Source organism: Patella vulgata, chromosome 7, assembly GCF_932274485.2.
Source record: "Patella vulgata chromosome 7, xgPatVulg1.2, whole genome shotgun sequence".
NCBI lineage: Eukaryota > Metazoa > Mollusca > Gastropoda > Patellidae > Patella > Patella vulgata.
In genome coordinates, this window is record NC_065885.2 from 66,865,429 (window position 1) to 66,937,517 (window position 72,089).

At 37.4% G+C, this 72,089-nt stretch overlaps 3 protein-coding genes and 2 long non-coding RNA genes across 6 annotated transcripts; 2 read left to right on the plus strand and 3 right to left on the minus strand.

The window, feature by feature from the left end:
* Nucleotides 1-2,609: 2,609 nt before the first annotated feature.
* On the minus strand, nt 2,610-23,259 carry LOC126828552 (dynamin-like 120 kDa protein, mitochondrial). Its single transcript, XM_050558377.2, has 24 exons — nt 23,176-23,259; nt 21,883-22,291; nt 20,738-20,869; nt 19,055-19,238; nt 17,481-17,519; nt 16,399-16,472; nt 15,864-15,917; nt 14,784-14,888; nt 14,046-14,132; nt 12,700-12,776; nt 12,009-12,126; nt 10,523-10,597; nt 9,940-10,011; nt 9,163-9,262; nt 8,536-8,666; nt 8,247-8,319; nt 7,728-7,800; nt 7,141-7,256; nt 6,319-6,383; nt 5,210-5,286; nt 4,368-4,460; nt 4,016-4,088; nt 3,007-3,162; nt 2,610-2,636 (listed from the first exon to the last, which is right to left on the minus strand). The coding sequence occupies exons 1-24, from the start codon at nt 23,205-23,207 to the stop codon at nt 2,610-2,612; spliced, it is 2,442 nt and encodes an 813-aa protein (XP_050414334.2). The 5' UTR covers nt 23,208-23,259.
* A 166-nt stretch (nt 23,260-23,425) lies between these two features.
* Nucleotides 23,426-45,352, plus strand: LOC126828554 (general transcription factor IIH subunit 2). Of its 2 annotated transcripts, XM_050558380.1 has the most exons (15): nt 23,426-23,458; nt 33,318-33,465; nt 34,260-34,374; nt 35,996-36,082; nt 36,806-36,911; nt 37,634-37,739; nt 38,637-38,727; nt 39,090-39,177; nt 39,978-40,054; nt 40,442-40,472; nt 40,982-41,042; nt 41,915-42,018; nt 42,521-42,629; nt 43,484-43,523; nt 45,158-45,352. In XM_050558380.1, the coding sequence occupies exons 2-15, from the start codon at nt 33,416-33,418 to the stop codon at nt 45,287-45,289; spliced, it is 1,197 nt and encodes a 398-aa protein (XP_050414337.1). In that variant the 5' UTR covers nt 23,426-23,458; nt 33,318-33,415; the 3' UTR covers nt 45,290-45,352. The 2 variants fall into 2 exon arrangements, with proteins under 2 accessions (XP_050414337.1, XP_050414336.1); XM_050558379.1 differs by lacking the exon at nt 23,426-23,458 and having other exon boundaries at nt 33,309-33,465.
* On the minus strand, nt 27,310-33,305 carry LOC126828558 (uncharacterized). The gene is made up of 5 exons (XR_007683149.2): nt 33,100-33,305; nt 31,765-31,952; nt 29,823-31,048; nt 28,899-29,028; nt 27,310-27,992 (listed from the first exon to the last, which is right to left on the minus strand). It is a non-coding gene; the product is annotated as an uncharacterized LOC126828558 (long non-coding RNA).
* Nucleotides 45,353-48,568: 3,216 nt separating the features above from the next.
* On the minus strand, nt 48,569-50,569 carry LOC126828557 (uncharacterized). The gene is made up of 3 exons (XR_007683148.2): nt 50,364-50,569; nt 49,358-49,492; nt 48,569-48,847 (listed from the first exon to the last, which is right to left on the minus strand). It is a non-coding gene; the product is annotated as an uncharacterized LOC126828557 (long non-coding RNA).
* A 3,951-nt stretch (nt 50,570-54,520) lies between these two features.
* LOC126828553 (dual specificity tyrosine-phosphorylation-regulated kinase 2) lies at nt 54,521-57,637 on the plus strand. The gene has a single exon (XM_050558378.2). It carries the CDS (start codon nt 54,757-54,759, stop codon nt 56,461-56,463), a length of 1,707 nt encoding a protein of 568 aa, XP_050414335.1. The 5' UTR covers nt 54,521-54,756; the 3' UTR covers nt 56,464-57,637.
* Nucleotides 57,638-72,089: the final 14,452 nt, after the last annotated feature.

The window sequence follows — 72,089 nt, forward strand, 5'->3', positions numbered from 1 at the left end:
GAGAGAGAAATGGGGTTTAACATCCACTCGACACAAACTAGATCATTTCGGGACTAACATATGGTTCAATTTTATTTCAATAATTCGCTTGCGCGTAGGGGTCTTTAGCAGTGGGAGGAAACCGGAGGACCCGGAGAAAACCCACGAGGTTGGACAGGCGACCCTACTCCTTGCCACGTACAAGTGGGGATTCCACCAAGATCGAACCCTGGGTCACCTGGTTAGTGAGTTAATGAGCCAGCGCCTTACTCATTGAGCCACTGCAGCTCCAACTGAAGAGAATGGAAAGAATAAAAACAAAAGATCAAACTTACAAAGTCGTTATCAACGTCTATATTTTGTGTTTGTAGATTTTTACGAACAGTTGTTAATTCATCCACAGAAAGATGTGACTGATGAACCTGCAATTATAAATAGATATTCAATAGATGAAGAATTTGAGGAGTATCTCTTAGGTTGATGACGTATAGATAATGTGTATTAAGTGATGATGTGTATTAAGGGATGGGTTGATGATGTGTATTAAGGGTTGGGTTGATGACGTGTTTTAAGGGATGGGTTGATAATGTGTATTATGGGATGGGTTGATGACATGTATTAAGAGATGGGTTGATGACGTGTATTAAGGGATGGGTTGATGTGTATTAAGGGATGGGTTGATGATGTGTATTAAGGGATGGGTTGATGACGTGTTTTAAGGGATGGGTTGATAATGTATATTATGGGATGGGTTGATGACGTGTATTATGGGATGGGTTGATGACGTGTATTAAGAGATGGGTTGATGACGTGTATTAAGGGATGGGTTGATGTGTATTAAGGGATGGGTTGATGATGTGTATTACTGGGATGGGCTGATGACGTGTTTTAAGGGATGGGTTGATGACGTGTATTAAGAGATGGGTTGATGACGTGTATTAAGGGATGGGTTGATGTGTATTAAAGGATGGGTTGATAACTTGTATTATGGGATGGGTTGATGACGTGTATTAAGGGATGGGTTGATGACGTGTTTTAAGGGATGGGTTGATAACGTGTATTATGGGATGGGTTGATGACATGTATTAAGGGATGGGTTGATGATGTGTATTAAGGGATGAGTTGGTGATGTGTATTAGGGATGGAGGCCGGAGGGTGAGACGGGCAACAGCCCTGCGCATCCGTTTTAATGGTTTCCCCAATGAACGAGTGGAATTAACTTTTGTGCAATTTGAAATTATCCTTGTTATCTTTGTTGTACAAACTGTCCAACTGATTTTGAATGAAAAGGTTTTTTCATCCGTTTTGGCACATTTCAAACGTCTTTCTCACATTTTTGAGTATGCGGCACTAGACTATTTGGTGTAAACAATCAAGAGGAGTTAGCCCACGACATCGACAAATCTCAGCATCCTACTGGAAGTGTATGAAATGAAATGAAATTAAAATGGGGTTTAAGGTCCTACTGCTCTGCTCTGACTGGGCTAATGAAGATGGTCATACTCCATACTTTGTATGAAATGATAAGGTTTATTAGATGGATGAGGTATCTAAGGAGATACGTTGACTAGAGGGCTTCAGTCACCTTATATTAATAGGTTCTATACTTTTTGGGGCAAAGATGGTCCATAACCAATAGGTTCTACACTTTTTTGGGCAAAGATGGTCCATAAACATAAGTGACACATTTGATAAATAAGACATAATCCCAGGGGAGAGGGAGAGAGAGAGAGAGAGAGAGATAGGTTGGACAGGCCACACTTACCCTAGAAGAATGTAATAATCTTTCTAGTTCATTATTTGTTGCGATACGATTACAGTGATCTGGCGTCCGACTCTTCCAGTTGAACCATTGTTCTTTTAAACCTGGACCAGTTAATTCATTCAGTGCATCCTCCGCTGTAAAAAATATAACATATCATTCGTTTAATTTACGTATAAATCATGCAGAACCATCCTTTAGAAGAATTTGAATTCCTTTGTTTTCATACCAGCTTTTAAAGAAGCATTATGTAAGAGCTAAATCTATTGAAGAGTTTATATAAATTATTATTTAGACATTTATTTACATAACAAGACTATAATCAACTCTCTGGACAGTCGGATGGCAGAGATTTAAATGGATTTGAACACTCACGAGATTTAAAAGTTTAACAATCAAATGGATAATCGAGACTTAGACATATGATACAGTGCGCACACGCTAACCATTCGGCCATCCACCCCCCCCCCCCCAAGATGGTTTAATGTTTCCTACTTTTTTTCACCAACCAAGCTAGTAGAGCACGTGAAGATGAGCATGTAGGAGCTGCAGTGGATCTGTGAGTAAGGCGCTGGCTCACTAACCAGGAGGTCCAATCTCGGAGTTGGTTGAGAAAGTTTCCCGGTATTTTTCAGCCTGATTCCACCTTTAAATATAAAGTTAATTATATTCACCTTGTTGTAATTTGCCTTTTAAAGTTTCTTCCATGAATTTAATGGCCGAATCCCACTGTTGTTTATCTGTTACTGATCTATCTTCTAATATATTATTCTGTATAACTCTCTAAAATATAATATACACAACTCTCTAAACTATAATATATTATTCTGTATAACTCTCTAAAATATAATATACACAACTCTCTAAACTATAATATATTATTCTGTATAACTCTCTAAAATATAATATACACAACTCTCTAAACTATAATATATTATTCTGTAGAACTCTCTAAAATATAATATACACAACTCTCTAAAACATAATATTCTGTATATCACTCTAAAAAATAACATACATAACTCTCTAAAATATAATATACATAACTCTCTAAAATATAATATAGTATTCTGTATAACTCTCTAAAAGATAAAATATTATTCTGCACAACTCCCTAAATTATAAAAGGGCTTGGGCCGGTCTAAGGAGTCCTAGTTTGGGAGGTTTAAACCAAGAACCATCTATAAGTAGTTGATATATGTTAGTGTTGCAATCTAAAACATATATATTGCATACTTCACTGGCTAAAGTTTCTATCGACTTACCAAACTATCTTCAGCCTTGCCTTCCCATCTATGATCGGTACTGGACTTCCCTAACACAGCCTGTTTTAACTTATCATAAATATCGTCATGTCCTTTCTTAGTTTGTTCTCTGTTAACCAGTTTCTCAAACTGATCATGTAACGTCTCCCATCCAACCTGTTAAAATAATAAATAATTACCCCGACTGGGCTAATGAAGACGGGGTTTGAGGGAAATTTCTAGGTGCTATGGCCTACTCTTATTTCGAATTCCAACTGTCAAGGCTTCTTTTACGTGCATGCCAATGTGTACACACCATGGGTACCATGTCAGTTGTATACATGTAGGCCTAGATCTGACCCATTGGTCATTTTTCATGCCGGAAAAAAACGCATATTTTAAAGCCCAATTTTCAAACTGGGCTACGGTTGACCTCCGCCATGTATCTATAAAATTCTACAACCTGTATAGAATAATGCACACATATTGAAACCACATAAAAAATGGTTGATGGGGTTCCCAAGTTTAGATTGTCATTGATTCCATAATGTAGTAAGGTCATTGAAACTATTGAAGAATCTTGAGGATGTTTCAAATTAGGATCTTACTAGTCAGAGAGAGAGAGAGAGAGAGAGAGAGAGAGATGGGGTTTAACGTCCACTCGACACAAACTAGGTCATTTCGGGACTAACATATGGTTTAATTTTATTTCAATAATTCGCTTGCGGGTAGGGGTCTTTAGAACACCATCTCCCTTCTCTTCAAAATTAAATTTTTTATTTCAATAATTCGCTTGCGCGTAGGGTCTTTAGCAGTGGGAGGAAACCGGAGGTTGGACAGGCGACCCTACCCCTTGTCACGTACAACTGGGTATTCGAAACCACGCCAGTTGACTTAATGACAGGCCTTATGATACAGCGCGCACATGCTAACCATTCAGCCATCCAACCCCCCCCCCCAACTTACTAGTCAGAGGTAGCACATGGGTCTTATTACAACTTAATTTCTTAATGTACAGAAAGAATTTTACCTCAACACATTTTTTAGGTAGTTGTTCATCAGCCCATTTCTTTAACTTGATATCAACAACCGTATTAAATGTTCTGTTAATAAAATGGAAAAAATATTTAAAGGGGTATGTTTCATAATGACATTTAAAGTGACATGTTTCAGAATGACGTTTAAAGTGACATGTTTCAGAATGACGCTTAAAGCGACATGTTTCAGAATGACGTTTAAAGGGGAATCTTTTAAAATGATGTTTAATTATGCTTAATTTCTATTTTGATGTGAATATAAAACTAGCTAACCCTGTGTTCAGGGTGTAAGATATAAAACTAGCTAACCCTGTGTTCAGGGTGTAAGATATAAAACTAGCTAACCCTGTGTTCATAGACTGAGCTGCTGGTAGATAAATATTCTCTATAACAAACGTGGCATTCTTCTCCCATAACTTACGATAAAATGCATCTTCCCTGAAAATACATTAATACCTCAATTACTGTAATAGATATAACAAACCCTCCCTCCCCACAATTACTGTAATCAATATTACAAACCCTTCCCCACCTTTTGTTTGAATCTTGCCATACATTAATTAGCTTGAAACTCCTTGAATAAGATGTGATATTAGGTGTTCTAGAAAGTCACCTTGTCTGTGTTTGAATGAAACCTGTCCCTACTTAAAACGAATATGGGAACAAGAAATTCAAGTGATCAATATCATCCACCCTATCAAATCACAAGAGAATTAATCATTCGGTGTTCTAGGAAGGATGTGGTATTAGGTGTTCTAGGAAGGATGTGGTATTTGGTGTTCTAGGAAGGATGTGATATTAGGTGTTCTGGGAGGGATGTGGTATTAGGTGTTCTAGGAAGGATGTGGTATTAGGTGTTCTAGGAAGGATGTGGTATCAGATGTTCTGGGAGGGATGTGGTATTAGGTGTTCTAGGAAGGATGTGGTATTAGGTGCTCTAGGAAGGATGTGGTATCGGGTGTTCTAGAAAGGATGTGGTATTAGGTGTTCTTGGAAGGATGTGGTATCAGGTGACCTGGGAAGGATGTGGTATTAGGTGTTCTAGGAAGGATGTGGTATTAGGTGTTCTAGGAAGGATGTGGTATCAGGTGTTCTAGGAAGGATATGGTATCAGGTGTTCTAGGAAGGATGTGGTATTAGGTGTTCTGGGAAGGGTGTGGTATTAGGTGTTCTGGGAAAGATCTTACCATTGTTTTGGTGTAACTTGGCTTAAATTTATAACTTCATCTAATATTTCACCTCGAGCTTTCTCAAATAATTCATCCTGTAAGATAAAACAATAGCCTAATATTAATAGGGTTCGTCCTCACTTATCCAATGTTTCCCACAGGTAGCATGTATCATCTTAATACTGTTTTCGGCAAAGGTGAGGTAACTCTTTTATAGGTAATGGGAGCATTTACAGAGAGAGAGAGAGAAATGAGGTTTAACGTCCACTCAACACAAACTAGGTCATTTCGGGACTAACATATAATTTGCTTGCCGGAGAAAACCCATGAGGTTAGACAGGTGACCCTACTCCTTGCCACGTAGAAACCAGGGAATCGAAACCACGCCATTTGACTCAATGGCAGACCTTATGATACAGCACGCATGTGCCACCCATTTGGCCATACAGCCCCCATCCCCCACAAGACACTTAAACTAAGTAACAAACCATAAATATCTGTAATATTCGATTGGCTATTAGTTCTTTCTAGCGCTAATATTTATTTTACAAAACATATAGTGTGCTATGAGGGAAATTTTGACCAGGTAGTGGCACTACAGCCTTGTCTTATTTCAATTTGTAACTGGTGATCTTTAGCTTGCCATTGGTATACAATACACCTCGAGCGACAATACACTTTTACTTTCCTTGTGACTCATTATTTCATAGTAACATCCAAGAGGGTAATGAAAATATGGAATGCACCACTCGAACGACTATATGGTTTGCCTTACCAGACCCTCTGTGGCTCATTATTTCATATAGTAACATAAAGAAGCCTGGATATAGGGCACCTGTTACAGACTATGTCAAGTATAAATGATTACACAACATATATATATATACAAGTCTAGTAATAAGGTGCCTGTCACAGCTTTTATCATACACAAATTATCATACAATATATTTATTATAATATATACGTTGTGTTATAGACATTATCTGTGACAGGTGTCCGATCTCCAGACTTGTATGTATGTGTTGTGTTGTGTGATAATTTGTAACAGGTGCCCTTATCTCCAAGCTTATTAATCCAAGAAGATAATGACAAAATGTTAAAATGATAAATAAGCATGATCTACTCACTCTATCTAACTCTCGTAAAGTAGGATATGTATTCTTCCATTCTGTTTCTAGATTAAATCTTGTTGCTATAAAATATAATAAGGTTTGGGAACTTAAAGATACACTATGTAAGATTTAGATAAAAAGCTGACAGTTCTCGCTATAATAGTTAAAAAATAGATACTTCATTCTACCATTGCTACAATTGTTAGATAATAAACAAAGTCTTGATTATCCATTTTTAGATTAAATTATTAACTGGCAATCGTGTTTAAAACCTCTTGAAAATCAAAACCATCCAATGATCTAGAGGGTTGATTATGGTATTGTCATGTTAATAAATGTCTAATTAATGATTTATATAACAATTTGAGGCCCAACGAAAGATCTGCATTAAAAAGAATTAGGTCCTACATAATGCCTCTTTAATGCAAAAAAAGCATTTTTATAACATCAATTCTCTAGCCGACTTTCTGTTCACACATAATTATGGAATCAGCGATGCTGATGAAACGGAATTTCTCCGGTCTACTATAACTTTATAAAGGGAACAGTGCGTAGAACGAAACTAGTAGCTTCATGAGAGACAACTAGAACGGCTATCCCCCCCCTCCCCACTTATAGATTCCTAGGCTATAAATCATAATTACATAGTCCACTATCATTTTTCAAAAAATATATAAAGCCAGTCCAAATTAATACCTGTGTTTATGGTTATTTGGCGCCTCCCCAAAAAATTTCGCAGCAGAAAAACAATGCTAAGACCAATTTATAGGGTTGGTTGGTCAGGTTTTTTTTTGTCTAACATGAAAGAAGTAAAATATAAAAAATGTAAAAATCAACCTTTAAATGCATCTGTTTGTTGTTCAACTGTTTCTTTCACCATTTTCCAGAAGACTTGAGACACGGCCATACTTAGATTCTGTGTGGTCATCTGTGATGGTTTCAATACACCTTCCCTAGATAGATATAAACAACCATGAGAGACGGTTCACTCCACACAAACTAAGAGAGTAATTTGGGAAAATGAAATGAAATGAAATGGGGTTTAACGTCCTACTGTTCTGCTCCGAACTGTGCTGATGAAGACGGGCATACGCCAAACAGCGTCTTACCCTCTTAGCGACCGTGATCCCCAATTTGGGAAAACATAAGGTTAAATTTTATTGCAAAGGCGACCCTAGCTACTCATTGTCAGGTACAAACTGGGAATTGAAACCACGCCATTAGACTCAATGACAGACCTTATGATCTAAAGCACATGCGTTAAACCTTGGGCCACTCCAACCCGCTCTTATTAATGGAATAAGAATAACTAATTATCAAGCAAGTACAGCAACAATTGTGTAGGGCAATTAATATAGACAAGATAACAAGATACAACAGTATGTACCAGTGTTTTAAATAGATAGCATATTTGTAAAACTTACTTAAAAAGTTTGGATTGCCGAAAAAACTTATCTTCATAATCTTTAATAGTGGTAATACTGTCATTCGAATTACCTACAAACACACAACAAACAGATCCTTAATAAAATCTTTACCAGTTCTGGATTTACCTATAGGTCTGGCAGGCTGAAGCCAGGGTGTATAATATGTATGACACTGTCAGTCAAGGTGTATAAATATTTATGACAGTGCCAGAAGCTTTTCTTACACACGCTGTAGTCTTAAACAACTGTCATCATCCTTGATTTTGTTCAATTGTGTTTAAAACACAGCTTCGTCTACCTCTAGTCGCGAGGGAGGCGGGGGATTGGGAGAAGCCTTTCAAAATACACCAATTATTGGACCAGGAACTTGGACTATCTGCTACTCAATTTATTCTTCTTCTTGTTACTGGGGATGAAGATCTTCCAAAAAGGCCTAAAGCTCAGCTAATTCAAGTATGATCAACATCAAACTTGGCACGCTTGTTTCAGTAAAAATCATATTAAAGTTTGTCTTACCTTTACCCGTAACAACAGCGAAATATCCGAGAGCTTTCATCGGAAACAGTCTTCCTTCTAATATAGATTTAATCTGAATAGAAACAAAAACGTTTTATAATTCCTGTATCCATAAGGTTGGACTGGCGAGCCCAAATCTAGTCATGTATATGCTTGGGGTTGAAACCACGACACTTGACGTAATTACAGACATTTTGATCGTTTAATCGAATATAATCATGTGATCAGAGTCGCAACTTGCATAGATGACAGATCTGTGATCCGTAGTGCAATGTCTAGAGAAACTTACCCTATCAGGATTATAAAGATTACTCTCGGCCAGATCCACTTTAGTTAAAACAAATATAGTCCGTTTGCCCTGTGGATCCATCATGGAAGCTAAATCTGTCACATTACTTCTTTCAGCATCCAACGATCCATCTATAAATAAAATATTAAAAATAAGTTGCCGGGCAACGAAACATACGCTCACAGCATCTAACGATCCACATATATATAAAATATGAAAAATGAAATGAAATGGGGTTAAACGCCCTACTGTTCTATTCCGACTGGGCTAATGAAGACGGGCATAGGCATACGCCTATAGATGTATGCCGAGATGATATAGAGGGTTAAACGTACATTTGACACAAACTAGGGTATTTCACGACTAACAAATTTCATGACTAAAAAATGGTTCAATTCTGTTTTAATAATGAGCTTGAGCATAGGGGTCTTGACAATGGGAGGAAACCGGAGAAAACCCACGAGGTTGGACAGGTGACCCTACTCCTTGTCACGTACAACCAGGGAATCGAAACCATGCCACATGACTCAATGACAAGACTTTATGATCCAAATGACACGTCTTAGACCACTATACAACCCAACCCCCGTTAATATTAAATGAGAGTGTATTAAAATAAATAATAACCTTGAATACACAGTATAATAGCATTAGGATTCTCCATATAACTTGATGCCATTCTTCGGATAGATTCCTTTGTATCTGGTGCCATGTTTATCGTCTGGGTCTACAAGATAATAACACAAATACTACATATCACAAAGACAGTTCCAATAGACTTTGCATTGGTGTGCAGAGGTTTGGTGAGCATAGGTTTGGTGTGCAGAGGTTTGGTGAGCAGAGGTTTGGTGTGCGGAGGTTTGGTGAGCAGAGGTTTGGTGTGCGGAGGTTTGGTGACGTTAGTATTCAGAAATGCGAGAAAAGAAAATGTTTTAAATGCGTAAAAAAAGAAAAAAATAAACTATTCATTCAAATAGTAGCTTGTACAAATTTCAATTTTCTAAAACTTAATTTTAATTTCGCTCTTTAATTGGATGCCACTTGACTGAACAATAGATCTTATGATCCGAAGCACATGTTAGAACACTCAAACACCCAACCCCTTCTATTACCAGATGATCTAGCTAGCTAACACTCAGATTCATATACAGGTAATAATAAAGTAGCTATAATTCCAGGTAAATCAAGTGTAAAGACCCCTAACCCTTTTATTACCAGATGATCTAGCTAGCTAACACTGATGATATTAGAATAGTAACCCTATCAATATAATTCAGATCCCCCTCCAACCCCCCCCCCCCCCACGCCTACAAACCCCATCCCTGAGATTAGTGGTAAATCAACTGTAAAGACCTCCCTCTCAATCCTACCCCTACCCTGGAATTAGAATAATATTAAACCTACCGATATAATTCCAGGTAAATCAACTAAAACCATTCTCTGTAATCCTGGTCCTTTTACAGACATGGATATACACTGTAAATATACATAATATACACTGTAAATATACATAGATATACACTGTAAATATACATAGATATACACTGTAAATATACATAGATATACACTGTAAATATACATAGATATACACTGTAAATATACATAATATATACATTACATATATGTATAACACACTACAATTATACATTACATATAACACACTCTACAATTATACATTACATATAATATATATAAATATACATAGATATAGACTAGAAATATACATAATATACATGACATATAACAAACTCTACAATTATACACTGTAAATATACATAATAAATCTATATGTTTCATTTAATCTTGTGTATCTAGCGCTAATTTATTTCACATTTGTTTAATATCAAATCTTTGTATAAAAATTCATAAAAATCATTTAAAATCACCAAAATCATCTAATTCGTACTTGTGTCAAGTTTAAACCTGACTGATTAATTTTGCTAATAAGTGTCTAATTTACAAGTATTTAAAAATATTATTCACTGACCTCTGTGCTGACTGTTTGACCTTTACGAACGCTTGATTTCATTCTGAGTTCAACTTCCCGTCTTAAAGCCGCTAACTACAAAATGGTGATAGATGTTGATTAATATCGTAATTCTCTATAGGTCATTCAAGATTTCATATTTACACCAAATTGAGAGAAAGAGAAACCGGAGGGGTTTAACTTCCACTCGGCAGAATCTAGGTTATTCCTGAGACTAACACATGGTTCATTTTAATTTCAATAATTCGCTTCCACGTTGTGGTCTTTAGCAGAGGAAGGAAACCGGAGGGGTTTAACGTCCACTCGACAGAAACTAGGTGAAATGAAATGAAATGGGGTTTAACATCCTACTGTTCTGCTCCTAAACTAGGCTAATGATGACAGAAATACGACATATAATGTGCTATGAGGGATATTTTACATGCGCTACGGCCTACTCTTATTTCAAATTCCGATGTCATGGGGTCAAAAGAAGCTTGTATGACCCCTGACACGACATTCCACCACCACATTTTAATTAGATTGATTACAAATTATCACATAATGTATATAAATAAACCTGGACAGAAGGAGGCACTTGTTACAGGCCTGGTCAGACACAAATTATCATACAACATATTTATTATAATATTAGGGTGACCCACCATAAATAAATATCTCCCCTTTTTTCTCGACAATTACGCCACAATATTTATATATATGCCAAGCCTCAAATCAGTTTCACACAATTATAGTCACTAAATAAACGATCATGTTGTACTTAATAAGCTATGACCATTAATCATGTATAAATAATAGACTGAAAACTGGTTCCAAGAGTCGTCCATAACATCCAGACACTTTTGAGTAAAAGATAGGTTACGTGCCCTTGTTTTGAAATTAGTCTCGCTTAACCAGTCTATCGACCATTCTACGTCTGATTGACAGGTCGGGATAATCAAGACTACTTTTTTACGAAACATAACAGAAAGCTAGAACAAGAAATTGAATTTAGAAATAAGCACGTTAGGTAGCTCAACAATCGTTTTAAGAAGCTTGTAAAAGTAAAATGAAACTACTGCTAGTATCATGTTCCTGTCTAACCCGAGTGATTCAGAGATATTATTTGTACTAAACCAAAAGATGCCGCTCTTAACGGTACAGTTAATGATAAAGCGATTTAAAAAATGAAACGAACGTAATTTCTAAATCTGCTGTAATAACCAAGAAGCTTAATTTTACTGCTATTTAAAATCGTCAACAATAATTTTTTTACGGCTGTAATAGTTGATAGATTTGTAGAGAATTGCATGTGCCATGGCTATTTATAGTATCATACTGTCAGAAAGTTGGTCTCGGCACGGCGAATGTGCACGCTTCAGTGGTAGTCTCGAACTATCAGCGGTGGACTGTATTTCTGTGAGTACATGGGTCACCCTAATAATATATGTTGTGTCTGTGATTGATGCGTTATGTCCAGGTTTGTTTGACATCAACTAATACTAACATCTGATTCCTTAGTCAGATCAAATTCACGGGAACTATCTTTAAACTGAGCCACATGATACGGTCCTTCGCTTAACGTAACTTTCACTGGTGACCTTGTCATCATTTCACCAGATCCCCTAAAATAAACAGGTCAAAGGTCAAATTACAATTAATAATATTTAAATCAATTTGGACATTAAATCAATACAATGTCATGCATAAAGCAAATGGAATGAAAAGAATTTAATGTTTGGTCAACACAATATGGTCATTTTCATTCCGATGCAAGAGGGAGAATTTGGCCTGGACAGCACTGTCTCTGTCAACTAATCTTCATATTAAAACCCAACAAACCAAAAAACCATTCTGTCATAGAGATATTAGTATTACTATGTTGTGTGTTTATGTGTTGTGGCATTTTATGTATGTTAGATGTTTGGTTGGAAATATGGGGTTAAACGTCCTACTGTTCTGCTCCGAACTGGGCTAATGAAGACGGGCATACGCTATACAGTGTGCTATGAGTGAAATTTCGCCCAGGCAGGGGCACTACGACCTACTCTTATATCAAATTCCAACTGCCAAGGGATCTTTAACGTGCACGCCAATGTATACACATGTCCTTGGTTTTTCGTCACTTAGTTTCTTAAAGAGTAAGCATACCATGCCCTGTACATGACACTCTTGGTAACAGATATATAACTATTTACCTAGGAAATATTCTGGCCTGGGCGATCATTTCTAAAACACTTGTTTTTCCAGCACTTTGATCTCCTACTACAACAACCTACAAAAATATCATATTATATATAAATAATACGACCGACAACAGCAGATCAAAATCTCCACACAAAAACTACAGTATCTAAAGTTAAAAATGTTTCTGGGTAGAAAAACCCTACCCCAAGTCTGCCTCCTTAACAATTCACCCTAATTTGAGCCCTGTAGGTAACGAACGCAACACACGTAACAATAACTTAAGCTGAAACTCATAAAGACAAAACACAGATATTGGAAGTCAGGAGACAACAGTCAAACCTAGTGAACAGATGCTGGTGGGGAGGGGGAAGGGGGAGAAGTGGAAGGATGGGGAGAGGGAAGAGAGGGGGTGGTTATGATATGTGACTTTACAGCCTTGTCTGCAATGTTACACAGATCTTGTAATATAGGAGGGAGGTAGAGAGAGAGTGGGGGTGGAGTGTGTGGGTGTGGGAGAGAGAGAGAGTGGGGGTGGAGTGTGTGGGTGTGGGAGAGAAATGGGGTTGAACATCCACTCGACACAAACTAGGTCATTTTGGGACCAACACATGATTCAATCTTATTTCAATAATACAGGCGTGTAGGCCGTAGGGGTCTTTAGCAGTGGGAGGAATCTGGGAGACCTGGAGAAATCCCACGAGGTTGGACAAGCGACCCTACTCCTTGTCACGTACGACCGGGGAATCGAAACCATGCCAGTTAACTTAATGACAGATAATTCGCCCATCCAAGCCCCCCTACGATGATGGGATTGAATTAATGTTTCAATAGAGGCGAGGCACATAAGATCACAGATTGAATTAATGTTTCAATAGATGCACGACACCTAAGATCATGGGATTGAATTAATGTTTCAATAGATGCTCGACACCTAAGATCATGGGATTGAACTAATGTTTCAATAGATGCGAGACACCTAAGATCATGGGATTGAATTAATGTTTCAATAGATGCGAGACACCTAAGATCATGGGATTGAATTAATGTTTCAATAGATGCGAGACACCTAAGATCATGGGATTGAACTAATGTTTCAATAGATGCGAGACACCTAAGATCATGGGATTGAACTAATGTTTCAATAGATGCGAGACACCTAAGATAAGATGGGATTGAATTAATGTTTCAATAGATGCGAGACACCTAAGATCATGGGATTGAATCAATGTTTCAATAGATGCGAGACACCTAAGATAAGATGGGATTGAATTAATGTTTCAATAGATGCGAGACACATAAGATCACGTGACTGAATCAATGTTTGAATAGATGCAAGACAGATAAGATCCAAACTTACCCTGGGTAGATTATCTTGTGTATTGTAACTAGAATCATATTCCGCTAGTTCGTCTAAAACTTCCGAATACATATCTATTGGCGACTTCTGAAAAAAACACGTAATTATGAAATTAATGCCGTATACGTTCTGTATTTCCATAGTTATGATACATGCATTCACTCCAATTTCTACACAGGACCTTGGATTTACGTCCTTGCAATTGGACATACTTCCTGTGACCGAATACATGAAAAGAGGGAGGGGTGGGGTAAATGTCTAGGACCACAGCATTCCCAGGTGATCTATGGCATAGGTCAAAAAAGAAAAAAAAATATTTACTCTAATAAACAAAATGCTGTGTTTTTCCCTTTGCGATGCAGAATAGAATTTTTGCGATGCAAAATGGAATTACTAAAACTGATAAACTAATCTAAATTTATTAGGGGACCGTAGGCATTTTTTCCAATGTAGACTCACAGCACAAATGAGAATCGAGTCTAAAAAATCTTGACATCCTAAATTTTAAAAAATACAGTATACTTGTTAATATGTTAATTTGCAATGTGGGCTCACAGCATAAATGAGAATTGAGTGTGATGCATCGTGACATCATAAAATAAAATTTAAAAAGTATTTTTGTTAGAGGGTCAGAGGCGTTTTTTGGCAATGTGGGCTCACAGCACCCATGAGAATTGAGTCTGAAATATCTTGATATGCTAAAAAACTTAGTTAATTTATGTTCACAGTCCAACAAACCTTCATGACTCGTCTTTTACCATCTTTTTTATCTTTTAACATGATAGATTTACGTAATTCACGATTATCTTTCTCTAATCTCTCGATTTCCTTCTGATAACGGATCTAAAATATATAAATTTATCATCAATAAAAAGATAGGATAATGGGTCTAATATATATAAATTAAATTAAAAGTAGGTTGCCAGGCAACGAAACATACACCCTGAGTAGTCCATCAATGTTGTCGCATTGTGAATCGTAAATACAAAGCAGAAATTTCATGCTGTATAATCTCCTTGATGCATTGACAAGATTCCATGATATAATCAAGGACAATAACTCTGTTAAGAGGGAAAGAGAGAGAGGTAGACAGCTGTCTTGTCTTGCACCACTGACAAGAGTAAATAATGATGAACAAAATAGCGAGCCAGTGTCTTACTCACTGAGCCACTGTGGCTCCGAACTATTGAGAAGGGGAAGCTAGGCTGGATAGGCTGGATTGCATAGTGAGCCAAGATGGCTGCCTGCTATTTTAGAACCAAGAGAGAAATGGGGTTTAACGTCCACTTGACACAAACTAGGTCATTTCGGGACTAAAACATGGTTTATTTTTTCATTTTTTTTATTTCAATAATTCGCTTGCGCGTAGGGGTCTTTAGCAGTGGGAGGAAACCGGAGGACACGGAGAAAACCCACGAGGTTGGACAGGCGACCCTAGTCCTTGTCACGTACAACCTGGGAATCGAAACCCCGCCAGTTGACTCAATGACAGACCGTATGATACAGCGCAGTGCGCACATGCTAACCATTCGGCCATCCAACCCCCCTGTTTTACAAACAAGATGGCTGCCTGTTGTTTTAGAACCAAGATGGCTGCTGGTTGTTTTAGAACCAAGGTAGCTGCCTGCTATTTTAGAACCAAGATGGCTGCTTGTTGTTTTACAACAAAGATGGCTGCTGGTTGTTTTAGAACAAAGATGGCTGCCTGCTGTTTTACAACCAAGATGGCTGCCTGTTGTTTTACAACCAAGATGGCTGCTGGTTGTTTTACAACCAAGATGGCTGAATGTTGTTTTAGAACCAAGGAAGATAACTCACCTGTATCTCGATCATTTCTTCTTGTATCTGTTCAATTCTTTCTTTCTGTTTTGCCTGGTTTTCAAAAAAAATTATTTCACCATTAAAAATATCCTGCCAGTACCAACCAGAGTAAAGACCAGGCTCCAGTTTCACAAAACATTCTCAGACTTAAGTTAAGAATTTACTTAAAATTGTTTGCCTTATTTTAACTAAAATATAGCCATTTATACAACTTTTGTTGTTTTAATGTATCAAATACATCAGCAAGAAACTATGTGCAAAGTTCTGAGTTTCTGGATCAAAGATATTTCTCATAAACAGTGATTGAAAGTTGAGTTAATTCTTAACTGAAGTCTGAGAATGCTTTGTGAACTCCGAGACAAGACCAGGTCATTGGGACGTTTCCGATTTTCAGATATATAGGATTATATATTGAGCTGCATTACAGAAGTTTACTGCTCTATTAGTTCTGTCGTTCGTGGATCATTATTTCTGCACCGACCTGTGGAGTATGTTTTGTTTTGTGGATAATATTGAGTTATTATATACATACTGTTTTATCCTCGGATGAAGACGAGGCTGTACCTTCTACTGCTGTTATACTTTGTACGGTACTAATACCAGCATCTAATAATAGAAAATATTAAACATTGGACAGGGTGATGAGAGAATATAACCACACTGAAATGTGAGGTCTTCAAATCAAACGAAACAGGTAACACAAGCCAATTACAGAAGGTTTAATGGGACCAATTTTGACTAAGTCATAATGATTTATCTGTTATTAAAATAAGTTGATATACAATAATTAAACATACATTATGCAAGGGCTAAATCTGCCTATTGCAGGTCTTTCTTTAGGCCTGAAATGTTATCTAAATTATCAATTAGACATTAATTAACTTATCCAGACCATAATCAACTTTCGATGTCATCGCTAGCCTGTGATATTTACTTGATTAGAATCCGATCTGCTGCTCAATGCTCATTGAAGATTAATTCAAAAATTGATAATTGAGACATTATCTAGTTTTTAACTATTATAGTGAGAACTGCCAGCTCTTTATCTAATCTCCCATAATGTATCTTTAACAGAATACAATATCAAGAAAACATTGTTTTATCTACTTGGATTTGTACACTGAAATGTGGGCGTATAAAAATACAAACATCGTCTAATTTTGTTCCTAGACATGTTAGTAACCTACACTATAATATTACTATAGTCAGGTACGTTGATGTCAGGTGTGAGGGGTCAAAGGTCAAAGGTCAAGGGTCATCAAAGGAATCATGGATGAAACCCAACACAAAATATAGGATGTGGAATAATTTGTTATATACAGCACGGAGAGAAATATCTAACATCAATTATAATTTCAACCAAATATTATTCATTTTTTTAAAAGAGATAATTTTTTCTCTATAAATAAACAGAAGATCCTGAAAATGGCAAAATGCCTATGTAAGACCCCAATTCATTGAATAGCAAAATAATTTTCAAGAAAATATCATTCATCTGCTGTATTGATTTGAACAATTACTCGTCATGAATATGAAATGATTTATAAGCAGCATTACCCTTAGTGTGACCTATAAGTTGGGTTTTTTCCATGTTTCTATAAATAGTAACTATACCTGCTGCCATTTGATGAAGATGGGAATTCCGCCTCACACCTGACAATATAATATAATAGAAAAAAACTTGGCTTAAGTGTTTCGCTTACTTTACAGGCACAAAAACTGCACAACAAAAACAAGACAGAGCAAACAATCAGCTGAGAGACAGTGATATAATATTTGAGGAAAAATTAGCTGAGAGATAGTGATATAATATTTGACGAAAAATTAGTATTCTGGTACCCTAAGATCCTAAATTTTTAAGTTTACTACACTACAACTCAGGCATCATGTAGTCAAGCCTGGAAATAAGGCACCTGTAACAGACAATATCAGGCACAGATTCAGGCTTTTTCAGGCACAAAACCTCTGGTGCCTGTCATTTTGTCTGACACTGATTTGTGTTTTTTATTGATATTATTAATACATGTCCGGCACTAAGATGAAAATGTCAAGTATTATTTCATTAGTGTCTGACATTTTGTCAGGTACATCTAAAACCGTTATTTCCAGGCCTGCATGTAGTTGTGTTGTTTAAGCAGGAGTTTCTGTATTTAATGTTTAATTTCAAACCATTGTTGGCAAATTATTAAAGTTCGTTGAGAATCATTGGTTTCCTTCCACGGAAAAGACCCCTGTACGTGTCCTGATTATACTAGAACAAAACCACTTGTCTGCGAACAACAAAATCATGCCAATGAAATAACGACAGGTCTGTTTCACGAAATTTTAACTAAGATAAAATCCAAATTTTAGTAATTTGATTGGATGATATTAGATTGATTTTAGTACTTAGCCAATCAAAATTGAAGTATCTACTAAAATTTGGATTTTATCTTTAGTTAAGATTTCGAGAAACAGGGCCCAGGTCTGTTTGTGGCAGATGTTTTCATGGTCAAAGGTTATCTGAGCTGATATATTTGGTATGAATCATTTATCGAGAGAGCAACTGGGTTTAACGTTAACAAACTACGTAATTACGGGACTAACATTTGTTTAAATTTTTACTTCTATAATTGGCTTGCGCATTGGGGTCTTTAGCAGTTGGAGGAAAATGGAGGTTGGACAATCAACCTTACTCCTTGACACGTACAAGAGGGAATCGTAACCACATCACTTGAAGCGCACACCCTAAACCATCCGACTGACTTAATAGACCATCCGACTGACTTAATAGACCATCCGACTGACTTAATAGACCATCCGACTGACCTGAGAAATAACCTGAGAAAAAGAAAAACCAAGGCTGACAGGCCGAGGTATTTCTGTCAAGGTTTTTTTCTGAAGTCTACCTTCCCCAGCATAACAGAAGTCGAAGACTTTATCTTGCTTATAAACTGTCTATGTTTACATGTACGCAAAATGAAAATATCCTAGAATTCCAGTAAGAAAACCTTAGATCATGTTTTCTTATGGAAAACAAAACCCCTACCCTGGAAGAATAACCCGTTACAGGTTTAAAGAAAAACTTTCAGAAGAATAACCCCAAATTCCCCTGTACATACATTCAAAGCACCCCTCGAATATATCCCAAAGATCAAAGAGATTTACCGATATAGGTTTATAAATAAGAATAAAACCCAAGTCAGTACCTTCCATCATCGTGGACCCCAAATCACCTTCTGGTAAACTATTCAAGTAATCAGATAACTCTTCCATACTGGGTAATCTGGCCTTTATATCCTCTAGACTAGGTATTCCAGACGTAACATCTTCTAGACTTGGTAAACCAGCCGCTTTATCCCGTAATCCATCCATTTTATTCTTCAACCATTCCTACGAATACAATAAATTGTAAATATTTCACAAATTTTATCTTTTAATCGTTCACCGTATTTTAAAGCTTGATGCGTCATTTAAATTTTCGCTAAATATCAAATATCTCACAGCTTAAAGATACATTATGTAAGATTTAGATAAAGAGCTGGACATTCTTGCTACAACAGCTCAAAAATAGATAATGTAAAATGGAAATATTGAAAATTTTATTAAAATTACTTCATTCTGAGCCAAGTTATCACAGTTTGTAGTTTTGATAAGATGTGTGCATTGATTGTAACCAGGGCACTGGTGATCTTGAGTACATGTATCTGATGCCATCATGAGTTGATTATGGTCTTGTTTTGTTAACCTGTTAGGCGTGACGTTTTTAAAATGTTAACTACCGCTATTGTGTAATTAATTTGACGAAGTGACGAAGAACATTGTACTATGTTCTAAGAATAGGCTGCGGAAAATACCTCCAAGGTGCTATATTACGCCCTACACACAGTGAGTGGCAGTTGTCCAGGACATAATATAATGTGGGGAAATTCAAGTGACGAACTATGTTCTAAGAATAGGTTGGGGAAAATACCTCCAAGGTGTTATATTACGCCCTACACACAGTGATGGCAGTTGTCCAGGACGTTTTATAACGACCTACGCACTTAACGGGTTAATAAATGTCTTATTATTAGTTTACATGTATATAACATTTCAGGCCTAAAGAAAGAACTGCAATAGGCAGATTTAGCTCTTGCATAATGTATGTTTAATGCACCCTAATTAAATACCGGAACTCAGAATGATCATGTACATTATGCAAGAGCTAAATCTGCCTATTGCAGGCCTTTCTTTAGGCTTGAAATGTTATATAAATTATTAATTAGAATTAATTTTCAGTTCACCGTGGATCATTCTGACTGAAATTTTCAGCAAATTACCTTTACATGCCAGCTCTTTATCTAATCTCACATAATGTATCTTTAAGTAAACAAAATCAAAATACAAACGCTAGATAATATCGCGGATTGGATTTAATCAGTTTAAACTAAGCCCATTAGGTTTCTCTACTAGCAATAAAAGATGACATCTTGTTAATAGTGAGCCCGAGCAGAATAGATCAATCAAATTCAATTTACATAACGAAACTCATCCATTACAAAATTATAATGTTATCTTAATTGAATTGTATATCAAAAATAATCATACCTGTTATTTTAATTAGATTGTAAATGAGAGAGAGAGAGACTATGTCATTTCGAGACTAACATATGGTTCAATTTTATTTCAATAATTCGCTTGCACATAAGGGTATTTAGCAGTGGGAGGAAACTGGAGGAACCGGAAAAAACCCACGAGGTTGGACAGGCGACCCTACTCCTTGTCACGTACAACCGGGGATTCGAAACCACACCAGTTCACTCAATGACAGACCGTATACTACAGCATGCTCATGCTAACCATTCGGCCATCCCCTTACCCCTTATTTTATTTATGAATAATAATCCTACCCGTTTTGGTTCTGAAACTCGGTACGTATAATCTCTCATAGAAACTGCCAGTTTTTCTAAAGCATCATATTCTGGTATATAATCCTTCATCCACGAAATATCAGGCAGGTATTCCTTTAAACTTTCAAATTTCTAGAAAAAAATATAAAATTATTAACATAGTATGATAATACTTGTTATGGATGTTTTGTCACTTAAAAGAAATGTAGTTCAGACAAAACCATAAAAGTTGATACACATGGTTTTTGCTAGAATGGTTGATTGAGATTTGGATGTGAACAGCCAGACAAGAATTACCATACATGATGGCCGCTATATTGTCCGGACTAACAGTCCTTGTAGATAACGTGCAGTCTGTGCAGACAGCATATAGTCAAATGATCAAGACCAAAATATTTGACAGTCTGTCATATTTTGACATATATTTCGTTTTCATTTCAATGAATATGACCATGATTAGCATTATCCGAATAAGATATAAAAAGCCTTTAAATCTAAATTCCTTCATATTCTAATTTTATGTCTTGTAACTTGACTAAAAGATATCTTTTCCGGTTGTTCAATTTCACTGTTTGCTAGTCGAAACTGGCAAATACTCCCGAAATAGAGCTGAAATGAAATAGAATATAACATCCTACTTTTCTGCTCCAACCAGGCTAATGAATTTGTGCATATGATAGGCAATGTACGCCAGGCAATGTGCGTATACTCTTTAGTCATATTACAACTGTGAAAGTATTCTTTGACCTGCATCCCAATGACGTGTACAAGAGATGCTGAAAAATCTGTGAGAGAGAGAGAGAGAGAGACCAACACATCTTTCAATTTTATTTCAATAATTCCCTTGTGCATAGGGATCTTTAGCTGTGGGAGGAAACCGGAGAACCCGGAGAAAACCCACGAGGTTGGACAGGCAAACATACTCCTTGCACATACAACCGGGGAATGGAAACCACACCAGTTGACTCAATGACAGACATTATGATACAGCTCGCATGCAGTAACCATTCGGCTATCCCCCCCCCCTCCTTGTCCTGGTGAATGAGATAGCACCTAAACACTGGGCCACCGTGGCACTTGAAAAAAAGAGTCCCTGTAGCGATGTATTCCATCTCTACTTGCAAACTTCATGTTTTTTTCCTTACCTTGTTAACAACCACTCCTCCACCAACTGCTCCTGTGAATATTAAATACCGTAACCTAAGAAATCGTCCCAGACCTCCGAGTAACCTAGCAACACTAGACATCTGTTGGTAACTTCCTGTCTGTAAAATAATTCCCCGATTGTAAAGGGCTGGATTTCGTAAAATGGTCGAACCTGTGTAAAAGGTCATTGTATGGTATGACCTTGAACTACCGAGTCTTGCTAGATTGATCACATGACTTCTAAATAAGGCAGTGTTTGTATTTGGTTGCGTAGAGTATGTGCTATGTAAATTTCGAAAACCAGTTCTATGAGAATTAAATAAAACCACAGCTTGTTGTCGACCATCATGGCTAACTGTTTTCACTGATTTCTCTGCATATTTTTTGGCACAATATTCACACAGGGGTCTGAAATTCGAAAATAAAAATTTAAATAACTATAGGCCTAACTATGAACCAAACGTCCATATAACAAAAAAACCCAACAAATTTTGGCTACCACATTTTCTCATGCAGTTGGTGACGTACTTTATGCAAAATTGTCATTTTTAATCTAATTTTTGTGTCAAAATGAGATTTCCAACCAAGTTTAGGAGTCATAAAAAAGCAGTCGTTGTTGTTTGTATTTCAGAGGAGAGCCGAAAAAATTGCTCCCCTAAGAAAGCTCTCTCAGTTTCGATAGGTAGAGTGATTTAGAAATTAAGGAGGAGAGTGATCGGATATTTAAGGAGAGTGATTAGTTTTGTGTATTGGAAATGGTTCTGAAGATCAATAACTGCATGTAATCAGTAATGGGGTCATTCCTGGTTTCATAAATGATAATAAACCCATGACTTTGTAAAGGAGAGTGATTTTCAATTTTGAGGGAAGGGGAAAAAAACTCCCCACGGTCGACTCAGAAAAATAGTTGCTAAGGATTTGAAAATAGCCTTAGTTAGACCAGACGTGGGGTTGAGCGGTATTTTCATATTCAAATATTGCAGCTACAGGAAAGGAACTGTAGGACCATATATGAAAGGATTTTAAAGAATATGTGGTAATATTTAAAGAAAACCGCTGAATTTGACAGTTCAGTCGGAAGCACGAAATTACGCATAAGAATGACTTCATGAATAAAGATGATGAAAATGTCAAAGTGAAATGTCACAGACAGACATGTGAGCTTGACATGTGTAACGAATAAATTGCGACTTTCTACAGATGACATTCTTATCATCATCCAATTTTGCTTTTAAAACAAAGAGAAAGTTTGTCTGATTCCAGTGCTACATAAATATATAATTTGTAATTACCCAAAATTTCCTCGAAGCAGTATCTTCAGCATTATGAAATAGTTAAGTTTCTCAAAACTTTAAAACGGAAGTTGATGAAGGACGAAGTAAAGTAAGCAATGACATCAGTTTCGTATTTAAGAAAATATTTAAATTCGAGTATTTACAATGTTCCTTACTTCATTCAAATTGAAAATAAACCTACATGCAATACCTAGATATGTATATTTATTTAGTACGAAAACATATTTTAGTAATTCATTTCAAGGGAGATAACTCTCAATTACCTTTGTCGAGCCCAAAGGCACAATACTGGATCTTCAATGAGTTACTTTCTATTTTTCACTCGGCAACCGGCTGCAGATTTCACTCGGCCAACTTCGGTTACTCCTCCACACCAAACCATGTTTCCAAACAGAATTATCTTTCCGTGACCCGCAAATTATATTTTTAACTGGTTTGCCTTTGGCGCAATATTCTGATGTTTAGGCTAACACTGTTTTTAACGGCGTCAGCTTCTTATATTTATTGGGCTACAAACACTAAACAGTTGTCTTTTATTTTCTGAGGAGATTTTCTGACCTGGGTAATGTAAATGAAGTTTGTTACTTTATAGTAGGCTAGTATTTGACTAAAACTGCATAAATCAAATCTTAATCATAGATGTACCGATTGTAAATAATTTTTTTTGCTGACGAAGTCTTTTCTAACTTTTGGGGTAAGACTACTAACTAAGTAGCCTACATTGAAATTAGTGCTAGTACAGTAGAAGTGGTCTTGGCGTCGGGTAATCGATATGAAAACAAGTCTACATTATAATTAGGCCTAGATATCTACCTAGTCCGACTTCATTTCAAGCATTTTATTTATACCCCTTAAGTTGTAGTAGTGACAGTTTAACTACAAGTAAGTACAACAGCAACCAACAGGGGGTCACAGTATCGTGACTCATGGACTTGTCAGGAGTATAACTTGAGCCTGAGAATGATCAATGAGATACACACAAATGGATAAGTCTGATAATCAGTTAATAAATCAGATGTAACTTGTAAATAAAGGCACTGTATGACAGTGTATGTAGGCCTACATATGATATATATTCTAAATACTAATAAATAGGCCTAGTAGTATTGTTTTATTAATATTACCTATTTATTAATTAATAGGGTTTCAGGTCAAACTCAAAGTTTCAAATGATCAAAACGCTCTATATACCAGTCAATGCGTGGGATGGCACCAAAATAAGTGCTTTTCTGTCATATTTGAGTGACGTCATGAGTCATAAGCGGTATTTTCCCTTCAGAATCGCTATACTGGCTAGGCTCTATATAGTACCAATTTTAAAACTGAATGAAATCCGCACGTTATTGTCAGCTAAGATTTATTAAAATCATAATTATATATTATAGATCTAATTTCAAATATTATACTTAACTAATAGAATCAATTAAGCTTTTACTATCTAATATGGTCGAAGCTCAGGTCCTAAAAACGCCTTTAATTTATGGTTTCTGTTATTCTTAAATAGATATTGTTAGGGACCTCATGCTGGAGGTTCGGTCGCATGATCATTTAATGTTCGAATTCTATACAAAATTGTAAAGTCTGAAGTTAGTATCAATGTAATTTGCTAATCTGGTCAACAAAGGTCCATTTACATTGATTTTGATGGAAAATTAGATCTGAATTACATATTACATATTTAAAGTTTATATTTCTTGATTATAAAGGTAGAATTTGAAATTATTTTCTCAGTGTTTTAAATGGGTTGGTTTTTTTTTTTGATGGCTTTGACCATTAAATTGAAAAAAATCAATGAAATGGACCTTTGTTGTGGTGTGGATAGGCTTGGGTGTAGGGGTGCCGGGAGCCCAAGTAGTGTCGTTAAAAAAGTATTAACATTAGTGTTACTTTACTCTTATTTTATGAAAGTTTTTTTCGCAAGTTGATTTCCTTTATTTTTTTAATGTAGAATGGTAATGAACTGCTTTTTTCCTTTTCTTTGCTTTATTTGTTCCGTTTGAATTTGATTTATCTGTTTAGTTTTTGATTGTTTAATTATTGTTTTTGTTAATTAAGTTGATTCTTTTAAACTTTGTTTTTATTTTTATACGTCCGTCGTCCACAATTTCTTGTGAACGCTCTAGAGACTAAAGTTAATATCTGATATTTACTGCCAGAGTTATAGCCCTTGATCACTTTGATAAATCTTGTGAACGCTCTAGAGGCTAAAGTTAATATCCAATGGACTCCAAATTGTTACACAGTGTGTAAGGTCATGAGACGAAGAAGCCTAATGATTTTCAGCGATATCCGATAATTACTACCAGAGTTATGGCCCTTGATCACTTTGAAAAATCTTGTGAACACTCTAGAGGCTAAAGTTAAAATCCAATTGACTTTAAATTTATACACAGTGTTTAAGGTCATGAGACAAGACGCCTATTGATTTTCAGCGAGATCTGATGATTACTGCAAGAGTTATGGCATTGATATGTGAGAGACATCAGTTTAAAGTCGATTCTGGTTATTATAATCTAATGTATGAACTTTGTGTTGATTTTACCAGCCTGTAATTGTGGTATCATAATTAATTGTGATTTTAACATTTTTTTTAGTTAACTATATTAAATGAATTCCAAATGTACGTGTTGGCGAGGGGGTACATTAATAATTATATGTTTTTGTAGTACATGTTCCTTGTTTTATAATAAAACTACGCCCTTTCATTTTTCAGAAGAAAAGTATAGAAAATATTTCCAATTATCTATCTTGAGGTAAATCAGTTTATTATTTTCATTAACAGTTCTTATTTTTGTAAATTTTTATGTAAATCAACTACTTGTCATTGGAGTGCATCTCAAAATTCACTTTCCTTATCTACATAAAGTTTATGTAATAAGTTATAGTGTGTAAATTTGAAGTAAGTTCATATGTTTTTTTATTAATTATTTACAGATCACAGAGATTGAATGCTGCAGGTCTTGTGTTTAGTGTATAGACTAATTGGTGGATGTTATTAACATTAACCTTTTAGCAAAGGTTAGCTTGATGATGTTACTGCAGTGTAGTGGAAGATGTTAACCTAACTTTGGTAGACAACAAGCCTAACCCTGAAGTCAACGATGTACAATATGTCAGTGTCACGGTTCCACTACCAAACGTAACGCGAATATAAACAATACTTACGGGTACATGTATTTACTTTGATTGAAATGAGGTCAACTTAAAAATTTGTGTAGATGTGTTATTTGTTGTAACAGTTATATCCATAAAATGTAAATTGTATTTTCTCTATATTAGTATAACAGATTAAACGAAATAAGATTATTTCACTCATGACTCGTAGTCACCCACCATCGTAGAAGTGTCAACATATCGAGAACACGCATTCATGAACCATGATTAGTTGGGACAAATTAATAATGAGGAATACTGTTTTCAAAGGCCTTAAGACAGGAAAGTGGTTATTGGTCACAACATTCATGTGTCACTGCAGGGGAGGGGGTGGAGTCAAATGATAATGCATTCGTGTTGGATAATAAGGTCTGTCATTTAGTGAAGAGGCTTAGCTTCGTTTCCAAGAGTAGGGTCGACTGCATTCCCACTGTTAAGATTTCGAGAAACAGGGCCCAGATTCTCACATCAGATACTTGAACCACAGAAAAGGTTACCTTTCAGAAAATTGGCTCTGTAGCCTAAAACTGAATCACCTATATCTCGGTTCAGAGCAAAGCAATCTGACTGAAATTTCAGCATTTTCTGTTTCTATTATTTATTGTTGAACTATTATAGCGAGAACTGTCAGCTCTTATCTAATCTTACCCAATGGCGCCAATGCCCCTTATAAATCTAGTTTAAAATCCAAATATTTGTCTAAACTTTAGACAGACCTTATGATCTACTAGTATTCTCCAGTTGGTCAATTTCACTGCAAGTCAGTCAAAACGGCCAAACATGACTGGCGAAAATAAGACAAATAAGGTTGGAAGTACCTTCAAAACAAACCATGGCACTTGAATCAATGACAGACCTTATGATCTAAAGCATACATCAGACCACTCAACCACACAACTGGTAAAGACTTTAGACAAATATTTGGATTTTAAATTAGAAACAAAACCATACTGTTGAAGATGTAATTGAGACAAGACATTAGACTAGCACTTATATTTATTAGCAAAAAAAAGCCAACAATTTGATTGGTTTTAGTGCTTAGCCAATCAAAATTGAAATTTCTACTAAAATTTGGATTTGATCTTAGTTAAAATTTCCCTACTTTTAAGTTCTGGTAAAATGTCCTTATGTGTCGGAAGTTCTGATTTGTCGACTAAACGAAAGCGACCAGACTGTCCACCGTTGGCTTTGAGAAATGCGACAATTTTGATCGGTGACATACTTTGCGTTACAATGGTGTACATCTGATTTCTAGTGGAATGATTTATAAAGCGAACTGGAACGGGGAGGTTATACAGTAAGCCGTTAATCTGGCGTGTGATATGATGAGGGAAAGCAGGTCCAAACAGTAGATCTTTTAGCATTTTAACTTTTATGAATTCGTCTAGTCGTGCCTGGGCAGCTTTTAAAATAAATCTATCAGCATGACGGTAATGTGGTTTTCTAGGATATTTCTTCTTAGCCTGTGAATCTGTTACTTCTTCCCTCATTTCAACATCTGTGTCACTGGTCTCAGTTTCTGAATCAGTTCCCTCAGCTGTAGTAGCTGTAACGTTTTCTCCTGCATCCTCGGCAGCTTTCTTCAACACCTCCGCTTCTTTAAGCAACGTATCAAAACTGACAGATTCTATCGCTTGATCAGGTTTAGTGTAAGCAGAAACCTGGAATGAAAAACGATTTACTAAGACATGATATCTAGGTTAACTTTAAATAATGGCATTCATCAATTAAAGGTCAAATCTGTGCCTAGCCAGGAAGGCATTTTTATGTGCAATACAAGAGCAGAACGAAAACCAAAGTGGCTCAGTACATGAGGTGCCAGCTCTGTGGATAAGCCATCGGCTCAGGGGTTAAGCCACCAGCTCAGTTGGTAAGACAATGTCTCAGTGGGTAAAGACCCACCTCTGTGGGTAAACCGCTGGCTCGGTGGGTTCTGACTCGGTGTGTAGGACACTGGCTCATTGATAAGAATCTGTTTTTAATCTGGCCAATGAAGTTCCTCAGGTTTTTCCAGCCTTTTTTCGTCTTGTTGCAAGGGCAAGATGGACTGGACAAGAAAAAAGGTCCCTTGTATAGCCATTGGCAGCATGTTGACGGAACGGGAAAAAAATGCACGATACCGGACATGAGATTCTACTCCTTGTCACATACAAGCTTGGCTCAAATTGATTCAAGGACATATCTTATGATCTAAAGGGCATGCATTAGACCACTAGACCAGCCCACCCATATATCAATCTTCTGGTGTTGTCACAGGATAACCCTGCTCAAGGGACAGGAACGTTGCTTCAGTGAAAGGGTGTAGAAATGCAATGCTTGGCTAAATTGGTTTTTATACGCCCACACGAAAATTATAATGTCATCTGTATGAAGTTGTCTATTAAATGCCCCCTAATTACCTACAAAAGAACAAATATACGACAACTCTTGTCGACCGCTCGGACGATTTAGCTGCTGTGGGCGTATGTTTAGTTGCCTGGCAACCTATCTTTATATAATGTAGGCCCTATTTAGCTCAGGAATCCATAGCCCTAAAGCTAATTCAAGTATTCAATAGAATAACTTACCTCTATGACTGGTTGTGTTTCGTAGAGCTTAAACAAGATATCAGCTGCTGCAAAATTTCTAGAGCCTATCTTACTAAGAGACACTGCAGGTTCGGTTCCAACATCTTCCTTCTGTATCTTCATCTGACATCTTAAAGTAAAAAAAGAGAGAAATGGGGATTAACACTCACACAAAACAAACCAACATTTTTGGACTGACACCCAGGAGGTTTGACTCAATGAAAGATCTTATGAGCTTGGACCACTCAACCACCCCTAAAAACAAAAGAAGAGTAACAAGCAAACTGAACATTTCAAAATTTTGATCAATGGGACAAGACTAGATCTTAAAGCTACAATTTCATATTTGTTAAGTTATATTTTTAAAATTTATTAAAATAAAGCCTTAAAATAGATGGTATCCATACACAGTCCTACCTTGTTAAAGAATAATCCTATTAATCCTATAATTCACTATTGCCAGCTGCGAAATTGGCAAAATTATCATTTTCGAATTCCAACATTTGAAGATAGCTAATGCATGGAGGCAATAGGAAAACAAGGGAGGTAATTGTGTTATTATTTCCTGTGTCAATGATTTTTAAGGGTGGGAAATAATGCCCATAGTCGTATAATAGTGAGTTGATAACCTATTGAGCAAAAGACATAGAAATAATTATGTTTTGACTTTCATAGAAAATATGAAATTCTGGCTTGAAGGCTAAGGCCAGGAAACACAGCCTAGGTCTTACAGTTAAGGCCGGAAGACGCAAGACTACAGTAGGTCTTAAGAGATTCAAGACTAGGTCTTAAGAGACACAAGACTAGGCCTTACAGTTGAGGCCAGAAGATACAAGACTAAGCCTTACAGTTGAGACCGGAAGACACAAGACTAGGCCTTAAGATTATGGCCGGGAGACCAGACTAGGCCTTAAGGCAACTTACCTGAATACACGATCATCATTGTCAAAAAACTCCCATTCCAACAACATATTGTTGACAAAACATGAATGTTGTAAAATATAGAAACCTTGAACTTTACGATCTACTATCCAACTGACGTCCTCAAAGACAACGATATCCTTGGCTGGTAGTGTTGATATAGGTTTTCGGGTCCATTGTAAGCGATGAAGATTCGAACAGTTATCTTCCAAAATGCAGTTGCCCTTGACACGAAAGTCGATAACATCTGTTGCTGCTTGGTCGTGTGGTTGAAGTTTACTGTGTTGGGGGAGGATGAACTCGGGGTCACAGTTCGTGAAACTTATCGGGCTTTAGAGTAAGCGTCTGCTTGGGCATCTGTTCGGTTCTCTGCTTCACCAATCATGATGAGATGACCAGCTAGATAGAGGTTACAGAAAATTTTCTCCTTTTCTATTTCTGTGTTCATGCTACGACGGTACAGACAAATGGGCGTCAATTTTACATCGTTGAAAATTCCATCCAAGACAGTAATGATGGATGCAGGATGCGTGGCACTGCTAAGTTCGTTCATTTTGACAAACTGTTCACGGAGATCAAATGCCCTAGGATTTGGTGCTGCCTTTACCAAAGTGCTCTGAACCTGTGCTTCTGCTTCTGTTATGACAGACTGTTCGACACCATCTAAGATGTTGCCATGTTCAACATTCATGGTGGTCAGTCGTTCAACCACCATATTATAACACAATGACTTAGCAGTTTTTTTGGAAACTGAAACACCTGCACCTTGTAGTATGTTGTCAATAAAGTACATTCCCTTATGATAAACTTTCCCTGATTCAGCTTTACAACTCTCTACATCATATCGACAACGGACTCGACATTTAGCCACAGAGGCCGCCAACTCCATTTTGCTGACTGAATTGGTTGAAGCATATTTAGGATTGGTTAGAATATCTTGGATCTGTTTCAAAATAGATGGTGGGGGTAACTCTGCAATTGTTTCTTTCTCCATCTTAGCAACGGTCGAGTTAAAATTCTCCAGTTTCTCCTTGATAACTTTTGGGGTCATATCATCCTGGTTCAAAATTTCAGTGACAGGAAGGGTACGATAAAGTTCCACCGCCTTCTTGAAACATGACAGTTTGATTTCTTTCTTGTTGATGCCGATAGCTCTGGCTAGGAACACACCACATCAAAAAATCTGGTCTAATTCCAACTTTACAACTCATCAGAGAATTCTCAAACAACTAAAATGAAATAAAATAGGATTTAATGGGAAAGAGAGGAAAATGGGCTTTATTGTTCACTCGACACTAGGTCATTTCGGGACTAACATATAGTTCATTTTATTTCATTAGGGGTCTTTAGCAGTGGAAGGAAACACTGAGGACATGGAGAAAACGCACAAGGTTGAACAGACGACCCTACTCCTTGTCACGTACAAGCGGGTAATGACGCATTAACGCTTCGACCACCCAAACTCGCCCAACTGGTCTTATGTAGATGGGCAAATAAAAGAATTTTATACGTAATACATGCTTGAATAAAAATAAAAATAAAAATAAAGCAGAATCTGTGTTTTTAATGAGATTATTGTGAAAAATATTAAACATGCATTATGCAAGAGCTAAACCTGTCAATTTCAGGTCTTTCTTTAGGCCTGAAATCTTATCTAAATTATTAATTAGACATTAATTAACTTATCCAGACCATAATAAACTCCCGATGTCAAGGCTAGCCTTCGATGTCGACTGGATTACAATTCTATATGCTGCTATCGCTCATTGATAATTAAATCACAACAATAGACAATCGAGACTATTAGTTTCGAGGCTAGGCGAAACTTTCATCCGCTTAGTTTTCGGTTCATAGTGGACCAATTTGACTGACATATAGTGAGAGCTGCTAACTCGTTATCTTATCTCCATCTCCCATAATGTATCTTTAATAAATAAAACCTCACCATAATTTCATTGATTACTTTTTTTTCACTTCGTAAAAACATTGAAAGTCGTCGAATTTTTTCTGCTAGCGGCAATTTTGTGGCATCGATTGGTTCTGGGTTGGGTGTTTTGTGTACAGCGGCAGCAGGCAGACCTTTGTTATCAATGGGGCGTGTCTGGCAGTCTGGTAATGTTTCCCATTTCTTCTCTGTAAATAAACCATTAAAAAATGTAGTTTGTTAAAGCTGCATTTAGTAACTGTATTGAATAAACCATGACTAATATACCGGTGTATTAAATACAAGTTTTTTCACAGTTCATTTCTGACGACGTCTTGAAAAGTGTTCTCTTGTATTTATCAAGCCACAAACAAAATAAACTTCTAAATAACTTGTATTCTGAATATTGTTTAGTGCCCAGGTTCACTTTGCTCATTTCTGTTGTTCAGCGGCTGGGGAGGGGGGGGGGAATAGGTTTTACATTTAGATTCAGAACGAACATGATTCTTCTACAGCCATCCTTTTTACAGTGGTTACAACTTAAACATACAGGTTTCAAGTTTAACTGACTACCATGACTAGAGAATAGAATAACGTGATTTATCAACGAATTAACAGAATTTTAAAACAAAATTAAAAGCTTTTGAGCAGTAGTACGGTAAAAATTATGTGTGTCAAAAAGATAAGCACCACCGTTTAAAATGAGGTCTGTTTGATATTTAACCATCAACAATAAACTCAGATGGTTTTTATTTGGAACCATGTAATATCCATCACAAAATACTTCCAGCATAAGTCTTGCCATTCCAAGAAGAATAGTGTCAGGTTCCTTTGGTACCATGGTACTAATCAAACAAGAGGTGTTGAGGACGTGATCCAAGTGAGAGAGGGGGGGGTTGGATGGCTGAATGGTTAGCGTGCGCGCGCTGTATCATAAAGTCTGTCATTGAGTCAACTGGCGTGGTTTCGAATCCCCGGTTGTACGTGACAAGGAGTAGGGTCGCCTGTCCAACCTCGTGGGTTTCCTCCGGGTCCTCCGGTTTCCTCCCACAGCTAAAGATCCCTACGCGCAAGCGAATTATGGAAATAAAATTGAACCATATGTTAGTCGAGTGGACGTTAAACCCCATTTCTCTCTCTCTCCAAGTGAGAGAGGGATACACATGACGATGGTTATCACTACTCTTGTCTGTAATCCTCATCCTTTTCCTGACCAGATCATCTAATGGACTCCTATATTTTTCGAAATCCTCAATTAAAAAATATCTATTACTTAAATGACCAAATATTCCTGTCTTGTTTTACTTTAAGGTGGTCCTTAACCTTTTGTCAGTTGTATTTATTTTTATAACTTACTTGCACCACCGGCACTGTTTGCGGGAGTTCCAACACCTCCTATAGAATTCAACTCATTGTTAAAAATATAATTTGCGGGTCACGGAAAGATAACTCTGTTTGGAAACATGGTTTGGTGTAGAGGAGTAACCGAAGTTGGCCGAGTGAAATCTGCAGCCGGTTGCCGAGTGAAAAATAGAAAGTAACTCATTGAAGATCCAGTATTGTGCAGCCCAAAGTCGGAAAAATCCACACACACTTTGCTGATAAAATCGGGCCGAATAAAATCAATCTAAAGTTTTATTTACAACATTTCTAATTGTAACAGAACCTGAAAATGGAGGACGAAAAAGGTTATCGGTGGGAAACAGAATATGAGAAAACATGGTAAATATCATCTTTCTAAAACCGGTGGATTTTAGTCTGAAACACAAGGCAAACATTACAAAATGAACTTAAAAACTAAAGTCGAGACCATAAAATAAATGAGTTGACCAAAAACTAAATTAAAAAAAGCAAACTCTCCAACAAATCTCAATTTAGGCTACTGACTAATAAGTTTAGTTAAAGCGTGTAGAAAGCTGCGGTGGCTCAGTGAGTAAGGCACTAATTCACTATCCAGGGGCAGGAGGTGTTGGTTTAAAAAGTGAGGGGGATTTCCCCTTGTCAGTGGTGTAGGGCGAAGGGCCGGGCAAGGACGGTTTCTAGTCATTCAGATGAGAAAAAAGTGAGGTCCAGAGGTGGCGTGCATGTAAAAGAACTGTCCAGGGTAAATTTCCCTCATACTTGTAGCATACTCTGTATGACATACATACATACATCTTCATTAGCCAAGTTGATTATGAAATGGATGTAGAATGTTAAAACCCATTTCATTTCATAAACACTTTACAAATACATATTACATAATAAAATGAGATAACAAAGAGCATTCATGACGAAATATATAAATACAAAATGTTATTTAGATACAATTACATGTAATTAGTAATTAAAATAGCCCTGGATAATCTACCCATTAAAAGTATCACTGGGTAAAGGCTTTTTTATATGCCCACATTTATTTCTTCACCCTGCCAAGTGGTTCGTTCGTTCGTTCCTAAAGTTTTACTTCCACTTCCACCATAGGTGATATCGTAGACAAACCAAGTGGTTATAGTTGAACTTTATTTTTATTACAGGGAAGCCATACACGAAGATGAGTCCGGATCTCTTCAAGCCAGTATTGATGACATCATACAGAAAGCCAAGCGTAGGAAAATGCTGGAGAAGATTGGGAACATTAGACTTGGGATGGTATGATCACAATATGACTTGGGATGGTATGATCACAATATGACTTGGGATGGTATGATCACAATATGACTTGGGATGGTATGATCACAATATGACTTGGGATGGTATGATCACAATATGACTTGGGATGGTATGATCACAATATGACTTGGGATGGTATGATCACAATATGACTTGGGATGGTTTGATCACAATATGACTTGGGATGGTATGATCACAATATGACTTGGGATGGTATGATCACAATATGACTTGGGATGGTATGATCACAATATGACTTGGGATGGTATGATCACAATATGACTTGGGATGGTACGATCACAATATGACTTGGGATGGTACGATCACAATATGACTTGGGATGGTATGATCACAATATGACTTGGGATGGTACGATCACAATATGACTTGGGATGGTATGATCACAATATGACTTGGGATGGTATGATCACAATATGACTTGGGATGGTATGATCACAATATAACTTGGGATGGTATGATCACAATATAACTTGGGATGGTATGATCACAATATAACTTGGGATGGTATGATCACAATATGACTTGGGATGGTATGATCACGATATAAATATAGGAAATTAATAATTAAAGAGGCATTAAGGGAGATTAGATAAAGAGTTGACTGTTTTCGCAATAATAGTAAAAAAAATAGATTACGTAAATAGAATAGAATATGTTGAAAATTTCTGATTAGATAAAGAGTTGACTGTTTTCGCAATAATAGTAAAAAAAATAGATTACGTAAATAGAATAGAATATGTTGAAAATTTCTGATTAGACAAAGAGTTGACTGTTTTCGCAATAATAGTAAAGAAAATAGATTACGTAAATAGAATAGAATATGTTGAAAATTTCAGATTAGATAAAGAGTTGACTGTTTTCGCAATAATAGTAAAAAAAATAGATTCCGTAAATAGAATAGAATATGTTGAAAATTTCAGATTAGATAAAGAGTTGACTGTTTTCGCAATAATAGTAAAGAAAATAGATTACGTAAATAGAATAGAATATGTTGAAAATTTCAATCAAAGATCCCTTGGCAGTTGGAATTCGCTACACAATGTAAGAGTAGGCGATAGTGCAGCTGTCCGGGCAAAAATTTCCCTCATAGCACACTGTATGACGTATGCCCGTCTTATTAGCCCAGTTCGGAGCAGAACAGTAGGATGCTAAACCCCATTTCATTTCATTTCATCATGCAGGCAGTGCCCTACAGAAAATCTCTAATATGCTGCCATTTAGCCAAGGCAGTGGCAATACAGGGGGATCTTTAACATACTGCAAATGGTGTAGAATGACCTTGGTTTTAAAATCCTTCCCTCCTGAAAATTGGAAATGAGGTTGGAAAATCTCCAACACCAGAATCGACCCTACGACGTGCTAGTGAGTGAGGCAGTGTGTTACTCCCGGAGCCACCATTGTTTTCTCCAATGACAGGATTTTCACTGAAAAAAGAAAAAAAATGTAGCTGCATATTTGATACCAACGGAGATTCGCACTCACAATATCCACACCTGACTGGTTGTTATAGCAACCGATACCAATTGTTTCATGTTTTATTTATAATTAAATGTTGATTTTATTTTCTGGTTTGTTTTAGATGCGACATTTGTATCTGATAGTTGATATGTCCGACGTAATGAACGACCAGGATTTAAAACCAACTCGACTTTATTCAACTGTAAAGGTAGGTTGATAAATCAGTACCCATTCACCAGGTTAATTGATATACAAACCACACTCGACTTTATTCAACTGTAAAGGTAGGTTGATAAATCAGTACCCATTCACCAGGTTAATTGATATACAAACCACACTTGACTTTATTCAACTGTAAAGGTAGGTTGATAAATCAGTACCCATTCACCAGGTTAATTGATATACAAACCACACTCGACTTTATTCAACTGTTAAGGTAGGTTGATAAATCAGTACCCATTCACCAGGTTAATTGATATACAAACCACACTCGACTTTATTCAACTGTAAAGGTAGGTTGATAAATACCGAATCTTACATCTTTCATCTTACGAAGGTTGATGGCGGAATGATCTAACGTGTGTGTTTTAAATAATAACGTCTATCCCCTTGTGGGTTTTCTCCTGGTACTCTGGTTACATCCCACTGTTGCAGACTCCTACGCGCAAGCGAATTATTGAAATACAATTGAACCATATGTTAGTCCCGAAATGACCTGGAAATGTGGTTGTATATTGCCATCCCATCCGTCTGTCTGTACGGCTACCATCCACAATTTCTTGTGAACACTCTACAGACTAATTTATCATCAGATTGTTTTGAAATTCGTAGGATTTAGCTGCTGTGGGTGGAAGTTTCATTGCCTGACAAACTATGTTTGTATTTACTCAGTATCTTATTGTTAATCCTAAGTTTATTTTTATTTCTTTAGTTACTGGAACATTTTATAGAGGAATATTTTGACCAGAATCCAATCAGTCAGCTGGGTATATTAATTACTAGAAATAAGAGAGCTGAAAAAATCACAGAACTTGGAGGTAAAGATAGATAAATGATCTGAACTGGGTTGGAAAGATGACCTCTTGGTTTTATATGGAGCTGCTGTGGCTCAATGAGTAAGATTTTGGCTCGCTAACCTGGAGGTCACAAGTTCGCTTCCAGTATTAGCCAAGAAAGTGCATTGTAATTTTCCGGCGAGGTCCCCCCTTGCCAGTCATGCAGGACAGAGGCCCTAGGGACAAGGTATAGTTGTTCGAATGGAATTGAAAACCGAGATTCTGTGTACACATTGGTAAAGCATGCACGTGAAAAATTTCACTTGATGATATTTTGATGCAATTTATGTTTAGTTTGTGTCTTGCCACAGGTTTGTCTTTTTGTTTGCATGTAGTGGGGTTGGATGAACGAATGGTTCGCATGTGCACGCTTTATCATAAGGTCTGACATTGTGTCAACTGGCGTGGTTTCGATTCCCCGGTTGTATGTGATGAGTAGGTTTGCCTGTCCAACCTCGTGGGTTTTCTCCCGGTACTTCGGTTTCCTCCCACTGCTAAAGACCCCTATGTGCAAGCGAATTATTGAAATAAAATTAAACCATATGTTAGTCCCAAAATGACCTAGTTTGTGTTGAGTGGACTTTAAGCTCTCTCTCTCTCTCTCTCTCTCTCTCTCTCTCTCTCTCTCTCTCTCTCTCTCTATTAGATTCAACTTACTGTCTTTAAGATTCCATCGATTTATATTTCTCCATATCTGATTACAGGTAACCCTCGTCGCCATATTAACGCATTACAAAGTTTAAAGGACAGAAAATGTCAAGGTGAACCATCACTACAGAATTCACTCGACTTGGCCCTTCAAACACTCAAGTAAGTTTACTATAATAATATCATAATAATAATAATAAATTGTCTTATATAGCGCTAAATTATGTCTGCTAGTCATTTCTAAGCGCTTCACAGTGAGTTTATCTATTTTTCTTGCACAAATATTTGGTTAACAGATGTGTCTTTAATGTTGTCTTAAAACTTGAAAATAGAGGTGTCGTGCGCATCTGTTGAGGAAGCTCATTCCATAAATATGCATCATGAACTGTTAAAGAGTATTTTCCATGAGATATCCTGTGTAAGTGTACTACAAACCCTGACTATGAGATAGCCTGTGTAAGTCACTGATGTTTATTTATATTAACTGGACAATATATCACGGCTTAATCCAAGATGAACTCAAATTGATTGAGAAAACTGAATTTCTTACATGGCGAGCTGTTGCTTTAACTTCAGGCGCGTGGGAGTACAATCTCATTAAAATACACATCTATATTTTGTTTCGTTTTTTTATACTTTCGATGGCCTACACTACATGAAAATCTGACAAGTTATATCCATATGTCACGTCAGGGGTCAAAAGACTGACTTATGACCTATGATGTCAGACATTTGATTAACCAATCAGCATTGATGTTACTAGTGGATTACCCACAGTTCCGTGCAAAACACACCTAAAGCTCGCCGTAACAGACTGTTTCATTGGCTTATCCCTGACACCATTCAGAACACGAGTTAAATAACAACTCTTCCAGATCCAAGTGTAGTAAAGACAAGTAAAACGAAATTTTGAACTATAGAAACGAAACGTAATAGGATCTGTGTTTTAACCAGATTGGTGGGAGTAATATCTTGCAAGAAGCATTTACTGGTCGCAATTTGAAAGTAGAATATTAAAACGAGTATTATGTGATATTGATGATGTGTTTCTATTTATAGACATATGCCGAGTCATGCTAGTAGAGAAGTATTGATCATATTCGGTAGTTTAACAACATGTGATCCAGGTGATATAGATACTACTATACAGGTAGGGTATATATATATATATATATACTATTATACAGGTAGACAGTTGTACTCGTCAGGCACTCCGTCCTGTAGCACTGACAAGCGGAACCACGCCGGAAAATTACGAAGAACTTTCTTGGTCAACACTGGGAGTGAACCTGCTATCTTCACTTAGCCACTGTGGCTCTCTCCCAGTAATGAGGAAATTGGAAGTGGAATTAGTGTGCTAGTAAATGAAAACATCCTGATTTAATAAACCAATGAAAATACACTTAACCCAAATAATGATGAAATCAGAAGTGGAATTAGTGTACGAATCAATAACCCAAGTACAAACATCATGATTTAAGCCAATGAAAATACATGTATTATTTGTTGTAGACAATGAATGAGAATAATATAAGATGTTCTATAATTGGTCTAGCAGCTGAAGTTTGTGTTTGTAAGAAAATATGTAAACAGACCCAGGGTAAGTGTCATCAGTCGTGGCCCAGTAAGTTATCGGGTTCGCTCTCGGTGTTGGCTGAGAAAGTTCCTCGTTATTTTCCGCTACGATTTATCGTGTCAGTGGTGCATGACGAAGGGCCTGGCAAGGACAGCAACCTATGGACCAACTGTGTACACATTGGTTGCACATAAAATACCCTTAATAGTTGGAATTTAGATACAAGAGTAACTATTGGTATTATAAGACATATGTTCATTCTCTGTTTATCGTGTCAGTGGTGCTTTGTTCGATAACAACCCAATATCCACCAGTTGATAGTTGGAATTTAGATATAAAAGTAAGTATTATAAAACATATGGTCCTACACCATTATCAGAATCAGACTTACTTTGATAAACACAAAGTTAAAATTCTTGTCAACTCAAAGGACAATATTGGTGTCAGTAATTATCACATTTGTGATAGAACTGGTTAAACACATTCCAAATATAATTTTAACACCGAGATCATTGCTACGATAGATGCGTTGTGAAGATTTGAAGAAACGGAAATAACGAAACCAAAAGGAAACACGGGTTGTGCTATATAACAGTCTAATACAACAACTTTTGGTCTTTGAAGGAATTATCAGTGAGCAGAAATTCACTTGTGTATCTGTTATCACTTTTACGTCAGTAGGGGAAACGGGACTAAAGTGAAATGGCTGCTTACTGTTATTAATAACCGTTGATGACAGTTAACAATGAACACTAGATGATCACTTCTCTAGCTTTCACCCAAACCTGTATTGTTTGTAGAATTATTATTTGTATGTTTTCTAGGTAAATATAATGTTATATTAGATGAAAGTCATTATAAAGATTTACTCTACCAACATCTTTCACCTCCTCCAGCTACAGTAAGTTTACTAAACATACTTTACTTTACTAAAAACAGTTAAAGATAGTTTACTTTACTAAAGATAGTTTACTTTACTAAAGATAGTTTTACTAAAGATAGTTTACTTTACTTTACTAAAGATAGTTTACTTTACTTTACTAAAGATAGTTTACTTTACTAAAGATAGTTTACTTTACTTTACTCAAGATAGTTTACTAGAGATACTTTACTTTACTAAAGTTAGTTTACTTTACTTTACTAAAGATAGTTTACTTTACTTTACTAAAGACAGTTTATATAACTAAAGAGAGTTTACTCACCTTTAAATATCATCTTGACATATCATCATTTATTCTTCACTCAGAACACCAATGTCTGAATCAGTATGTTTTTTTATCTTCTACAGGCAAACACATCTTCATCTCTTATACGAATGGGTGAGTTATTTATATTGTATTGTTGTGGTAGATCATTTCACCAATCCTGACTATCTCATGGTAGGGTGGAGTTACGGTGGCTCAGTGGGTAAGGCGCTGGTTCACTAACCAAGAGGTCCGGGGCTCGATCCTGGTTTTCAAGGATAACAGGGTTTTGTGGCTATCTAATACATGTGTTTTGAATCATTAGGAATAAATGAAATGGGGTTTAACGTCCTACTTTTCTACACCTGCCAAGCTAATGATAAGTGGGGGGGTTGGATGGCCGAATGGTTAGCACATGCGTGCTGTATCATAAATCCTGTCATTGAATTAACTGGTGTGGTTTCTATTCCCTGGTTGTACTTAACAAGGAGTAGGGTCGCCCTGTCGAACCCCGTGGGTTTTCTCTGGGTACTCGAATTTCCTGCAACTGCTAAAGATGAATACAATATAATTGTGCCTTATGTTAGTCAAGAAATCAGCTAGTTTGTATTAACTGTGGATTTTGTTTATCTTTAACTTTGCAGGTTTTCCTCATCATACATTAAATCTTGTTAATAAAGAAGAAAGACCATCAATGTGTATGTGGTAAGTACCGACAGCTGAGTCAAGTGTATTTGTGTATGTGTATTTACCATGTACGTGGTAAGTACCGACAGCTGAGACAAGTGTATCGATGTATGTATGTCATGTGTTTACCATTAATGTGGTAACTACTGAGAGCTGAGACAAGTGTATCGATGTACGTCATGTATTTATCACCAATGTGTAGGTGGTAAGTACCGGACACCTGTATCTGTGTACATGTCGTTTTTTAATGGAAATCTTTTGCTAGATATCATTTGCTTGATAAAGACGAGTGTATCCTCGTCGAAATGTCGCTTAGTATTAAACTCAGTAATTGTGTATCCATAAAATTGTACCTTGTGTTAATATGTTCAATTACTAAATGCCAATCAAAGAAGATATCTCTTTTTCTTTATTTATTATCTGATGCCAGTTGTATTAGGCTCAAATTCTAGTGTCAGTTTTTCATGAGGGTGGGGTGGGGGCACAGAGGAATTGCACTTAACCCGTTAAATGCGTAGGACGTTATATAACGTCCTGGACAACTGCCACTCACCGTGTGTAGGGCGTAATATAACGCCTTGGAAGTATTTTCCCCAACCTATTCTTCGAACATACAATCGCAGCATGTGTAAGACGTTTTATTACGTCTGGTCGAGGAAATCTAATTGAAGGGAGACAACTCTATTTACCATTAGTTTTAATATGGTTTCAGACTACTATCATTTGTATTCAGGAATAAAAAGGTCCAAAAATGACATTTTTCGTCAAATTATTTACACAATAGGGGGTAGTTAACGTTTTAAAAACTACACACTTAACGGGTTAATGTCCACTGGACACAGATTGACAATCAAGCTTCCCCTGTATGTTGTATATCATATTTATTTCAGCCATCTAGACAGTAAGAATTGTGAAGGTTTTAATACAACAGGATATTTCTGTCCTCAGTGTAAAAGTAAATACTGTGAATTACCGGTAGAATGTAAGGCCTGTGGTAAGTTTTAATCTAGCGGAATTAAAGACTCAGAACGTCATTTCAGGGATTATTAAAACCCTTGTAAACTACGATATTGTGAAAGTTGAATCGTTTAGAGGAATATCAGTCCAAAACTTGTCAACACAAAACAGTGCCACCGTTCACAAAATTGTAGTTTTTAAAGGTATTGAAAACACTCCGCTGGTGGTGAGTGGCTTTATAAATGGGGGGTTGGATAGCCGAATGGTTAGCGTGTACACGTTGTATCATAAGATCTGTCATTGAGTCAACTGGCGTGGTTTTGATTCCCCGGTTGTACGTGACAAGGAGTAGGGTCGCCTGTCCATCCTCATGGGTTTTCTCTAGATCCTCCGTTTTTCTCCCACTGCTAAAGACCCCTGCGCGCAAGTGAGCTATTGAAATAAAATTGAACCATATGTTAGTCCCGCAATGACCTAGTTTGTGTCGAGTTGTGGTTAAACCCCATCAACACCTTATGTAATATTATCATCTATTTCAGGTTTAACGTTAGTATCAGCCCCTCATCTAGCTCGTTCATATCATCATCTTTTTCCTCTTGATAATTTTATTGAGACAACTCTAGCCACTTTACACGATTCAGATAACTTGTAAGTACTTTTATACTTTCAACGAACTCAAAGTTTCAACTATTGCATTCACTACTTGTTTGTTGTTAGTTGTGTTTTACGTCCGCTTCCACCGAGGTGATATCGCAGACAATATTGCATTCAAACGAATAACCCCTTATATAGATCTCGACCCACCCACACACCTGTCCATCCATGCCAACAGAGAAAGAAAATGTTGACATATTTCTATTCATGATTCAACATTTATTTATTATTTTCTATCCGTGGTGTTGTTCAACGCACACATCCAGTTCCTCAGGGTTTTCATTTGTACTCAAATGTTGAAATTTTGCGAAAATTCCTTGCTGTGTAGAGAAATTGGTGAAATAGAGAATTTGGTCAAATGACAAATACTATTAGATAATATACCACTGTTCCTAATAGACAACACCGTTCCTAGTAAGACCATCGAATAGAGGCAGGCAAAATTTATTTCCACAGCAGCCAGGTTGTTTGGGTAGATTAGGGTTATGTGTGTGGAATTTTGAATATTATTCACCATGTCTTGATGTCCGATTGGGCATATTCCTGGTTGGACAATTTAGGATGTTTGGAAAATAGCATCGGACATGTCCGGAATATACACAGGTGAAATCTTATCAATGGTGTGTGGAGAGATTTATGATAAAAAAAAAACAAATAAAATTTGATAAAAAGCAAATCAAAATAGAAAATTTGTTCACCGTGTTAATATATGATTATAAAATCCTTGAAAACAATAAATTAATAATTGTTGAAACATTGTGTTAGATGTGTACCAAACCCTGTGTTTCATATTGTTTTGTGTTTTATATAATTACGATGAGGTCAGATTTGTTTTATTTTATTTTCAGACATTGTTTTTCTTGTTTACTTCACTTAAAGGACATTAATGTAAGTAAATAATGTGTTATAACTTATGTGTTATAAATTGTTATAACTTATGTGTTATAAAGACTTATGTGTTATAAATTGTTATAACTTATGTGTTATAAATTGTTAAAACTTATGTGTTACAACCTGTTAAGATCTGTGTGTTATAAACTCATGGGTTAAGAAAATAAAATGAAATGAAATGGGGGTTAACGTCCTACTGTTTTGCTCCTAAACTGGGCTAATAAAGACGGGCATACGCCATACAGTGTGCTATGAGGGAAATTTTGCCAGGGCAGCGGCGCTACGGCCTACTCTTATATCGAATTCCAACTGCCAGGGGATCTTTTACGTGCACGCCAATTTGTACACCGGACCTCGGTTTTTTGTACCATCCGAACGACTAGACAGCTGTCCTTGTCAGGCCCTCCGTCCTGCATCACTGACAAGGGGAAACCACACTGGAAAATCAGGATGAACCTTCTCGGCCAATGCAGGGATCGAACACCCGACCTCCAGGCTAGCGAGCCAGCATCTTACCCACTTAGCCACGTGATCCCCCATGGGTTAAGACTTGTGTGTTTTAACTTGTTATACATTTCAACCTATTGTAGTAGTTGTTCCTTTTGCTAATTAGATAATTAGAAATTTTATCATTTTTGTGTTTCCATGGAAACAATTGATTTGTTTTTTGGTAGACACAGGATGTTGAGTCTTCTTATTGGTACTGTTAGGGAAACCAATCCCGAGAATTTGACCATTCAGCTTAGTTGCATATAAGTTCCTACTTAACACATACATGTACATAGCCTACCACTGATTATAATGTTTCAAGTAAGATTGGTGACAGAAGAATTGTGTGTACAAGACAATTTATTTTCATAAACTATCTGTGAATATTGCTAGAATATTAAACTTTGACCAGTAAAATCTCTGATTATTTCTCGAAAATGACTCATTATAACTTAAAAATAACCAATTTTAACTTAAAAATAACTTATTTTAACTTAAAAATAATTCATTTTATCTTGAAAATGACTCATTTTATCTTGAAAATGACTCATTTTTTCTTGAAAATGACTCATTTTTTCTTGAAAATGACTCATTTTTTCTTGAAAATGACTCATTTTAACTTAAAAATAACTCATTTTATCTTGAAAATAACCCATTTTAACTTAAAAATAACCCATTTTAACTTAAAAATAACTCATTTTAACTTAAAAATAATGGCTCATATTGACTTGAAAATGACTCATATTGACTTGAAAGAAACTTATTTTATCTTGAAACTGGCTCATTTTAGCCAGATAATTTAATTAGTTGATCAAAAGAATCATCTGTTTGCATCCCTGTTGAAGAGCTGAAAGTCCACCTGCGGATTTCATTTTTTTATATTTTTTTTATTTACAATTTTTATTCCATGGCATATCTCCTTGAACTATTCAAGATATCTTCATGAAACTTTGTACAAATATCAACCTATTATAGTTGCTGTGCCATTTGCCAGTTCAAAATTTCTCAATTGAATAACTTTAGTGTTTCCATCGACGCAAATTTCACTACATGTATGTCCTGTTTGTTTAAAGATATTATTGTGTATATTTCAGGTTTATAAATGTCCAGTCTGTTTAAAGATATTATTGTGTATATTTCAGGTTTATAAATGTCCCGTTTGTTTAAAGATATTTTGTTTGGACTGTGATTTATTTATACATGAAACTCTACATTCATGTCCTGGATGTTCTAGTAACCGTGGTAACCAACATGAGAAAATGGACGTTACCTAACATAAAACATCGGTTAATACCTCAAAACTAATATTTCAGTAATAAATAATAATTATACCGGTACTGAGGTTTTAATTCTTATTCCAATAAGGGGTCACGATGGCTAGGTTGGTAAGACGCTGGCTCTCTAGCCTGGAGGTTGGGTGTTCGATCCCTGCATTGGCCGAGAAAGTTCATCCATATTTTCCGGCGTGGTTCCTCCTTATCAATGATGCAGGACGGAGGGCCTGGGACGAAAAACCGAGGTACCATGTACACATTGGCGTGCACATAAAAGATCCCTTGACAGTTGGAATTTGATATAAGAGTAGGCCGTAGTGCCACTGTACAGGCAAAATTTCCCTCATAGCACACTGTATGGCGTATGCCCGTCTTCATTATCCCAGTTCCTTGTGAACAACTAGACATGGTTGCTTGTCAGGGAGCCCTTCGTCCTACAATCTTGACAAGGGGAAAGCACCCAGGAGCGAACCCAAGACTGCCATAGACCTGGAGTAGAAACAATATTCCACATACGAGTTCCTCCCAATCCCCAACCCTCACGACTAGATGAATATGCTAGGGTGTTTTAAACACAATTGAGTAAATCCGAGGATGATCATAGATGTTTAACACTGACAGATTCCCCCCTAGATCTTTGGACCCTAGGTTTCAGTCTGTCAGATCCCCTTGATCTTGTCACTATAGGTTTCAGCCTGTTAAGCACTGCCCAGTCAATAATACTAATAATAATAATAAAAACTTTATTAAATGGGGCAACGTATTTAGTTTGCAAAAAAACAAAAAAAAAACTAATCTTCCATAGGTCCCTCCTAAGCTACAAAGACATATATACATGTAATATCAGGATAAATTCAAAATCATTTGGAATGCAATAGTGGGAAGTGGGAAGTTTGGGAAGTCACTCCCAAACTCCCAAAAATCCAAAACCTATACATTATACAAGTAGAATATAGGAAGAACACTATAATTACACACAAAATAAGATAGAATACAGTTGCAAGTTAAAAATAATAAGTATGTCATCAGTTGAATATTATGGTTCCTTCAGTGTGCAAAATAAATGAGTTTTCAGTTTAATCTTAAAGTTTTCAATCGGGCACTGTCAGAGGGCCTCTAGATCTTGGGACCCTACCTCTCAGTCTGCCCAGCCAATAGGTAAATCCGGCAAGGATTTTGAGATATTGGACTCTGTGTTGTTATGAAGATTGCGATCATCCAAATATTCAAAAAATTGTCACGGGATGGGCCATGAAAAACAGAGAAATGGGTTTAACATCCACTGGACACAAACTAGGTCATTTCGGGACTAACATATGGTTTAATTTTATTTCAATAATCGCTTACGCGTAGGGATCTTTAGGAGTGGGAGGACCCGTAGAAAGCCGGCGCGGTTGGACAAGCGATGTCATGGACCATGAAATGACACGGATTTAACGTTGACGTCAATGGGGAAAGAATTAGTAGTCTAAATCCACATGAAAGCTCTAGAGGCTGGAGTTATTTCCCTTGAAATTTAGCTTCATCGTCTCCATACCGTACTTCATAAATCGTACCTAAAACATATTTGTTGAGATGGTCTTTTATAAACCACTGACCTACCGTCTATAATGGCTAGACAAATGTTTTATTTGATGTCAAACTAATGTAACGTTGGTATTATTAGGGGTGTGGTCCACCCATGCGTAATAAATGATGATTAATTTGCCGGTGATCGATAATATTGCTAAGAGAATCAGGAGATAAGATCATGACTCATAATTGTCTGCTAGTTCCATAGCTCAGTCAATTAATCGCATCAGTATTTCTGAGTAATTGACATTTCAAAGGTTACTTGTGAAAAGCCAGGGAGTTGGCTTTAGTGGAGAATTTTGCCAGGGCAGCGGTGTTTATCAGTAGTAGATCTTGAAGCTGTGATTTTTATTAGGGAGGGCGATTCCTAATATAGGACGCCGCGCCATCCACACTTTAATCTCACCCCACCATGAATGTCAACAAAATACCGGTTATAACACTGATCGCCCCCGTAGAACATAGATCGTATTGTCTATTATAGTTGTTCGTCGATCGTTATCTCGCAGTTGTATTCAAGTTGACATCAAGTTCGTGACATATTATGATTGCTATTGATTTTTTCTAATTATTTTCTTGTGAACCTTAGGGGCGTTTACTTGTTCTCATGGGGTGGGGGGGGGGGGGGTGTTGGGATATGAAGACGTGAATACGAGGGGATTTTTGCCCGGGCAGACACTGAATTCCAACAATCAAGTGTTCCTTGATGTGCGTGCCAAGGTGTACACGTGACCTCGGTATTTATCGTACCATCTGAGCGACTAGACGTACAGCTGTCCCTTGCCCGGACCTCCGCCACTGAAATGGGGTTTAACGTCCTACTCAGAACTGGGCTAATGAAGATGGGCATACGCCATACAGTGTGCTATGAGGGAAATTTTTTGCCTACTCTTATATCGAATTACAACTGTCAAGGGATCTTTTACGTGTACACGGGACCTCGGTTGTTCGTCCCATCACTGACAAGGGAAAACCACGTCGGAAAATCTAGATGAACTTTCTCGGCCAATGCAGGGATCGAACACCCGACCTCTAGGCTCGCGAGCCATCGTCTTACCCACTTAACCACCGTGATCCCCCATCCCCTCTTATGAAAAATAAGGTGTGTACACCGAGGGCCGTATCAGTTTTCATTCACATTTATGGCATCCTTATAACGATCAAATTAATTTAAAGCCGCAATGAAATGAAATGAGGTTTAACGTACACTCGACCCAAACTAGGTCATTTCGAGATTAACACATGGTTCAATTTTATTTCAACAATTAGTTTGCGTGTAGCGATCTTTAGCAGTGGGGGGAAACCGGAGGACCCGGAGAAAAACCACGACGTTGGACAAGCGACCCTACTCCTTGCCACGTACAACCGAGGAATCGAAACCACGCCAGTTGACTCAATGATAGACCTTATGATACAACGCGCAGGCGCTCACCATTCGGCCATCCAACCCCCCAATATGGTTAACGAAGACGCATGTGGTTGAAATTGTCCTCACACCGACGATACCGCCTATTCATCTGCCAAGGCTTCTTTTAAGTGCACACCAATGTCGACACGAAACCATGGGTTTTTTTTTTGTCCCTTACAAACGACTAGACGCTGTTACCAGGCGATCAGTTCTGCACCAGGCTAGAAAATCCCGTAGGAACTGTCCCAGGTGTAAATGGATCTTGATAGATTTCCGATTGATAAATGGAACAATATCACTGAGAGTGAATCTATTTATTTTAGCTCAGTAATAAATAATAAATATTAATATGAAAACCAGGCAAGTATGGCAGTAAAATGGCGGCGAGATTAAATTTGTACTTAAATTACATAATGCACGTTCACAGTTGCAGACGGTTACTAAGCGCGTTTCTGTTTTGGTTCCAACGAACGGAATGGTATCCGTGATCTTTAAAAGTTGCTGAAAACAAACTTCTGCCAATTTTTCAGAGCTGGATTCTTGAGGTTGGGCGCCATCATTTGAACAGTTTCGACGAACTGCAAGGAAAGAAATAAATATATCACATTCAAAATAACATTTTTATAAAATTATAAAAAAAAACAAACCACGTCAAGCCGCGGTGACCCAATGAGTAATTTAGGCGTTGACTCACCTAGAGGTTCGGTGTTCGATCCCGGGGGTTGGTCGAGAAAGTACCCCGGAATTTTCCCTTATCAGTGGGTGTAGGACGGGTGGCCTAACAAGGATAGTGGCTAGTCGTTCGGAAGGTATGAAAAACCAAGGTCCAATGTACACATTGGAGTGCACGTAAAAGATCCCTTGACAGTTGGAATTCGAAATACGAGTAGGTCGTAGCCCCGCTGTCCGGGCAAAATTTGTGTTAAATCAACAATTTAAAACTCCAACTAAGTACACGCGTGATATATCTATTTCTTAGTTTAAACTAGCATTGCTGTGTTAGAATAATCTGCCGTCGGGGCAGAACAGAAGGACACTAAATCCTATTTCATTCCTACTTTCCTGGTCCCCAATTGGCCAATACGTACTTTCGTTTCCAATAATCAGCTTTCTACATTCGCTCCCACGTGGACAGTTAACAATAAATTCACTGACAGATGTAAAAGGGTCGCGACATCGATTGTCATACAGTGAGGAACACGTAAAACATTTCTTCCCGTCAACTGAAATACACAATACATTAAAATTAACCATGTAAGATTTAGAGTTCAAATATTATAGCTTGGCATTGGCTCACTAAACATGCAGGTCGCCGATTCGATCTCAGTTTTGTCCAAGGGAGTTCTTAGGGACTTTCCAGTCAGATGTCCAAAACATTTCCCTTCAAGTTCAAGCCTTGTTTGTGGCAAGAAAATGCGTCTGTTTGAATTTGGATCGTACGAAATCGGGATATACTGACAGGACACCGTGCATTCTACTGACAGGATACCGTGCATTCTACTGACAGGATGGTAAATATCCCCTGAGTTGGAAACCAAATTAAGCCACGCTCCTTACCCAACTCAGCTTAGGACCCAGGGCAAACATTCCCAAACCAAGACCCCGTCTTGTTCATTAACCCGGTTGTTGCACACAAAATGTTATGTTTCAAGAATCAAATGGGCGTGTATTGTGTAGGTACGTCTAAACAGAATCCAATTTGGCATACAAGAAAAATCTAGGCCTGACTTACCGTACACTCGGATTATCAGTAGAATGCGTGCGAACCGTACGGGAACAAATGATAAATGAAATCTATTTGTTAATAGTTAATGTTAAGGGAAGCTCAATTTAAGACAAGGAAAGGGCACGTGATTGTAACGAATACGATTGTTGGCGAGATTGCAGGTTAGGGTAAGCATTGAGGCTTGGGTTAGGGTTGGGATTAGCACTAGCCCTGTTTACATCTCGTGACCTTTGACCAAACTTGAAGTTGGCCTTATCAAACAGACCTAACCGGCCGCTCTAGATAAACAAAATGCAAAAATTATAGGCCTACTAAAAAAAATGGCTAAATTGTCAAACGCTTTTCTAATTCTGCAATTCTGGTCTTACCTGAATAGTGTATGAGGAAATTTAACAGAAGAAATACACTCTTTATCAGTGTGTTCGTTGCTACGTTCGCCATTTTACAGTCTGATCAAAATTCTACTAACAATAATCCAATATTAGATTGCTCTTTACAAGAAATTTTACCAGTTTAACTTCCCGCCATGTTAACTATACTCAACCACGTATCACATGACCGCCATGTGGTAAGGCCAAGGGAGGTCACTGGGAAATTAAAGGGGCCCATTAAGACATGGGGTTTAACGTCCAGTTGACACAAACGAGATTATGATTAACAGTAACACATGGTTCAAATTTATTTCAATAATTGGCTTTGAGCAGGGGCGTCGTGCCCAAAAAAATTTCGGGGGGCCCGCCCCACATGGAATGCCGCAGGCATGAGCATGCAAGTGCCCCCCCCCCCCTGAAAATTTTTAAAATTAGGATTAGAGACAATAAAGTTATGATTGAAAAATGGTCGGTTTTTTTAGTGATACCGGTAATTGTAATTTATCACTCGAAAATTGAATTATATTTTATTCATCTGGACATTAGAGACAATAAAGTTATGATTGAAAAATGGTCGTTTTTTTTAGTGATACCGGTAATTGTAATTTATCACTCGAAAATTGAATTATATTTTATTCATCTGGACATTTCGAACAACTTCATGCAAAACCCCATTCCTTCCTCCGCACCAACCTCTGCCAGGGTTATGGTCAAATACGTATTTAGATGTATTTGTATTTTAATAAAAAATACTTTCAGTCTTTATTTTTGACACCCATAGCCTATATGGATATTTTATCAAATACAACATACAATCATAAATAGGGATTTTCTAACTACAGCAAACTCGATAAATTAGATCTTTATTTACACAACTAGCACAAAATCAACTCTGTAGACCCACGGATGGCTTGGATACGGCTTGGATTTAAAGGCTCAATACCACTCTTGTTGTAACTGAATAATATGTCCCAATCTTTATTCTGGTCAACAAATTGTACTATTTTACAATATTCCAATTAATTGATGATACAAATTTCATCTTAACACACCTAATTTAAAAAATTGGAAAAATTCAACTAAATGATTTGAAAAGCCTGACGTAAAGCTTTTCAAATGTGACTTTGATTTTAAAATATTTTTGAACCCTCTGGACAAGTAAAATAGGATTTAATGGATAATTTACACAACAGGTAGGACACTAACACATCTAGTACTTAGAATAAGGCTATTTTTTATTTCCTGGAGCTGTCAAGCCAGCAAGAGTGTTATTGTCCCTTTAAACAGAATTTCATTGATTGATTAAATTTTTATATGGCGTCGTGAGCGGAGATTAACCATTACGTTGATATCTAAACTAAAGTGTAATAAACTAAACACAGATAATGACAAATTATACAATTCCTAGAGACCGTGTGATGACTAAAACAAACGGACAGGTCTTCTGTCTTAATAATATCAATAAAAATATTTTTATTTCCCTGAGAATTTGGGACCCTCTGAGTCCTTGTCACACACAAGTTGGGAATTATTGAAATTATTGACAGACCCTTTGACCTAAAACATGCGCGTTAGACCACCACCTCCACTTCTATTATCAAATGGCAGACGGCGTCATCCGATAATCAGGGGTAAATAATTTTGTTGACACTAATCTTGGGAAGATAGCGGCGGCTGCCAGGTAGTCCACAGAAAATGTTTCCCAGACAACACGAGGTGGCGTGGGAGGAGTCTTTACGGTGCCTTTCTCTTGCAATAGTAGCCTATATTAAGGAAAAAAAGTGGCATCTGGAAGTATGGCCTGTACTTTTGACAGGTCATTTCGGGAGTACGAGGTACTGTTCGATTACCCTCGCTCAGTGAATGGCACCCGTCGGTCTAGTTCACAAGATTAATTACGCGCAGCTTTTATCATTAAAAGTAAACGCTCTTTAAAATGAAATGAAATGGGGTTTAACGTTCTACTCTTCTGCACCGACTGGGCTGATGAATTTTGCTGATTCTTTTTTCGAATTCCAACTGTAAATGGTTCTTTTACGTACACACATCAATATTATATATGTACACAGGGTCGGCTAGACACTGTCTTTTCCAGACACCCCATCTAGCATCATTGACAAGGGAGAATCGCGTCGGACAATTCCTCTGGTTCTCGGCAAAAACGGGGAGCGAACCCGTGACCGCGTGGTTAGCGAGCCAGCGTCTTACTCACTGAGCAAATGTGGTCCCCAAACGCTCTGTGAACCAGCGAAAACAATAATTAAAACAGAAAAGTTTGTGAAACGTCAACATTTTTACCTCCAGTATACAAGTAGCTGATGGCCATATGAAGGTGACGTCATGATTTCATTTCCGTACAAGTCCGCCCTTTCTATTGTAAGTTAAAGAAGCGTGTTATTTTTTTTTTTTACTTTTTTTTAGGTTTTCGCCTGTTGGTAACCCCCCCCCCCCAAATTTTCCGATTGATATGATTTGACCATGTGGTTTCGTCGGCCAGTTCATATTGATTGTACGCAAGTTTTGAGACCACTTTGGAGAAATTCGTCTTGCGGTACTCAATATTTTTTGTGGTTTTCAAAGAGTTGAACCCACCCTTGTAAAAAATATCTTATATAGGGCAATCTTTGGATGTTCGGTAATTACGTCTAGCGTTTACTTAAACATACATCCCGTCTTCATTAGCCCAGTTCGGAGCAAAACAATAGGACGTTAAACCCCATTTCATTTCATTTAAACATACATTATATGTAAGAGCTAAATCTGCCTATTACAGGTCCTTCTTTGGGCCTGAAATGTTATCTAAATTATTAATTAGACATTAATTAACTTATCCAGACCATAATCAATTCTGGATGCCATCGGCCTGCGATCTTTACTGCAGTATTTGAATATATTTTGTCATGGATGAGTTAACGTCAAATTGGATAATCGAGACTTTTTTATTTATCGTGCCGACTTTATTTATGATATCCAAGTCTAAAATTAAATCGCTATAATCTCTGTTCAGGGGAAAGCAATTTGACTGAAACTTTCAGCATATTATGTTTTCAATATCTATTTTTTAACTATTATAGCGAGAACTGCCAACTCGTTATCTAATATTTAAGCCCGATTTAGCTGTTACCATGACCTGGACAGGGAAAATGTCTAATCGCACCTATTGGACGAAATCCAGATGTTAACCCTACGTGTACTAATTTGTTAACGCGCGTAAACGATTACTGGACAGCTGATCGGAATTCGAAGGTCAGTCAAATCGAGTTTTACCGTATTGAAACTTTGGCTAAAAATAGCAGTAATATATAAAAAATCAGATAGGCCTATTATGTTGGTCTCAAAATAACCTGTGTTACGAGACATTATACCCCTACAGGCACGGATCCGGGAGGGGGGGGCGCACCCGGCGCACGCCCCCCCCTATTTTTTGCGGTGGCGAACAATTTTTTACCCCATATATTCTCGCGGGAAAGGAGAACATAAATACTTAAAAATGGTAGTGATCCCCGTCGTAAGTCGGCGGTCCCTGTGTCCGGTTGGTGACTTGGTTGATTGCCCGTCAGTCCACCCACCGAGGGCCGGGCTTCGCACTCCCAAGTGGAGGCAGCACGCCCCCCCCCCCTTTCTGAAAATCCTGGATCCGCTCCTGCCCTACGAGTACGATATCCTGTCGCTATATATAACATAAAATAAAAAGAAACGGGATATTCCGTCACGCAAAACAATATCTATCTTTTCCCTGGCAACACCCTTGCCGTAAGCAGGAAAATCAAAATGTACTCGGCTAGTTACGCTATTGATCAAACGCATACTTACATCTATTATATACCGCTCATGAATGGGAAGACATATTTATACATATATTGTCGATGCGGCTGACGACACTTAAATCGGTTCAATAAATTTTTATGTCACTCTCGTATAATAAATGTAGCCGAAAATATAATTAATAATTCATAACAACATATTTTCACCTGCTTCTGGTTAATTGAACCAATAATTGATCATTTACTTTGTTAACAAGACAATTAATCTGTCGGATAACTGGATCTCGTGTAATCCGATTGTTTTTATTCCATTTAATTAAAGATTAACTTGTTGTCTTGTGAATCGAAACTAGCGATTTGTTGTCTCACGTGACCCCAGTTTCCATGACGTCACCAAAATGACGTCGACCAACTAGGTCGCGCTTGGCAACGCAGGGGCCATACTGTCTTTCGAAAAATAGCAACAGTGTTTGTGAAATTCCATTCAGTCGGCCCAGGCAACTTACAAGATTGCTTAGACGGGCTATTGTTTTTGTATAATAATAACTATTTATCGATAATGTAGCCGAAAGGAAGTGAATTTTGTCCTAGAACGGGCTATACAAGACATTTGTTTTCATGGAAGTATGTCCACACGGGTGAAGCCTCTGTCTGTGCAACGGACTTTCTCATTGTTGACATCGGGAGATATGTATACTCATAATACCATCGATACCACCCATCACCTCCCTCCTCTTGCAAGCCAGACAGTTGGTGGCGCCCATAATGCACACGGGAGTAGCCAGAGCGTCAAAGTCCAGCAGTTATTCGAAGATCACAAACATCACGACAAAAGGGAAGTTATTCAAAATGGCGACCAAGACCAGCAAAGAACCAACTCAAATCAAGCTATCAACACCACTGGGGTTAGACCGAGTTCAAGTAACGGTTCTTTGGCCAGTAAAAGTGGGTCGGCAGCACGGAGAAGTAATACCATGAGCCCGGAAGTTGCTATGAAACAGTACATGCACAAACTCAGTTCATTTGAGCATCATGAAATATTTAATTATCCACAAATTTATTTTGTGGGTCAAAATGCTAAAAAACGACAAGGGGTAATAGGAGGTGCCAGCAATAATGGTTATGATGACGAAAATGGTTCCTATGTTCACATTCCTCATGATCATATCAGTTATCGATACGAAGTTTTAAAAGTTATTGGTAAAGGCAGCTTTGGTCAGGTTGTGAAAGCCTATGACCACAAAGTTGGTACACACATCGCTTTAAAAATGGTTCGCAACGAGAAACGCTTTCATCGACAAGCACAAGAAGAAATCCGAATATTAGAACATCTGAAGAAACAGGATAAAGAAAATAACATGAATATCGTGCACATGCTAGAACATTTCACTTTTAGAAACCATATATGCATAACTTTTGAACTTTTAAGCATGAATTTATATGAACTGATCAAGAAGAACAAATTTCAAGGTTTTAGTTTACAATTAGTTCGTAAATTTGCGCACTCAATATTACAGTGTTTAGATGCCTTGTATAAAAATCGTATTATTCACTGTGATCTCAAACCTGAGAATATCCTGTTAAAACAGCAGGGAAGAAGTGGCATTAAAGTGATCGATTTCGGTTCTAGTTGTTATGAGCATCAGAGAATATACACGTACATCCAGTCGCGATTTTATAGAGCACCGGAAGTTATATTAGGAGCTAAATACGGAATGCCGATAGATATGTGGAGTTTAGGTTGTATTTTAGCGGAGTTGTTGACTGGCTATCCGTTATTCCCCGGAGAAGATGAAGGTGATCAGTTGGCGTGTATTATAGAATTACAGGGCATGCCCCCTCAAAAGCTCTTGGATCAATCAAAAAGGGCACGTAATTTTATTAGCTCTAAGGGCTATCCACGGTATTGTTCTGTGACCACTTTACCAGATGGCAGTGTAGTATTAAATGGTGGACGATCACGAAGAGGAAAACCTAGAGGAAGTCCCGGAAGTAAAGAATTAGTCACAGCTTTAAAGGGTTGCGATGATCCAATGTTTTTAGATTTCATGCGTCGATCTTTAGATTGGGATCCATCTGTGCGTATGAATCCAAGTCAAGCTTTACGACATCCCTGGCTGAGAAGACGTCTACCTCGAGCTCCACAAAATGAGAGCCGGGCTGACTCCGGGGCGAGGCGCAACTCCTCGGGAACTCGAGGCTCGGCCATGCCAAAACTCTCAAATGGTACAATAACTTCTAGTGCAAAATCTCGACAACTTGCGATGCAAGATGATATTCATTCCCAAATGAACACACGGACCAAATTACCACAAATTGGATCTACTTTGTAAAATTCCAGGAGAAAATTATTAGTGTGTTGTGTTCCTAAAAAGGTTGTAAATATTAATTAAAGTTCATATCATGGCAGATCAAAATAATTCTATTTATTTAAAGTCAAAAGAACAAACGGTATTGAGGACAGACCAGGTAAAAGAATTTATTTTGTAGTGCAGTTTGTTAGCCGTCCATGCGTTCAGCTGCTTTATTATTATTTTTTTTTTGATTTAATTTATTTAAGTTGTGTGCAAATTCCTTATTCATCAATTTTATTAGTGTGAACTATTCTAAAGATAACAACTGAGAGTCAGTCTGGATGATAGTGTATTGTTATGATGTCAATCTTGATTACACAAGTCTCAATATATCAAAGCGGGGGGGGCATTTTAAGTAGTGAAATATTTATGAGTTTGGTTGTTAAGAAAATGTGTGAAGAAGCAAGTTGTGGCTTGTATTAGATTATATATATTTATAGGCTACGATACATGAAATGTGAATCTATTGAACTGTTTTATGATATTGACTATGTTTGAACTGTGCTGTGTGGATGAATGTAACTTATAAACAAATTGAAATTGTAACCAATACTAACATATTAAATGTAGACTTGGTTAATCGAAAGGCGATCTCTGTTGTTGGTGGTGAACTCGAGTCTTTATTTATATTTTCTGTTTTATTTCGATTTCATTTTCGTTAAATTACACAAATTGTACAACTGTCTGATTTTACTCTGAAAACTGTTCAACTACTAGTTTTATTAATGTGTATTTTATCGCAATTATGGATTTAATTTTTACAAAGAAATGGATTTTTATTACGTGAATGAAATTTTAAAATTTTGACGACGTACTTGCAGTACGATATGATTAATATCTGGGGTAAAACTGATAAAAATTGATGTGAAATATATATTTTCAAGTTTTACGAGTTTGTACAATAATTGTATAGTCGTTGAGCTAATTTTGATATTGTAAATTACCTGCGTGTGTTTTTATTTTCACCTTGATAATAATCTGTTATTATATTTAGCCTGTGATGTCTATTTAATAAGTCAGGGACCATTTCAAGTTTTATTGTCAGTGTACAAACAGATTTTAATTTGAGCAACTTTTAAGGTGAAGTGTATATTATTGTGTAAAATCGAATACGTACGTATATTATTTCATTTATAAATCGCTAAAACTAAAATATTGTGTTGCTATATTTCTCTTCGTTTTATTTTTTTCAATGTATACGGCCATGTGATGATAAAAATATGGTGTGTTGGGTTATTTCCTGGGCCATGGGATGATATGGTGTGTTGGGTTATTTCCTGGGCCATGGGATGATATGGTGTGTTGGGACCAGCTCAATTTTTTTTCATAGGGTACGAGATGTAAACAGCGCTAGCGCTAATCCCTACCTTACCCTCACCCTGACCTAACAATCATGTGCCTTAACCTTATTTACATCTCAGTGACGTTGACAAATATGAGCTGGCCTTAACAAAAAGATATAGCCAGTCCAGCACAAGTATTTCTGTAGTCCAGGTCGTACAAGTACTGTAGTCCAGGTCATACAAGTACTGGTATTACTGTAGTCCAGGTCGTACTTGTACTCACTACTGCAGTACTGGTATTGTATTGCGGTAACTGTAATGCAGGTCATACATGGAAGATTGTAATTTTAGGGGATACCACCCCTTTTCAAGTCGCCTTGCCTGAAGCATTACCAAACAGATAATGAAATAATGGCATAGCATGTTATATATTGTAGATTTTTATGTACCGATATTGCAAAAATGAAAATATTGAATATCGTCCAGATTACTATGTTTACATGTCTATACATAGTCTAAGTGGGGGCTGGTTAATTAGAATTCACTATTGGCTTAATATTTATTTGTTTAAAGATACATTATGTAAAATTTAGATAAAAAAACTGACCATTCTTGCTATAAAATAATAGCTAAAAAATAGATGATGTAAAATGAAAATATTGAAAATTTCATTCCAATGACTTCTTTCTGAGCCAACTTATCACCGTTTGTTGTTTTGACAAGATGTGTGCATTGTGGTAACTAGAGCGCCGGTATATTCAAGACTTAGCCTCGCTTTCCCATTTTTAAATTAAACTTTTAAATGGAAATGAAATGAAATGAAATGGGGTTTAACGTCCTACTGTTCTGCTCCTAACTTGGGCTAATGAAGACGGGCATACGCCATACAGTGTGCTATGAGGGAAATTTTGCCCGGGCAGCGGCACTATCGCCTACTCTTATATCGAATTCCAACTGCCAAGGGATCTTTTACGTGCATTCCAATGTATACACGGGACCTCGGTTTTTCGTCTCATCCGAAGGACTAGACAGCTGTCCTTGTCAGGCCCTCCGTCCTGCATCACTGACAAGGGGGAACCACGACGGAAAATCTGGATGAACTTTCTCGGCCAATGCAGGGATCGAACACCCGACCTCCAGGCTAGCGAGCCAGCGCCTTACCCACTTAGCCACGTGGTCCCCAACTTTTAAATGGTGAACCTTTCTAATCTAGTTAAAATCTCAAGTATCAGATGCCATCGAGAGTTGATTATGGTCTTGTTTTGTTAATAAATGTCTAATTAATAGTTTATATAACATGTCAGGTCTAAAAAAAGACCTGCAATGGGCAAATTTAGCTCTTGCATAATGTATGTTGAATAGACAGGTTGGGTGACCAAATGGTTAATGTGGGCGTGTTGCATCATAAAGTCTGTTATTGAGTCAAGTGGTGTGGTAAGATTAGTACTAATTTGCAGCCAATCACTCAGTCAATCAATCAATCAGTTAGATTAAAAGACAATAAATAGTCTTATGGCACTTTAATCTTAATCTCAAGGTAACAAGTGACAAACCAAACAATGACCTTCAAGTATCTCATCATTTTATGGTTACTTAAAACCATATATATTTTGTTTTAGAGCCATGCTGAATAATTTACCAGTTATTATACAATATATTATAGAAAAACTATTTGGACTGATTAAATTTTTTTTAAAAATTACTTAAAAGAAAATACAGTTAATTAACTATAGTTTTGATTAATTTTTCAAGTCATACAGTGAAAATGTCAGTTTTTGCCACCAATGCCCGTCACTATAAAATTTGCCTTGATGTTATAATAATTGCTAGAAATAATAATTCATAATCAAATATCTATTAAGTGAATCAAGGATTATTTTGAGTTTGATTTTGTAGGTACTTCATGGCAGAAAAATAAGGTTGTCTTTTTAATTTCTATCAAAAATGTTTTTTTTATTTATATAGTCATAAGTAATGGGTAATGGTAAATAATTACTTTCAATGTAATGGCTAATGGTATTTAATTACATTGCTAAAAATGAGAGTAATTGTATTGATTACATTTAAAAAGTAATGGTAATGTAATTAATTACATTGGCAATGTAATGGCCCCAACCCTGGTGGTATCGATTCCCTGCTTGTATGTGAAAAGGAGTAGGGTTGCCTGTCCAACCTCGTTTGTTTTCTTCAGGTCCTCTAGTTCCCTCCTACAGCTAAAGACCCTGAGGTGCAAGTGAATTACGGTATTGAAGTAAAACTGAACCATGTTAGTCTCGTACGAAATGAGTTATTTTGTGTTGAGTTTATGTTAAAGCCTATTTAAAATTTCAATCAAATGAAATGAAGTGAAATGGGGTTTAACGTCCTACTGTTCTGCTCCGAACTGGGCTAATGAAGACTGTTCAAAGCAGGGGTTCCGTTAAGGGACAAATATGTGAGAGAGAAAGAGAGATGGGGTTTAACATCCACTCAACACAAACTAGGTCATTTTGGGACTAATATATGGTTCAACTTTATTTCAATAATTTGCTTGTGCATAGGGGTCTTGAGCAGTGGGGAGCACCCGAAGTAAACCCAAAAGGTTGGACAAGCGCCCCCTACTCCTTGGGGAGAGTGGGGTTGGCCGAACGGTTAACGTGTGCACCTTGGATCGTAAGGTCTGTCATTGAGTCAATCGTCTTTCCACCCTTGCGCCCACGGTTTCTGTAAATAATGATGATGTTTCATAGTAAAAGGGGACTTGGTTCTTCGAGGGGTCGCGATCAGAGGATGGTTTCTGGAATGGGGTCGCAACCAACAAAATGTTCGATGGTTTACATTAATTGTATTGTCCTTTTAAAGTATCTTCAATCCGTGAAGAATTGGTTTGATCAGAAGGTCTGTCATAGAGTCAAGTGGTTTGGTTTTCATTCCCCACTTGTAGTAACAATGAGTAGCTGTCCAACCTTATTGGTTTTCTCCGGGCTCGCCGGTTTATTCCCTTATTGAAATAAAATTGAACCATATGTTAGTCCCGGTATGACTTAGTTTGTGTCCAGTGGACATTAAACCCCATCTCTCTCTCTGGTGCTCTCTCTCTCTCTGTAGAAGTTTGACAATAACCCTGAAGGTCATATTGAAATGAAATGAAATAGGGTTTAACGTCCTACTGTTCTGCTCCTAACCTGGGCTAATGAAGACGGGCATACGCTATACAGTGTGCTATGAGGAAAATTTTCCCCGGGCAGCGGCGCTACGGCCTACTCTTATATCGAATTCCAACTGCCAAGGGATCTTTTACGTGCAAGCCAATGTATACACGGGACCTCGGTTTTTCGTCCCATCCAAACGACTAGACAGCTGTCTTTGTCAGGCCCTCTGTCCTGCATCACTGACAAGGGGAAACCACGCCGGAAAATCTGGATGAACTTTCTTGGCCAATGCAGGGATCGAACACCCGACCTCCAGGCTAGCGAGCCATCGTCTTACCCACTTAGCCATGTGATTCCGATCAAGAGACAAGATACCTGTAAAGAAGTACAACTACCTATATTTAGTTTTCGAGCAATAGTTAGATAGCCCTGAAGTGAAGGTAATTATTGGCTTATTTTTTGATTAAAGGAGCTAAATCGCTAATATTTGGGACCTAGAAATTGACACAAATGGGTCACAAAGCATATAATAATGTAATGTGAATGTATATAAACTGATTTACATTCAACCGTTTCTGTTTTTACAGTTATGTTCGGCGAAATACGCCAGAAGTCGCAATTAATAGCAGTATTTAGCGTCTGTTTATTCCAGTCTACACCGATGATATTTATTGTGCATGCTCTCCAGATAAGAATATAGCGTCACCAATTGACATGACTTGTGGAATATGTCTAGCCGAGTTCTTTGAGTCCCTTGTTCCAAAAGGCGCTGAAACGCATTATGGTAAACGATTCGTGTACCAATGGTAAAATGTTTGTCTTGAATATTGGATATTAGAAGGCCATCTTTTCCCTGTAAGATCACAAGACCAATGTTGATTTGAACTGACAAATAATTTGTGTTTTCAATGTCGAAGATTTTTGATGATATTGAGTTAGAGACTTAGCTACTTTAAATTTTCTTCTCGTGAAGATATACAATGTTTATAAATTAGAATCTAATTTACAATAAGACGTACATGTACTTCCACAGCCGCGAACCACTCGACTCTCGTATCATAAAATAATTCACCCACATACACAAGCATTGGACGGGGGTGTCTTTTCACCGCCGATGGTTAGGGTTAGGGATTCCTTTTAATTGTTCTCAAAATCTATACTAATATTTGTGACTGTCGTTTGTCTGTCTGTTTGTCTGTTCGGGGTTGGCGGCTACACTAGGTCTGCCCCGAGTCTGAAATTTGGGGTATAGGGGTAGCTCGGACCGGGGAGTAACATAGGCCAGGTGGCGTTAGTCTACCACTTCCGGTTTCGGGGTTAGAGTAGGGACTATTACATTTGCACAAACATAAAATGTTCCAACATTTATGATTATATTTTGCATATAATATAAGACAGAGAGAGAAATGGGGTTTAACGTCCACTCGACACAGGCTAGGTCATTTCGGGACTAACATATGGTTTAATTTTATTTCAATAATTCGGTTGCACGTAGGGGTCTTTAGCAGTGGGAGGAACCGGAGAAAACCCACGAGGTTGGACAGGCAACCCTACTCCCTGTCATGTACAACCGGGGATTCGAAACCACGCCAGTTGACTCAATGACAGGCCTCATGATACAGCGCGCGCGTGCTAACAATTCAGCCATCCAACCCCACCAATAATATAGCCAGTAATATAGCGGAGGTACCAGACTCCGACCCGAGATTTCGTTTTGAAAATCTCAAACAATAAAACTGAAAGAAAACACCGAATCCTCGGAGAAAAATTGATGTTTAATTATGTTCTCCTGATTTTGATTGTTTCTGTGTGTTTGAAGTATATGTTTGTGATATGCGCTTAGAAACACTTCACGTGTAATGAAGCGCTATATGAATCGAACAATAATAATATGAAGCCCCCTGAAGCAAGGCCCACAAGTCCAGATGGAGGTTCCTCATGTACATGTACAATTAAAGGGCCCCTAAGTCCCAAGAAAAGGGGTGGGTTTGTTTTATGTTTGGTGCACTTGGTTGTATGGCCGAACGGTTAGCACGTGCGTGCTGCGCTGTATCATACGGTCTGTCATTGAGTCAACTGGCGGGGTTTCGATTCCCCGGTTGTACATGACAAAGAATAGGGTCGCCTGTCCAACCTCGTGGGTTTTCTCCGGTTCCTCCGGTTTCCTCCCACTGCTAAAGACCCCTACGCGCAAGCGAATTATTGAAATAAAATTGAACCATGTGTTAGTCCCAAAATGACCTAGTTTGTGTCGAGTGGACGTTAAACCCAATTTCTCTCTCTCTCTCACTATTATCTATGCAGTTAGCATTCTCTACCCGCTCTAGTGTAAATCGTGCATCACTTCGTTCCACTGGATAGCTGCGGTGGCTCGATGAGTAAGACATTGGCTCCCTAACCTGAATGTCCCACATTCGAACCGTTGTTGGCTGATAAAGATCATTGGGATTTTGTACCCCGTCAGTGTTGCAGGACTGAGGGCCTGGCAATGGACAATGTGTAGTCGTTCGGATGCTACGAGAAAAATCGTGGGGATGAAAAACCGGGGTCCCGTGTACACACACAGTAGCGTGCAACTCAAAGAACCCTTGACAGTTGGAATTTTATATAAGAAGTGTCGTAGTGTCGTTGCCCGTGCTAAATTCTCCTCATACTCATTGCTCCCTGTATGACGTATACCCGTCTTTATTAGCCCAGTCGAAGCTGATCAGTAGGACGTTAAACCCATTACATTTCTTTTCAATGCGTCCCATTGTCAGATCTGCAGCCCTGTAATTAGAGGGGGGGGGGCACCTGCAAAAAGTTTCGCCCCCGCCCCCTGTGAAAAAATTGGCGACCATAAAAACAATAGATATACATCGTCCGTCAATTTTACAGCACCTCCCCGAGAACTCTTCACGACCCCCTCGTTGCTCTGAGCTAGTTACGTCCCCAAGATCCGGATTAAGATTTTATCGGCCCCAGAGCTACAGATAATATTTTCAAAAATGATTATTAAAATTTAAACATCTTTCAAACTAATTTCTCCAAATACTTTAATTCAGCGAATTGACATTTCACTTAGCTAATTTTGTTTCCGTGGCGTGGGTGATTAACCATTGCAGAACCCTCCATCCCAATTTGTGCCCCAGCAGCCTGTAATATAACAGCAACACCATTCCGAAGAGTTTCCTTACAAATAAATCACGTGGAAAACAAGGGAATGAACTGACGTCATAATCAAAGCCGTATAAAGTTGCGACTACTGACACGGTGAAGCCAGAAATTTCATATGACGTCATGAAAATATGACGCCAAGTCAAAGACGCCATCTTGGGCCTCAAGTAACTCTACAAACTCATTATCTATTTATATGCCCTATTTTGTTGGCTGCCCCGACAAACAAGGATGTGGATAGATACGTCATAGATTTCAGCGAATAAGTGTCTATAGGAGATAAAACATACATTTTTTAAACGAAAAGTACAGCTGAACAAACTATTATTTGTATTATTATTATACAACAAAAAGAGCACAATATAGCCTATAGCCTAATTCATAAGAATAAAGAAAAAAAAAAGATACACCAGATAAAAGCACTTAAAATATATTTAACTTGCATATGCTTTTAAAAATCAAATTTTTCATGCATACGGGTAACTTGAAAAAAAAAAAAAAAAATTAAAATCGCCTTGAGGATGTTGCTCACAACCCGACATTTATCGGCTTTTTGTTCAATCTATAAAAACCTACATTCCTACTAAATGTTTTGTTTAGTCAAGTTAAACAAGAAAATTCATAACTATATGCCGGGGAAGGGGGTGGGGTGGAGCATATTCATTGGAACAAATCTGAATAGGCTAAATGGAACAATAGAATAAATTCACCTTGATGTTGACAAATACATAGAAGACTATATGAAATAAGATATTTTTATGATATGATTCAATTGAAAGGTTCAATCTGGTTAAAACACAGATTATATTTCGTTTCGTTTTTATAGTTCAAAATTTTCGCTTTACTTGTCTTTATTACACTTGGATCTGGAAGAGTTGTTATTTAACACGTGTTCTGAATGGTGTCAGCAATAAGCCAATGAAACGGTCTGTTACGGCAAGCTTTAGGCGTGTTTTTCACGGAACTGTGGGTAATCCACTAGTGACATCAATGTTGATTGGTTAATCAAATGTCTGACGTCATAAGGCCATAAGTCGGTTTTTTGACCCCTGACGTGACCTATCGCTATAACTTGTCAAATCTTCATGTAGTGTAAGCCATCGAAAGTATAAAAAAAACGAAACGAAATATAGATCTGTATTTTAATCAGGTTGTTGAAAGGTTCTATATCTGCAACATAGATAATTCATATATATATTCAAGTTAAACCAACTGTAGGCCTATCTATTCATTTTAATCGTAAAATTGTTTTCTGTAATTTGTCCTGCTGTTTCTAGCTTTCACACAAATTTGATGTGTGACAATCCTATCTGAAATTAAGTTTTGAACCCAATATTGAATTCAGTAACCCCAGAAACCGCCATTTTGGATTATATTTTGATTGTCTTTTCATATTTACATCATCTGGACCATTAGTTTTTTTTTTGTTTATTTTTAAATAGAACCCAGAAACCACCAAACCCATATATACGACATCACGAGCCATATACCAACGAAAGAAATGACGATTAATTAAAATTCCATCATTTTGGATTTTATTTTGCCGGCCATTTTGAATTTCTACCATCAAGAATTCTCGAAATTTATTTTTGAGATCATAGTTGAACCCAACAACCCCAAAACACATATATAAGACATATTGCAAAATTCCGCAATTTTGGATTAAATTTTGCCGGCCATTTTTAATTTCTGTCATCATGGATTCAGATCAGTATTGAATCCGGCGACATAAAAACAGTGTAAATGACATGTTACAAGAAATATCCAAATGACGATTAAATTAACATCCGCCGATTTGTGTTGCTGCCATTTTGGATTTTCGAAATTTATCTTTAAATTCAGAGACATCGGAAACCATATAAAAGACATATCTTAAGAGATTATCGCTGCCGTTTTATTACCAAATTTAGGTTTTTTTTAAATGGTATTATTTTACCAAATTTGGCAGCCATTTTGAAAGAAATGCCCGCCACCAAATGAAAAATACACTTTTTTAAATTGAGGTTTGTCAAATTCGATTTTTCGGCACATTGTGCTTGCATAACCACTCTGTGTTTGGGGAATTTAAAAAGTAATTATTTATCCCCCCCCCCCACCACTTAAAGACACTGATTACGAGATATCGCTCTACGATAATTCCTGAAGACCGCCATATTGAATTACATGTATGTTAATTACGAAATTTTGCCATGGTCGAATTCGGCCGATTCTGAGTATGATGTTGTCTGACATATTTATCACTGAACCAAACTGCATTGGTTTCTTTTGCAATTTGTTTAGGATGAATTGTAGCCCGTAAAACGTTATACCAAGAAAAAAATAAAAAAGTTTTGTTAAAGGACAATATTGGTGTCAGTCATTATCAGTATGTGATAGAACTGGTTTAACACATTCCAAATATAATTTTAACAGATCATTGCTACGATAGAAGTGTAATTAAGGTTTCCGTAGCCAGCTTGTTAGCTTCGGAGGGGCAGTGAAGTTTTTAGGGGGGGGGGGGGGCACACCCGGCACAGTCTAGAGCTATGGTCGGCATTTTTTTTTCCGGTCAACCAATGGCGCGTGGACGACTTAACTAACGTATTTTTATATTTATGAACAACATAACTAGACGGCTTGTGGACGAGTTAACTGCATGACAATCTGTTGGTTACACCATTTGTGTATGTAGGCCTATAGGCAGTGAAAACACAGTAATACATCGATTCGTCATTCCTCTGGCTTCGTATCGAACACCGGCTGTCTTTTATTGTATGTGGAAAATATAATCATATAACGATTGAAGATTTTATGTTTGTGCAAATGCAATAGTACTATAGTGGATTGCGTTAATAATATCTTGTAATTGGAGGTCGTCGGCGGTCAATTAAAAAGAATCAGTGGTCATCGGCGGTCGTCGGTGAAAAGACACACCGACATTATACATGTACTTCATATAACAGAAATTTACTGTATGCTGGTATCAAAATGGCCTGGGGCCTGGGTGGTCTAATTGGTTGAACGCGTGTGTGTTGGATAATAAGTTCTTTCATCAGAGGCCCTAGGCACTTTAAAGATCTTGGTATCCTATAATATATAACCCACAGAATGAATTTGCATTTGTCAAAAAAATGAAATTAAATGAAATGGGGTTGTTCTGCTTCTAACCTGGGCTAATGAAGACGGGCATACGCCATACAGTGGACTATGAGGGAAATTTTGCCCGGGCAGCGGCGCTACGGCCTACTCTTATATTGAATTCCAACTGCCAAGGGATCTTTTACGTGCACGCCAATGTCTACACGGGACCTCGGGTTTTCGTCCCACTCAAACGACAAGGGGAAACCACGCTGGAAAATCTGGATGAACTTTCTCGGCCAATGCAGGGACCGAACACCCGACCTCCAGGCTTGCGAGCCAGCGTCTTACCCACTTAGCCATGTGATCCCCTCATTTGTCAAAATGAGGTTTATATATACGCCATAATTAATTGAGACAAAACAGGTAACAGTATGGAAAAAAACAAAACAATGAAAAACTAATTAAAAGTTCTAAATTAATTGTTATGTTAAAAAATGAATTTGTCATGTAACAAAGCAGAAATTCTGTAGTGCCCCCCCACCCTGGGGCCCATACAGCCGTCCCATGATGCCCTGGCATGTCCTTAGTTTGCTTAAACATACGAGCTAAATCTGCCTATTCAAGACCATAACCGAGTCTCGATTCCATCGGATAACTCCCGATATTAAGTAGATTGGACGGTTCATCCATATTTTGATTTACTTTAAAACTGGAGAAGCGAGGCTTAGCTTCGAACAACCAGTACGGGGGGTTACAGATTTCATATTTTTAAGTTATATTTTTAAAATGTATTAAAATAAAGCCCTAAAATAGATGGTATCTATAAACAGTCCTACCTTATTCAAGAATAATCCTATTAATCCTATAATTCACTATTGCCAGTTGAGAAATTGGCAAAAATATCATTTTCATCTTCAAATTCAAACGTTTGAAAACAAGGGAGGTAATTGGGAGGTAATTGTGTTATTATTTCCGGTGTGAAGATTTTTAAGTGTGAGAAAGATAACCTATGATCGTATAATAGTGAGTTGACAACCTATTGAGCAAAAGACATAGAAATAATTATGTTTTGACTTTCTTAAAAACTATGAAATTGTAACTTTAAAACCCATTTCTCTTATACTATCTTGACCTTGTGTTGATCTCACCAAGGTAATAACAAACATCGAACAGGTAATAAGATAGGTGTATAAATTAATAATGGCAGATTTTAATTAATCCCGTATATCATGAGATAATGGCGTAGCGTGATATTTACCTCACACGGTGTTATATCAATTCAAACCACAATCTAATCTCATTAATTGTCCGGTATACATTTCAAACAACTGGATATGACCATTCACAGTCATTGTCCTCGATCTAATATTCTGGGCCCTGTTTCTCGAAATCTTAACTAAAGATAAAATCCAAATTTTAGTAGATACTTCAATTTTGATTGGCTAAGCACTAAAATCAGTCTTAATATTATCCAATCAAATTATTAAAATTTGGATTTTATCTTAGTTAAAATTTGGTGAAACGGGCCCTATTACCTAATTTACCTTGTGTGCCCTAGTCCGAACCCATCAGCGGACCCCCAAATTCATAGAAATGTTGGCATGTTTCAGTATCCATGAATATTTACTGTGGGCCCCCAGATACCCGTGGGCCCTTTGGGGTCGCAGTGACTGAGTGAGCAAGACGCTGACTCGCTAACGAGGCGGTCTCAGATTCGCCCCCAGTGTTAGCCGAGACATTTCCTCGAGTTTTTCCAGCGATGGTTCCTCCTTGTCAGTGGTGCAGGACGGAGGGCCCGGCAAGGTCAGTGTCTAGTCGTTCGTATGGGAGGAAAAATCCAAATATCGAGTACACATTGGCATGCACGTAAAAGATCCCTTGGTAGTTAGAATTCGATTTAACAGTAGTCCATAGGGCCGCTGTCCGGGCAAAATTGGCATGCACGTAAAAGATCCCTTAGTAGTTAGAATTCGATTTAACAGTAGTCCATAGGGCCGCTGTCCGGGCAAAATTGGCATGCACGTAAAAGATCCCTTAGTAGTTGGAATTCGATTTAACAGTAGTTCATAGCCCCGCTGTCCGGGCAAAATTGGCATGCACGTAAAAGATCCCTTAGTAGTTGGAATTCGATTTAACAGTAGTTCATAGCCCCGCTGTCCGGGCAAAATTGGCATGCACGTAAAAGATCCCTTAGTAGTTGGAATTCGATTTAACAGTAGTTCATAGCCCCGCTGTCCGGGCGGGCAAAATTGTCCCCATATCACACTGTATAATTGGCCCAGTCGCTGCAGGACAGTAGGACGTTAAACCCTATTTCATGTAGCAGCTGCCTCGAAAACAATCTGATTAAAACATAAATCCCATTTCGTTACGTTTTTTATAGTTCAAAATTTCGTTTTACTTGTCTTTACTACACTAGGATCAAGAAGAGTTTTTATATAAGCTTCGTTCTGGTTGATGTGAGGGATTAGCCAATGAAACGGTCTGTTACGGCGAGTTTTTGGCGTGCTGTGCACGAAATTGTAGGTAAATCACTAGAAACGTCAACGCTGATTGATTAATCAATAACTGACGTCATAGGGTCAAAAGCCGCTCGTATGAACCCTGATGCGACCTTCGACTATAACCGGCCAGATCTTCATGTAGTGTTGACCATCGAAAGTATAAAAAAAACGAAACGAAACGAAATATAGATTTCAATCAGATTGTCAAAACCCCCGCTAAAAAGGGGGGGGGGGGGGTTAGCACGTGCGCACTGTATCATAAGGCCTGTCATTGAGTCAACTGACGTGGTTTCGATTCTCCGGTTGTACGTGACAAGGAGTAGGGTCGGCTGTCCAACCTCGTGGGTCCTCCAGTTTCCTCCCACTGCTAAAGACCCCTATGCGCAAGTGAATTATTGAAATAAAATTAAACCATATGTTAGTCCCGAAGTGACCTAGTTTGTGTCGAGTGGACGTTAAACCCCATTTCTCTCTCTCTCTCTCCCCATAGCTTAAAATGTTGAGATATACTGATGTGTTTCGAGACACACAGGAGCGAGAGATGAGGTTTCTTATCTAGAAGTACCAGAATGTTAAACATCAACCATAGACACTACTCCTCGCAATGTTTCGTTAAATTAAACCGAATAGGGAGGATTTCTCAGGCCATTGCTTCAGGAATATGAAATTGAACCCCAAAGTTACAAACCAAATTTGAAGATCAATGGGGTTCATCCTTCGGTTGGAAAACAGGTGCATCCTTTTTCATAGTTCAAATTTGAGAAAAAAAAATATCCATTAAAAACTGTAGCTTCTAATAGATTCACAGTGTTTTTGGAAAGGGGTAGGCTATAACTATTACATTAAAGACCCAATACCACTCTTGTTGTAATTGAATAATATGTCCCAATCTTTATTCTAGTCAACAAATTGTACTATTTTACAATATTCCAATTAATTGATGATACAAATTTCATCTTAACACACCTAATTTAAAAAATTGGAAAAATTCAACTAAATGATTTGAAAAGCCTGACGTAAAGCTTTTGAAATGTGACTTGGATTTAAAAATATTTTTGAACCCTCTGGACAATTAAAATATGATTTAATGGATAATTTACACAACAGGTAGGACACTAACACATCTAGTACTTAGAATAAGGCTATTTTTTATTTTCTGGAGCTGTCAAGTCAGCAAGAGTGTTATTGTCGCTTTAAGGTCGCGAAACGCTGAAAATCTTTTGATGACCTAATACTTCACCACAAATTTGAAAAGAAATCGTAAAGGTTTTCGGAAAACGGGGTGGGGGTTAACTTGGACATCTGTACGTTAATCGTTGATTTACCTATTTGTAATTCGACTGAATCCAGTTATCTACCGTTAATGTTTTTATACGTGTGGATTAAATATGCATATTGTTAGATTTAGATCAAGAGCTAGTCGTTTTTACTATAATACTTTCTTTTGGGGCAAAGTTATGAGTGTCGGAAGCTGATGTAGTGTAGACTATTTATTATCGTAGCAACAGTACTAGGCAAACGAGACTAAGCCTCGATTAACCATTTTATCGTTAAAGTCCTGCGGGTTTTCTAATCCATTTATATCTCGACCATCCGATGGCCTAGAGAGTTGATTATAGGTTTTTCCTGTGAATAAATGTCTAAACAATTCCCAAACGAAAGACCGGCAATAGGCAGATTTAGCTCTTATATAATGCATGGGGTCGAGTGGCCAAATGTTTCATATGGTCTGTCATTGAGTCTGAAGGTGTGGTTTCGATTTCCCGCTTGTACGTGACAAGCAGTAGGGTCCCCTGTCCAACCTCGTGGGTTTTCTCCGAGTTCTCCCGTTTCCTTCCACTGTTAAAGACCCCTACGCGCAAGTGAATTATTGGAAATAAAAATGAACCATATGTTACTCCAGAAATGACCTAGTTTGTGTCGAGTGGACGTTAAACCCCATCTCTCTCTCTCTCTCTCTCTCTCTCTCTCTTCGAAACATTGAAATAACGACCCGAGGCTTTAAGTCATCTATTCGACCGATAAAACGTATTTCTATCTGAAAGTTTGACATTTCTTAGGAACAAGAAAAATAAGATTACAAAACAAACCAAAAATGAAAGAACAACAATTCGACCATTTGGATATCAGCGCGTGGTATGATTGTCATAGGTTGCATGGTAACTGCACATCCACTCGTTATGACGTTATCTATTAACGTGTTTCTTCACACCTGCGCGTTTGGCTGGAAATATATCACAAGATTTGTTTTAGCAACCATTATTTTTATCGGTATATAGTGCGAATCAATGATTAAGTTTTAAGGATCTTGAGGTAGGCATGGTGGTCCATGGTGCTATATGATATAGGTACGGAATTCAATGCCAATGTTGCCCGAGAAAGTTCCTCGACATTTTCTACCATTGGCGTAAACTTAAAAGGAACCTTGATAGTTCGAATGCGATGAAGAGTATTCAGAAACGGCGGTGTCT

Bases quoted from the DNA above. Each gene is read 5' to 3' on its own strand.
- LOC126828552 (XM_050558377.2), bottom strand. From the start codon at position 23,207: ATGCTGAAGATACTGCTTCGAGGAAATTTTGG. The intron at 9,263-9,939 runs GTAGGTTTAATA...ATTATCTTGTAG, and splicing joins ATTTACCTGGAATTATATCG to ACCCAGACGATAAACATGGC. The intron at 2,637-3,006 runs GTAAGTCGATAG...ATTATATTTTAG, and splicing joins GCAAGGCTGAAGATAGTTTG to AGAGTTATACAGAATAATAT.
- LOC126828554 (XM_050558380.1), top strand. From the start codon at position 33,416: ATGGAGGACGAAAAAGGTTATCGGTGGGAAACAGAATATGAGAAAACA. The intron at 38,728-39,089 runs GTAGGGTATATA...TATTTGTTGTAG, and splicing joins ATATAGATACTACTATACAG to ACAATGAATGAGAATAATAT. The intron at 42,019-42,520 runs GTAAGTTTTAAT...CATCTATTTCAG, and splicing joins GGTAGAATGTAAGGCCTGTG to GTTTAACGTTAGTATCAGCC.
- LOC126828553 (XM_050558378.2), top strand. From the start codon at position 54,757: ATGTCCACACGGGTGAAGCCTCTGTCTGTGCAACGGACTTTCTCATTG.